The 72,089-nt window shown below is 45.9% G+C and overlaps 2 protein-coding genes across 6 annotated transcripts; one reads left to right on the top strand and one right to left on the bottom strand.

Annotated features, from left to right (window-relative positions):
• Positions 1-8,184: 8,184 nt before the first annotated feature.
• Positions 8,185-37,537, top strand: LOC122545851 (uncharacterized). Of its 5 annotated transcripts, none has more exons than XR_015753891.1 (6): positions 8,185-8,227; positions 13,417-13,581; positions 17,181-17,246; positions 25,306-25,392; positions 30,706-30,872; positions 35,668-37,537. XR_015753891.1 is itself a non-coding variant. In XM_087981530.1 (6 exons), exons 4-6 carry the CDS (start codon positions 25,383-25,385, stop codon positions 34,026-34,028), a joined length of 288 nt encoding a protein of 95 aa, XP_087837656.1. In that variant the 5' UTR covers positions 8,185-8,227; positions 13,417-13,581; positions 17,181-17,246; positions 25,306-25,382; the 3' UTR covers positions 34,029-37,537. The 5 variants fall into 5 exon arrangements, 4 of the variants coding, with proteins under 4 accessions (XP_087837656.1, XP_087837653.1, XP_087837654.1 ...); XM_087981530.1 differs by having other exon boundaries at positions 33,918-37,537; XM_087981527.1 differs by having other exon boundaries at positions 36,700-37,537.
• A 1,970-nt stretch (positions 37,538-39,507) lies between these two features.
• On the bottom strand, positions 39,508-56,114 carry LOC148138432 (uncharacterized). The gene is made up of 2 exons (XM_087981713.1): positions 55,149-56,114; positions 39,508-39,687 (listed from the first exon to the last, which is right to left on the bottom strand). The coding sequence occupies exons 1-2, from the start codon at positions 56,112-56,114 to the stop codon at positions 39,508-39,510; spliced, it is 1,146 nt and encodes a 381-aa protein (XP_087837839.1).
• Between the last annotated feature and the right edge of the window lie 15,975 nt (positions 56,115-72,089).

Below are 72,089 nucleotides of genomic sequence, written 5' to 3' on the forward strand. Positions count from 1 at the left end.
TTGCAGCCTTCACAAAGTAACTTTGCCCACCTGTTCCATTGTTGAGGTCTTGGTTAGATTGTTCTTTGTCAAGGACCTCACCCTCCACCTTCCCGCATAGCTCCAGATGGTATTGCTCAGGACATCTCAGGACCACACAAGCTTCTCCACCACGACAAGTTGACAATCCACACAGATTGTGTAAGGCTCGTCTGATCCACAAACCTATGCATCTGCAGCCACCTTCCACTTCATTTGGAGGTCTAAGGTGGATCATATCTGCAGGGACAACATATACAAAACTCTGGAGAAGGGGGGAAAGAACATGCACAATGCTGCCCACATTCTAGTGGCTACCTTTGTGTGAAGCTGCATCCAGCTTTTTGTAGATCCTGAGTACACAAACACCAAATGTCTCCCTGTCCTGGTGTTATGAAGGATGGTACTGGCCTTATTGCCATGTAATACTATAAGTATTTGGACCATTCTGTATCACCTGTCCTTTGTGCAGAAATTTGCAAAGGAAAACACCTTTGACCACAAGCCTATTAGTAAGTAGTCATTATATAGCATCTCAAGGGCCTGTGGGAAAAGGAGAGGTTGGATCCTCCGCATGATTCCTTGAACAGACTGTCCAAGTCATTTGGCAGAATGCCTTATCACCAGAACTTTCCAACAAGCACCAAGCCATTGCTTGGCTGGTGGTAAGAAGAGCATAATCTACGAGATGCTTTTTGTATGCCCTGTCAGCCTATGCCACTGCACGCTGCCCTTGAAGCAGCTGTGAAGAGGTAGAGAATGTCACACATCTCCTTCTGAAATGTGTCTTTGCACAGGAAGTCTGGAGAAAGATGCAATGGTTTTTGTCAACATTCATTCCAAGCAGCTTCATGACACAGGACACGGTGTTGTCCGGTCTATTCTCTGGGATGCATTCCAAGACAAACATTGATTGCACCTGGAGAACCATCAACTCAGTGAAAGACATTTTTGTCTGCCCAAAACTTATTGGTCTTTCGGAACAAGGAGTTGACCCCGATCGAGTGTTGTGGACTGGCACATTCTAAGGTCCAGAAATATATGTTGAGGGACACATTAAAGCTTGGGGCAGCTGCCACCAACGCTCAATGGGGAAAGACCACTGTTTGAGGTCTTCCTGACAAAGTTAAATGTGGGTCTGTCAAGTAATCAGACCTTCCCAATATCTCAATTATATGGAAATATAATATTACAAAGTAAGAGTTGAATTTGGTTGTTTGTTAGATAGCCAAACTCCAATGTTTGTTTCCTTGAAATGTTACTGTATAGAATTGCATTTGTGACTATGTATACTTATAAAGATATTAAAGTCATAGAGTAATACTGCATGGAAACATGCCCTTCAGCCCAAACTGGTTCATGCTGACTATGGTGCTCACTCAGCTAGTTCCAATTGCCCACATTTAGTTCTTATCCATCTAAGCTTTCCCATCCATGCACCTATCCAAATGTTTTTTAAATGTTGCTATTGTATCTGCCTCAACCACTTTCTCTGGCAGCCCATTCCACCACTCTATGTGAAGAAGTTGTCCCTCAGGTCCTTCTTAAATCTTTCCCCTCTCACCTGAATCCTTTGCCCTCTAGTTTTCAATGCCACAACCCTGGGAAAAGGACTACATACTTTCATTTTATCTATGATTTTATAGACCACAATAAGGTCATCCCTCATTCTCCTACACACCAAGGATAAAATTCCTATTCTGGCCAATCACTCCCTAAAGCTCAGGCCGACTAGTCCTGGCAACATCCTTGTAAATCTTCTTTGCATTCTTTCCTTATGTCCTTCTTGTAACAAGGTGACCAAAACTGTACACAATTTTCTTTATGAATAAAATGTATTTTTGAAATTAAAGAAAATGTCAGACTGAGAAGACATGGTAACCTCAGCTGGTGCAGGAATTGAACCTGCACTGTTGGTGTCACATATGCAGCTGCTCAGCCAACTGAGCTAACATATAACTCAAACAGGGTTCCTGTGGCACAGTGGTAGTGACCCTAACTCTGAGCCAGGAGGTGTGGTTTCAAGTCCCAATTGTTTCAGTGGTGTGTAATAACATTTCTGAACATGTTGATTAGAAAATCTCAACCAATACAAGGGTAGAGCTGTGATTAGGAGTTCTTGGTCAGGGTTGACGAGCTAGGAGTATATACAGTGAGTCTCAGGCTCAGTCTTTTTGTTTTAGTTTGACACTCATCAGATGACACCATTGACTTTGCATTTCCCCAAGTCCCCACCTAACTTGTCTATCTACCACTGTACCACCCTCCAACTCCAGGCATATGAAGAAACCAAGTCTATTAGTGTACTGTCTCTCCATGGAAGTTTCGATGCTAATTAAAGTCAACAATCCTCTCCCTCTGCAATGTGGCAAAGGTTTGAAATTGGGTAGTATTCCTGAGACAGAGTGTACACATTAAGGTGTATTTCCACTACAATTGTGCTCGGATGTTTCTGAGTGAACCATCATGTTTGGAGATGGAATATTTTATTGCACTTTCTGCAACTTACAATATTTTTGTGGCAAGAGATAAGTGAGAAAGGATTCCAAATTCTTGAATCAGACCCAATTGCGGAGGCGGGTCAAACCTGGGCATGTCCATCTCTTTCTGTAATATCTCAATGTCAATATTGCAAGGTATTAGACAAACTGCTCTCTGCTTCCAAGGACATTCTTTGAAACATGAAACAATGCAATGTGAGAGATTCACAGTCTTTGATGCATTCTCAAACAAATGGCAGTACAGTGGCTCAGTGGTTAGCCAGAGATCCACGTTGGATTCCATCTCTTTCCCCTCACCTTGCATAATCCTTTTCTACTCTCTATCATCTCCCCACCTTATATATTGAGTTGTCCCCTTTCAGCATTGTAATTTCCTTTGCATCAAAGCCATCTGACTGCGATCCCACAATTAAATTCCCATGTTCCCTCCTGCTGCAGCAGCCCTGATCACCCTTCTTGACTTTTAGTGGATGGAGCCAAAGGATAGATTAGACTCCATTCTCTTGAGAGAATTAGCTGGACAAAGAGGTCCCCGACTGTGTTCCACAACAGGTTGTACCAGGATCCAAAAGGCAGTCTGTGACCCACTTGAAGGCACTGAAGATGTGCAATTCCCTTATCCTGACTGTTGTTGATCAGCTAGCTCTCTGACACATCCAAACAGCTGGACAGACATCAGATACTGCCTTTGACTTATTGTACACCTTGTACACCTAGACTGAAGGGAGTCATCCCAGATTTGACTGAGACCTACTCTCATTAGTTTTTTAAGCATGATCAACTGCTAGTAAAATATACAGCATGTTTGGCATTCTGATGAAAAGTCACCAGAACTTGAAATGTTAACTCTGTTTTCTCCCTACAGTTGCTGCCGAAGCTGCTTTCACTAAACAGCACAGCAAGATAACATATTTTGATTTTTAAGGTCAAGCTGAGGGGCCAAAATTCAAAAAGGCAAAGCAACACACCAGCGAGGCACAAGGCAGTGAGTATTATGACATCAACAGAGATGCAGCCTCATCTAGTCTGTGAACTGGTTCCCTGTTCTTTTGCGCAAATAGTCCTAGCAGTCTGGCAGTATAAATACGGATTGTAAGAAGGTAGTTGCTGTGCTGCAATGATGCAAAGGATAGCACATGTCAGATGCTACATGTTGGATGCCAGTGTCAATCGACATGGGGTGCATGTGGCTGTTGCCAGTTGAGCACGCCTTGAGATGGTGATGCCGGGTGTCCAAGGTAGATGTCCAGAGAAGTAAGTGCTAACCTGGTATCACAAGGATTCACTAACGTTTGTGTCAGAAGATCTTGACACCTAGTTTCCATTCGGAATGCAGTAGAAAAGGATACTGTGTATTAATGAGAAAGATTAAGTAATAATAATCATCATAAGAAGCAATAATCCCCATTAATAGGTCTCTTGCCATTTACAAGTAATAATCTCATCTCAGCCCCCAGGATTTGGTTGGTAAGGCGACATGATGGTCTCAATGGCAAGAAAGGCCTCACTTGATATCTAACACAATTCTTCCAAATGATACGCTGTTGTTGATTTTTTGGGGTGCTCGTGATCACAGGAACCTAAGACAGACAGTTGACAATTTGTAAGTAAATTTTTCATGGTTTATTGAATTTGCAAAGCATCAGTTTCAGTCTGATGCATTAGTTAATTCTAGAGTCACAGAGATGTACAGCACGGAAACACACCCTTCGATCCAACTCATCCATGCCCTCCAGATATCCAAAATTATCTAATCGCACTTGCCAGCACTTGGCCCATATCCCTCTTAACCCTTCCTATTCATATACCCATCCAGATGCATCTAAGTGTTGTAATTAAACCAGACTCCACCAGTTCCACTCCAGCTCATTCCATACATGCATTACACTCTGCATGAAAAAGTTGCCCTTATGTCACTTTTAAATCTTTTCCTTCTCACCCTAAACCTGTGTTCTCCGGTTGTGAACTCCTCCACCCAAAGGAAAAGATATTATGTCCCTCATGATTTTATAAAGCTCTATTAGGTCACCCCTCAGCCTTCAACACTCCAGGGAAAACAGCCTGAACCAATTCAGCCACTCTCTACAGCTCAAATCCTCCAACCCTGGCAACATCCATGTAAATCTTTTCTGAACCCTTTCAAATTTCACGACATCCTTTCTATAGGAGGGTGATAAACGAAGTGTTCAACAGTGACAATTGGTATCAGTATTGATACCAGAGGACAAACAGACTATCGACATGAAATATTCCAATTTCATTAGAGCACTGGGGACAGGATCCTGGTCTCTCATCGAGGTGATCATGAACTCTTCTCTATGTCTTCTTTTTTTCTTCTTCTGGTCCATCTTTCACCTGCCTGGTGAGGACTGTTCAATGAAGACTGCTCTCTGGGCACCAACTAATGAGATGTGCTTTCTTCAAGGTCTGCTTGATGAGAACTGCCCTTTGAGAGAACGACTCTCTGCCCCAGTCTTATTACTATATCATATTTCCATGGGCAGGGAACTTACACTGTGCTCTTTTGGCCAGTGGCCCAATTGAGTGGCCCAAGTCCTCTTCCTGAACCTCTCCATCTCCATCAATTATGACCGACTTAACACTGACATTCTTTACAAATCCACCGACTCTCACAGCTACCTGGATTACACCTCTTCCCACTCCACCTCTTGCAAAAATGCTATCCCATATTCCCAATTCCTCTGCCTCCGCTGTATCTGCTCCCAGAAGGACCAGTTCCACCGCAGGATGCACCAGATGGCCTCCTTCTTTAAAGACCATAATTTCTCTTCCCATGTGGTTGAAGATGCCCTCCAACGCATCTCATCCACGTGCCGCACCTCCGACCTCAGACCCCACCCCTCTAACTGCAACATGGACAGAACCCCCTTGGTCCTCACCTTCCACTCCACCAACCTCCACATAAACCGCATCATCCGATGACATTTCAGCCATTACAAACAGACCCCACCACTTTGCTTCTCCACCCCTTTCCACTTTCTGCAAAGACCATTCCCTCCATGATCACCTGGTCAGGTCCATGCCCCCCAACAATCAACCCTCCCCTTCTGGCACCTTCCCTTGCCATCGCAAGAATTGCAAAATCTGCACCCACACCACCCCCCCACCCCACTTCCTCCCAAGACCCCAAACGAGCCTTCCACATCCATTGATGTTTCACCTGCACATCCACCAATGTCATTTATTACATCCATTGCTCCTGATGGGGTATCCTTTACATGGGAGAGACAGGGCGCCTTCTCACAGAGCGATTTAGGGAACATCTCCGCGACACCCACCCCAAGCAACCCCAATGCCCCGTGGCCGAACATTTCCACTCCCCCTGTCACTCTGCCAAGGACATGCAGATCCTGAGCCTCCTCCACCACCGCTCCCTCGCCACACGACACCTGGAGGAAGAACTCCTCATCTTCCTCCTCAGAACACTTCAACCCCATGGCATCAATATGGACTTCACCAGTTTCCTTATTTCCCCTCCCCCCATCTTACCCCAGTTCCAATCTGCCAGCTCAGTACCATCATCATGACCTGTCCTACCTGCGACTCTTCCTTCTCACCTATTCGCTCCACCCTCCTCTCCGATCTATCTCCTTCATCCCCATCTCCATTGACCTATTGTACTCTTAGCTGCCTTCTCCGCAGCCCTACACCCCCTCCCATTTATCTCTCTACCCGGAGGCTCTCATTCCTGTTGGAGGGCTTTTGCCCGAAACGTCGATTTTCCTGCTCCTCGGATGCTGCCTGACCTGCTGTGCTTTTCCAGCACCACTCTAATCTTAACTCTGATCTCCAGCATCTGCAGTCCTCACTTTCACTTTATTGCTAGATTTATTAATCCAAAGATCAATGCAATGTTCTGGGCTCAACTCCACCAGGGTTGATTGTGGAAGCTGAGCTCAAGTATTAAAAATACCCGGAGTCTAAAGATGACATGATTGTTTGAAAAACTTGACCTAGTCCTTAAGTGTTATAGAAATGTACAGAATGGAAACAGACCCTTCGGTCCAACCCGCCCATGCTGATCAGATATCGAAAACTAATCTTCTTCCATTTGCCAGCACTTGGCCCGTATATAACTCAATGTACCCACTCAGATATCTTTTAAATATTATAGCTGTACCAGCTTCCACTTCCTCTGGCAGGTCATTCCATACACGTATTATCCTATGCATGAACACGGTGCCCCTTACGTCCCTTTTAATTCTTTCCACTCTCACCTTAAACCTATGCTGTCTAGTTCTGGACTCCCCAACCATGCAGGAAAACACCTGGATTGTGCACCCTGTCCATCCCCCCATATGATTTCTTGAACCTCTATATGGTCACCTCTCTGCTCTGACACTCCAAGGAAAATAGTCCTAGCCTAAATAGTCAGCCTCTCCCTAAAGTTCAAACTGTCCAACCCTGGCAACATCCTTGCAAATCTTATCTCAACCCTTTCACATCACCCTTCCTATAGCAGGGAAACCAGAATTGAATTAGTATTCTAAAAGTAGCCGAACCAATGTCCTGTTACATGACCTTCCAACTCCTATATTCATGCAGTTTTGGCTTCTTTTGTTAAAATGATATACTTGCATTGGAAATAGGTCAGAGAAAAATCATTTGATTGATTCCTGTGAAGTAGGGATCCTTGTTTTAAAAGTCAAGTGGCACTGGACCAGAAATATTAGCACTGATTTCTCACCACGGATGAGACCTGCTGAGATTTTCCAGTGATTTCAAATTTTTGTGTGTTCCAACATTTCTGTGTTCCTGTAATTCTAGTTGTTTGTGCTTCCCCAGTCCCAAATTGATTTTTATGTACATTAATGAGTTTGATACAAATGTTGGTTTGATTAGTAACTTGCAGGCTATATGGCAATTTGTGTAGTAAGTAATGGTGACAAAAGCCTTAGACTACAGAGCAGTGCAAATGGAATTTCATCCTGAAACATGTGAGGGGGTGCATCTTGTGAGGTCTAACAAGGGAAGGGAGTACATAATGAATGGCAAGACCTCAGGAAGCACAGAGGAGCAGAGAGACATTGGTACGCATGTTCATATATCCTTGAGGGCAGGTAGGCAAGGTGGTTAAGAAGCTATATGGGATACTTACCATTCTGAGACTAGGCATTGAATACAATAGCAAGGAGGTTAGGCAACTATATCAAACAATGGCTCGGCCACAGCTGGAGTACTGTGTGCAGCATTGGTCGCCACACAATAGGAAGGATGCGATTGCACTGTCGGGGACAAAAGGAGATTAACCAGGGTGTTGCAGCTTTGAAGAGAGACTAGATAGTCTGGGGTTGTTTTCCTTCGAGGAGAACAGACAGCGAGAGGACCAGATTGTGGTCTACAAAATCATGAGGCTACAGATTGGGCTGAATCACATGAAACGTTTCGGATCCAGGAAACCTCCCTCGGATTCTGGTTCCATGATCTACCCCTACCTTCCGCATTCCAATGACCAACCAATCCCCGCCCCAACAATGGCCAATCAGATCGTGGTAACGCAAGGAACGTTCACGGGGAGGTCCGGCCTCTAGTTCCTATTGGTTAGAGAATGGTGACGGGCAACGATTTGGACCAAACAGAGAAGGTCTTGACTGAGGTCCCGCTCATGCACTGTAGGCTCGTGCGCAGATACGGAAGCTGGCGTGAGCTGTAGTGGGAGAGAGATTTCCGGGTGGATCATGGGGACGGTGAGAAATGGGGTTAATAATGTTCTCTCTGAGAGTGTTTCCGGGAGGATTGTAGTGAGGATAAGTGGTCATACTATAATGGTGTCACAAACACAGACTGGACCAGGAAGTCCAACTGTAGTTTGGAGGGAAAAGTACCGACCGTCCCTTTTCAGGAGGGTGGAGGCCCCAATGGGGTCATGGTGAGAAGGAGCTGGGGTTGGACTGCGGAGGACAACGTTAAAAAATCACACAACACCAGCTTATAGTCCAACAGGGTTTATTTTCCGAGTACAAGCTTTTGGTTCGCTGCTCCTTCATCAGGTAGTTAGTGAGCTCCGAAAGCTGGTACTGTCAGATTAACCTGTTGCACTATAACCTGGTGTTGTGTGGTTTGTAACCAATTAGATCGGACAGTGTGTGACCCTGGGGAGGATGGAGATCCCAATGAAGCCAGTTAGTGTGTGATCCCGGGAGGATGGGTTTCCGAGTGAGATCGGACAGTGTGTGACCCCGGGGACGATGATTCCAGTGAAATCAGACAGAATGGAGGGTATCCCCAAAGTGAAGACAAGATTTTGTTTCCAGTTGTCAGTTCTGAGCTATAAATGAAGAGGACTGTGTAGGGTTGACTGGCCAGCTGATTGACTTGGGCACTAGAAATGACAATGTCTAGTGATTCATCCAATTTGTTTTGTTTAATGAATCTATCATGGTTGTTTTGTGTAACTGGTGTGTTCAGCCACCTCAGAGCCAGTTAACAATTCTCCACATTGCAGTGCTTCTGGAATTGCCTGCAGAATATTCTGTGTCAGGAAGAAATCTGGCTTTAGCTTGCACTGTTTGCCAATGAATGCTGCCAGTGTTGAGTCAGGACTGATGGGAGCCATCTGGAATTGGGTTGTGGAGATCAGTGGGACTGGCAGGATTTCATAAGGCTGCTGTCACTGTCACAGATAAGGAAGTATTAATCTAGAGATACCAGCTAATATCTGGGTATCTGGGTTTAATCCTGCACTTGCAGTTTGTCGTATTTGAATTCAATACAAATCTGAAATTCAGAGTCTTAACGGTGACCATGAAACATTATCTTTTGTCAGAAAGACCTATCTGGTTCACTGATCTCCTTTAGGGAAAGGAACTACCCTCCTACCCAGATAGGCTTATACGTGACTCCAGACCTACAACAATGTGGTTGACTCTTACGTGTGATCTGGTAGTTAGGAATAGGCAGTAAATGCTGGTCTAGTCAATGATGCCCACAACCTGTGAATGAATACAAAAGAAAATCTGATTTAAAGAGTTCATCATTGAGATGATATGGGAAAGGAGGGAATGCTTTATTATTTAAGACAGCAATGTTCTTCTCACTGCAATATCCTCTGTCTACCCCTTCAGTTGATATATATGTTTATTCCAGAATCTGGGAACACCTGTCACCGGCAATGCTGAAGGATCAAACAGGGAAGAAGTTCCAATGTGTTAGAATGGACCCAGTTGGGTTCACAAGCTGCTGTAACACATCATTTTTACCTTAAAAAGGTCCCCTGAACCTGCATAAGAAATTGCAGCTCAGGCAGGAAGAGGGAACAAGATGAGTTGTCTAGAAAGGGGGAAGTGAGTGACCACCCTGGAAAAGGAGAGCATTGGCATGGAATGCAGGAAAATGTACTATGAGGAACTTGCATAGTTTGACATAGGAAATGTGAGGGACTGGAGTCTCTGTGGGCAAACAGACAAATCTGTTGCTGTGGCAGGCGAGGCAGGAAATTGCAGGCCCTCTGACATGAATTTTTAATTCCTTACCGGGGAGATGCCAGAGGACTGGGGGATAGCTAATGTGGTGCATTTTCCAAGAAGGTTGATAAAAAAGAACAAGGAAATTACAGACCGTCAAGGTTTTTTAATCACTGAAGGAGAGAATTAATATCCACTTGGAAAGGCATACATTAACTGAAGATGGCTTTATCAGAGGGAGGTTAGGCCTAACAGATTTGTTATAATGCTTGAAAGGTGTGTGGATGAGTGAAGTTCAGTTGATGTAGTTTATGTGGATTTGCACAAAGATTTTTGACACGGTCCTTCAAGGGAGACTGATTGATTGAGAAAGTTAAAGCACATGGAATTCAGGAAACGTGGCGAGATGGATCAGAAACTCGCTTAGTAATAGGACACAAAGGGCAATCGTGACTGGAGGATGGTGTCCAGCAGTGTATCACAAAGATCAGTACTGGGACCCTTATTGGTTGTTATATACATAAATGGTTTAAATGAAAATGTGGGGAAATGTTAAACAAGTTTGCAGACAAGACCAAGATTGATGGCATATTTAACAGTGAAGGAGATGGTTGCAGGAAGATGGAGATGTGTTGGTCAGATGGGCAGAGCAGTGGCAGAATGCATTTATCCCTGATAAGATGCACTTTGGAAGAAACAACAAGGTGAGGAGTATAGCCAGGGTGAATATCGAGCAGCTGCTTCCCTGAGTTGAAGGTTCAATCACAAGGGGGTCATAGTTTTGGGTCAGGGCAGGAGATTCAGAGGGCATTTGAGGAAAAAAAAATCCTTTTCTCTCAGTGATGGGAATCTGGAATATCCTGCCTGGGCAGGTAATAGAAGCTGGAAATCCTATAACCTTTTTAAAAAAGAAATTGGGCGAGCACTTGAAATATCACAACAATCAAGGATATGGGACAAGTGCAAGAAATTGGGATTAGTGTACTTTTAGTGGTAGTTATGTCAGTACAGACGCAACAGCCCAAGACCTTTTCTGTGCTGTATGACTCTGACTCTACGTTGAAAGCTGTTACAGTCACAGGTCGTACTGGAAGTGTCCAGTTGGTTACTGGTATTGGGAATTGGAAAGTGGATGGAGGTAGTGATTCAGAACAGGGTCTTCCTGAACAACAGTGAGACATGAAGGAGGCCACCCCGCGTGGGGCATCAGTAAGAAGCAAGTGGGACAAAGGAAAAGGAAAAAAAAAGTTGAAGATTTTGTAGTCGGGAAGTTAGAAGGACTGTTAGAAAGTCATGAGCTGTGATCAGGTCATGAAGGATAAGCACCTCCGCAGTACCAAAGGGAAGAACATTGTGTTTATAGAAGGAATACTCTAATTCAGCACAAGTAGGAATTGACAAGATTGAGGGTTGATATTTCTGGATCATTTTACACTGGTCTGTTTATGGAAAGGATTATGAGGCAAATCAATGCAGCTTAAGGCCTTGAGCAGAAGGGAAATGTTCATGTTCTCGGGTACTTGAAGTGAGTTGAGAGGGGAGGGCAAGAATCACTGTGATTTTTAAAAACCTTCCATGGGGTGTTGGTATCATTGACATTTATTGTCCATCTCTAGAATCATAGAATCCCAATAGTATGGAAACAGCCATTTGGCCCAACAAGTCCACACTGACCCTCTGAAGAGTAACCCTCCCAATACCCTACCCTATTACTTGACACTTACACCTGACTAGTGCACCTAACCTACACATTCCGGAATGCTTTGGGCAATTTAGCATGGCCAGTTCACCCACCCGACACGTCTTTGGATTGTGGCAGGAAACCCACGCACACATGGGAGAACGTGCAAACTCCATGCCGACAGTTGCCCAAGACTGGAATCGAACCCAGGTCCCTGGTGTTGTGAGGCAATAGTGCTAACCACTGAGCCACCATGCAACCCTCTAATTATCTTTGAACTGAGTGACTTGATTAGCCAGTTCAGTGGGCATTTGTAATTTAAACATATTACTGTTGCTGTGGAGTCACACGCAGGCCAGACCAGTTAAGGAAGTCTCAGCTGTCTTTAAACACCATTAGTGAATGAGGTTGTATTTTACAACAGTGAGTGATAGTTTCTGGTCTAGGTTTCAATTCTGGCTCTGACTAATGAATTGAACTTAAATTCCTCCAGCTGCTGTGTCCCAACATATTAGCTTGTACCCAGTGACATTACATTGGTCCATTGACTAGATCAAGCCACCATCAGCAATGACTTTGAATCTGTGGGTAGAGGGTCAGCCAATCTGACCGGCAGTTCAGTACTGGCGATGAAACTGTTTGGTTGGAAGTTCGATGATTTTGACCCTGCAATGAAGGAAGGCCAAGTCTGGAAGGTGTGTGAATTGGTGGGGAAACTCATGGCGATGACATTCCCATGTACTTTCTGCATGGTCTTCTGGGTGGTGTGATGCATTAGCTGTAAGGAAGTGTTTAGATCTCCATGGGATTCATTGGAAACAGACCCTGATTGCTACTTCAGTCGAGTGAAAAAAAAAGAGAGAATTTCAGTGTTAATACACACCTAAGTGAGAGTTCAGGAGCACAAACTTGTTTTCAGGGGTTATATTTAAATTCAAACCATGTATCCAGTTAAAGAATGGGAAGGTGTAATGGACAAGGGAGAGGGCGAGCGAGAGCAGTTGAATCCCTTTATTTTCTTCCCCTTCTATCCATAAACATTGATTTAAGTTTGAACAAGCTGTGGTGAATTTCCTTGATGCTGGCCATCAAAGGATAATGGTGGGCAGGGGGCTCATTGATAAGTTGTTCTTGTTAATGAAGGAGTTTCTGGCTTTCAGGTCAAATCCATTGAGCATGTGCTTGGAGATGGAGAGTTGTTTTCAGCGTCTCTGTAGACACAATACATCTTTGGTTCAAAGCTTTCACTGTCTTCATATGATGACAGGAGAGAAATTCCACAAGGGTAGCCTGTCTAGTTATGTGTCTCTGCAATCCACTTTTTGAAATTGTAACCAAGTTGTAAATCACATGATCTGTGGCAGACATTTTAGAGGCTGAGCAAAGTCAGTCCTTCTGAATGAAATGAAAGTAGAGATTTAAAAAATTATGTCTGGCTAAGAAGGAAGAAGACAATATATTTCTTGACAGGTTTTGAAAGCTATTCAGGAATGACTGAATTGGTCAAAGAGGATGCTTTGTAAGGAACTCCAGAATTTATATTTCAAGGTGAAATTACTGAAACTTGGCAGTGAATGTGGTGATCAGAAGAGGCTGTACCAGGTAAGCTGAAGATAAGTTGTGTTTAGTAAATATGATCAATTTTGAAGAGTAGGAACAGGCAGATTGTACCGGTTTGAAGACTGTTCTTCCTCATGTGGTTCGCACATATATGTTTAGTTACTCAGTATAAGGAATTATAGCCACTGATTCGAAAGTTGATAATGTGTGTTATATTTATTTTTGTTCACAGATCCAGACTCCACAATCACTGGTTTCTTAACAAAGTAATGAAATGACCAGCTGTTCCAACTGATGAAATTTTATGGGGACAGACTTAAACAGGTGATTGAAGAAGGGGTGGATGGAGTCAGCTCATTGTTAACATGAGAGGATTTTCAGCGGAAAACGATGTTTGGTAAGTGGAGGGACACACGATAGATTCCAAATATAAATAGATCATTACCTTCATAGAAAAACAGCAAAAGAAATGCTGGAAGAAGAAAAAGACTGAAGTGTTACGTTCCACTATCCTGACAGCCTCCCGCTGCTATAATATTGGCATTACTAATGAATCACAATCCTTTCATCCACAACAAACCCAGACATGAAATAAGAAAAAACACAATAGTTCAGAGCTTTCAGAACCACAGATAAGAAATCACTTGTCTCCTAAGTCGATTACATATAAGGAAAAGTTAGCTTTCATAGTTTTAACAAAATTTTCAATATTTTACAACAGAAAACTTGACAGACCTTCCCATGTGGGTTCTTTTTACCAATCTTTTCCCCCAAATTAATCTTTTTGCTAATGTTTGACCTAACTTTTCTGATGCATGCTGGTGTATTTAAATTAATGGTTTGAAAAGTCTGTTTAAGTTGCTGTCAGACTTTCTGAATGCTTCAGGGGTGAATCTTATAAGGCATTGGGATAAGTACATGACCACAAAAGGTTTAGAGGGAAATGGGCCAGGAGCAGACAGGTGGAATTAGTTTAGTTTCGGATAATGTTTGGCAAGGACTGATTGGAATATTTGACTGTGACTCGATCAGTCAATAGTACTTTTGCAAAAATCACTGGCTATCTTAAAAAGGCATTGCTCACAGGTAAAATAAAGCTGCTGGTGCAATTCAGTTCATACATTTGAACTGGCTGAACAGTTAAAATCATCCTATTTCCCAAAAGAATGTACATGTGCAGAAATAGGACCAGCAACAAACCTGTACTTTCATCATGAGTCAGATAACAAAGGGAGAATGATATTGAGTTTTACAAACTATAGCACAAGCATATACTGCTTGGGATGGACATTTTCTCAGCCATTTTAATATCTTGTACCACAGGAATCGGTGTTCCCTCCGAGTTTGTGCACTCCCTCATATTCCCTCTACTTTCACCTAATCAGTGGTGGGTGTGTTTGAATCAGTCTCGGTGTGATAGTGGGTAAATTGGAGATGGTCATGGAATTGAATGAGAAATGTAGATGGTAATATATGTTATTGAAGAAAGTGACAATTCTGTACCAAGAGCGTTCCTTCCCGCTTGTTAACCAAATCCTGGCGGTCATTCAGGGCTTACTACTCATGGTTAAACAAGATTTGGAGATGCTGGTGTTGGACTGGGGTGTACAAAGTTAAAAATCACACAACACCAGGTTATAGTCCAACAGGTTTAATTGGAAGCACACTAGCTTTCGGAGCGACGCTCCTTCATCAGGTGATAGTGGAGGGCTCGATCGTAACACAGAATTTATAGCAAAAATTTACAGTGTGATGTAACTGAAATTATACATTGAAAAATTGATTGTCTGTTAAGCCTTTCATCTGTTAGAATACAGTGATAGTTTCACTTCTTTCATTTGTAAATCACAAAACCTTTTTTAAAGTTGCATTCTCAGGTTAGCTGTTAACAATGGTGATAGCTAGACAATATGTTGAAGGTGTTGGCCCCCTGTGTTCTCTGTCTATGCCATGATGTTTAGATTGATTCTAATCTAAAAAGTGAGATAACAGAGTTTTACATAAATTCATGCAGTTTTTGAGCTGAGAGTTCTACATGAATGCATGCAGGTTTTGAGCAAAGTACAATGTAACTCTGCAAGTACAAATTCACCTCACAAAATATATGTGTGCATGTGGGTCTTTGTCTGTGTGTGTGTGTGTGTGTGTGTGTGTGTGTGTCTGTCTGGGGTGGGGGTTGTGAGTGTGAGAAAGTGTGTGTGTGTAGTGAGTGCAGAGTGTCTTAAGTCTGTGAGGGGGTGCATGTGGGTGTGTGTGTGTCTATGAGGGTGTGTGTGGGTCTGTCTGTGTGTGTGTGTGTGTGTGTGTGTGTGTGTGTGTAGGAGTATCTGAGTGTGTGTAGTGCAATGGTGGTCACCTGTAATGTGACATGAACCCAAGGTCTCGGTTGAGGCCCTCCCTATGGTACCGAACTTGGCTATCAGCCTCTGCTTGGCCACTTTTCTCTGCTGCCTGTCCCGAAGTCCACCTCGGAGGATGGTCACCCGAAGGTCGGAGGCTGAATGTCACGGACACAGGTACACACAGACGCGCACACACCTTTATAGACATACACACTCACACATGCACCCCCTCACAGACTTAAGACACTCTGCACTCACTATACACACACACACTTTCTCACACTCACAACCCCCAGCCCAGACAGACAGGCAGACACACACACACACACACACACACAGACACAGACAAAGACCCACGTGCACACACATATTTTGTGGGGTGAATTTGTACTTGCAGAGTTACATTGTATTTTGCTCAAAAACTGCATGCATTCATGTCGAACTCTCAGCTCAAAAACTGCATGAATTTATGTAAAACTCCGTTATCTCACTTTTTAGACTAGAATCAATCCAAACATCATAGCATAGACAGAGAACACAGAGGGTTAACACCTTCAACATATTATCTAGCTATCACCATTGTGAACAGCTAACTCGAGAATGCAACTTTAAAAAAGGTTTTGTGATTTACTAATGAAAGAAGTGAAACTATCAATGTATTCTAACAGATGAAAGGATTAATAGACAATCAATTTTTCAATGTATAATTTCAGTTACATCACACTGTAAATTTTTGCTATAAATTCTGTGTTACGATCGAGCCCCCCCACCATCCCCTGATGAAGGAGCGTCGCTCCGAAAGCTAGTGTGCTTCCAATTAAACCTGTTGGACTATAACCCGGTGTTGTGTGATTTTTAACATGGTTAAACAAAATTTAACCCAGGACACAACACTGAGAAACTGTTCCAGTGAATGTCTGGAACTGAAATAATTGTTCTCCTAAACAATGCCTTTGAGGAAGGTATGAGGCCAACAAGTGAAGTGGTTTCCAGAAAAAGGTCATTGACCTGAACCATAATTTTAATATTTTAATTTTAACCATAATTAGACTTGACGGCCACTTTGTCCTTCACTGTTTTGCTCCTGATCAGAATGGGTTGCTACCTGGCCCAGTAACTGCTTCCTGTCCAGAAACTAACTGAGGTAAAGTTGATGGACAAACTGTGTTTGAGGGTGAAATGGCCTATTTTAGGTCCCTCTTTCCAGAAGATATTTACAATATACTCACCTGTATTCACCGTGGGAGATCAGGATATGGTGCAGTGATTGTTTTCCACACTCAAAATAACTCGGGAATCCCATTTCTGAGGAGATCATTTCCTTCTCATTCATAGTGTTTATATTTCACTCCACTACTCAATCTGCTCATGATTATTCTTTACAGGAAATGACTGAGCTTGCAGAGAAGGGAAACCGGGCAGACAGTTCCAAACTGCTGCTTAACCTGGTGATGGGGAATGGCTCTCAGGCCCAAAGGGTGATGTGGGAAGTCTTTGTAAAAATGCTTCATGGGTTGCCAAATTTGGATAAAAACTGAAAGAAATAGAGGAACAAGGGACAGTAAAGTCTCACATTATTTGATTTCAGATTGGAGCATTTCATGTTTTGCTGTAGTATTACACGTCTGAATTAATGAAATCTAAATTTGAACAGGTTCTGATCCAGTTCATGATATGGATATCTTCCAAAGTTTATCTGAAATACCCAGTCACCTGAAAGGTAATGACCAACATGGAAATCTTAAAGCATTGTGTTTGATTTCTGTAAAACAAAATGTTTGATTTTCACCATTTATTTGGAGTTTTAGAATCAGATAATCTAAAGCTCAGAAGCTGGGAAACACAGTTCTCAGTAATTGGATCGTCCTTCAAATCTCAACCATTTTACATAGAATTCATACAGTTTCTCCTGTATGCTGTAAATGGGTGGGAGTTGAATTATTTCCTCAAATGAATCTGCTGGTCACTGTTGTGAATGACTTTTAGTCAGAGGATCCCGATACCATGTGAACCCCTGTACACACCCAGCAGGATCCCGATACACTTTCAAGCTTAGTCCCATGAACATAGCATTTGAGAATAACAACACTTTGAGTTAGACATATTTGGTTATATCTTTCTGAGAGAGGACAAAGATGTGAAAATAAGAGAATTGAAACACTTCTTTATTCACTCTGAGTGTGGTCGTCTCTAGCTAGGCCAGTGTCTGTTGCCCATCCTTGCCCAGGGAATAGGTAAGAGTCAACCACGTTGCTGTGGGTCTGTAACCTCACAAAGACTAGATTAGGGAAGGATGACAGAATTCTTTCCCTGAAGAACATTAGTGAACCAGAGGAGCTTTTTTCAACAATCAACAAAAAATTCATGGTTTTCGTTATCTCTTAATTCCAGGTTCTTCATTGAATTTGAATTCCACCATCTGCCATGGCAGGGTTTTAACCCAGATCCCCAGAATATGAGTTGAGTTTCTGGATTAATAGTCTCGTGGTAATACCATGAGGTCACTGCCTCCCCGAATTGACATTAGGTCTTTGCCATGGAATTGGTCATTTGGTTCAAGTGTTCCTCACATACCCTCTTTCACTTGTATTCCCGTAAGCCTTCCTTTTGTTTCGTCAGCTTTCATCCATGTATTCATCTGACCAATTCCTTTTGTAGTGATGTCCACATTGTAAATCTCTCTGGGGTAATGATGTTTCACCTGGATTACCTGCTGGGATGATTGGTGACCACCTTCATTTCCAAAACTACCCTGAGCAGCTGCATTACTACTTGGTTTGGGGATTGCATCGTCTCAGATTATAAAACTGTAAAACTGTAAACGGATAGTGAGGACAGCTGAGAGGATCATCAGGGTCTGTCTTCCCTCCATTACAGACATTTACACCACCCGCTGCATGCGAAAGGCTAATAGCATTGTGGTCGACCCCACACATCCCTCACTCAAACTCTTCTCCCTCCTGCCATCTGGCAGAAGATACCAGAACATTCGGTCTCTCATGGCCAGACTGTGCAACAGTTTCTTCCACCAGGCTCCTTAACACAGTATAAACAGACTCTTTCTGCTTTGAAATTCTTTTGTATTGCTGCTAGAAAAATGTCTCTTATCCATCATTCTTCTGTTACACTGTAACTTGCATTTAGTATGCACTTTATGCTGTGTACGATTTTGTAGTTTTGTGCTGTCCATGTAGCACCCTCGGTCCAGGAGGAACACTGTCTCGTTTTTATTGTATCAGTTGTATATGGTAGAAATGACAAATAAAAGCTTCTCATGTTCCCTCTCCCTCTCCCCCTCCTTCTCTCCGCTCTCCTCTCCTTGTCCGTTCCACTCCCCCTTCCCTCTTACCCTCCCCCTCCTCTTACCCTCCCCCTCCCCTTCCCTCTTACCCTCCCCCTCCCCTTCCCTCTTACCCTCCCCCTCCCCTTCCCTCTTACCCTCCCCCTCCCCTTCCCTCTTACCCTCCCCTTCCCTCTTACCCTCCCCCTCCCTCTTACCCTCCCCCCTCCTCTTACCCTCCCCCCTCCCTCTTGCCCTCCCCCTCCCTCTTGCCCTCCCCCTCCCTCTTGCCCTCCCCCTCCCTCTTGCCCTCCCCCTCCCTCTTGCCCTCCCCCTCCCTCTTGCCCTCACCCCTCCCTCTTGCCCTCCCCTCCCCCTCCCTCTTACCCTCCCACTCCCCTTCCATCTTACCCTCCCACTCCCCCTCCCTCTTGCCCTCCCCCTCCCTCTTGCCCTCCCCCTCCCTCTTGCCCTCCCCCTCCCTCTTGCCCTCCCCCTCCCTCTTGCCCTCCCCCTCCCTCTTGCCCTCCCCCTCCCTCTTGCCCTCCCCCTCCCTCTTACCCTCCCCCTCCCCTCTTACCCTCCCCCTCCCCTTCCCTCTTACCCTCCCCCTCCCCTTCCCTCTTACCCTCCCCCTCCCCTTCCCTCTTACCCTCCCCCTCCCCTTCCCTCTTACCCTCCCCCTCCCCTTACCCTCCCCCTCCCCTTCCCTCTTACCCTCCCCCTCCCCTTCCCTCTTACCCTCCCCCTCCCCTTCCCTCTTACCCTCCCCCCTCCCCTTCCCTCTTACCCTCCCCCTCCCCTTCCCTCTTGCCCTCCCCCTCGCCTTCCCTCTTACCCTCCCCCTCCCCTTCCCTCTTACCCTCCCCCTCCCCTTCCCTCTTACCCTCCCCCTCCCCTTCCCTCTTACCCTCCCCCTCCCCTTCCCTCTTACCCTCCCCCTCCCCCTCCCTCTTACCCTCCCCTCCCCCTCCCTCTTACCCTCCCCCTCCCCTTCCCTCTTACCCTCCCCCTCCCCTTCCCTCTTACCCTCCCCCTCCCCTTCCCTCTTACCCTCCCCCTCCCCCTCCCTCTTACCCTCCCCTCCCCCTTCCCTCTTACCCTCCCCCTCCCCTTCCCTCTTACCCTCCCCCTCCCCTTCCCTCTTACCCTCCCCCTCCCCTTCCCTCTTACCCTCCCCCTCCCCTTCCCTCTTACCCTCCCCCTCCCCTTCCCTCTTACCCTCCCCCTCCCCTTCCCTCTTACCCTCCCCCTCCCTTCCCTCTACCCTCCCCCTCCCTTCCCTCTTACCCTCCCCCTCCCCTTCCCTCTTACCCTCCCCCTCCCCTTCCCTCTTACCCTCCCCCTCCCCTTCCCTCTTACCCTCCCCCTCCCCTTCCCTCTTACCCTCCCCCTCCCCTTCCCTCTTACCCTCCCCCTCCCCTTCCCTCTTACCCTCCCCCTCCCCTTCCCTCTTACCCTCCCCCTCCCCTTCCCTCTTACCCTCCCCCTCCCCTTCCCTCTTACCCTCCCCTTCCCTCTTACCCTCCCCTTCCCTCTTACCCTCCCCCTCCCCTTCCCTCTTACCCTCCCCCTCCCCTTCCCTCTTACCCTCCCCCTCCCCTTCCCTCTTACCCTCCCCCTCCCCTTCCCTCTTACCCTCCCCCTCCCCTTCCCTCTTACCCTCCCCCTCCCCTTTCCTCTTACCCTCCCCCTCCCCTTCCCTCTTACCCTCCCCCTCCCCTTCCCTCTTACCCTCCCCCTCCCCTTCCCTCTTACCCTCCCCCTCCCCTTCCCTCTTACCCTCCCCCTCCCCTTCCCTCTTACCCTCCCCTTCCCCTTCCCTCTTACCCTCCCCTTCCCTCTTACCCTCCCCCTCCCTCTTACCCTCCCCCTCCCTCTTACCCTCCCCCTTACCCTCCCCCTCCCTCTTACCCTCCCCCTCCCTCTTACCCTCCCCCTCCCTCTTACCCTCCCCCTCCCTCTTACCCTCCCCCTCCCTCTTACCCTCCCCCTCCCTCTTACCCTCCCCCTCCCTCTTACCCTCCCCCTCCCTCTTACCCTCCCCCTCCCTCTTACCCTCCCCCTCCCTCTTACCCTCCCCTTCCCTCTTACCCTCCCCTTCCCTCTTACCCTCCCCTTCCCTCTTACCCTCCCCTTCCCTCTTACCCTCCCCTTCCCTCTTACCCTCCCCTTCCCTCTTACCCTCCCCTTCCCTCTTACCCTCCCCTTCCCTCTTACCCTCCCCTTCCCTCTTACCCTCCCCCTTCCCTCTTACCCTCCCCCTCCCCTTTTACCCTCCCCCTCCCCTTTTACCCTCCCCCTCCCCTTTTACCCTCCCCCTCCCCTTTTACCCTCCCCCTCCCCCTCCCCTTCCCTCTTACCCTCCCCCTCTCCCCCTCCCCTTTTACCCTCCCCCTCCCCTCTTACCCTCCCCCTCCCCTTCCCTCGTACCCTCCCCCTCTCCCTTCCCTCTTACCCTCCCCCTCTCCCCCTCCCCTTCCCTCTTACCCTCCCTCTCCCCTTCCCTCTTACCCTCCCTCTCCCCTTCCCTCTTACCCTCCCTCTCCCCTTCCCTCTTACCCTCCCTCTCCCCTTCCCTCTTACCCTCCCTCTCCCCTTCCCTCTTACCCTCCCTCTCCCCTTCCCTCTTACCCTCCCTCTCCCCTTCCCTCTTACCCTCCCTCTTTTCCACTCCCTCCTCTCCACCCTTACTCCCCACTATCCCTTCCCCCTCCCTTTCCCTACACTCTCCATATCCTCCTCTCCCTTCCTTCCCCCCCCCCCCATGTTGCTCAGTCCCCAGCCGCATCCCTCCCCCGGCTCAGGAGCAGGATTTGACCTCATGTCCTGCCATTCAATTTGTGTGAAGGTGATGGTCTTGTGGCCTTATTGCTAGATTTATTAATCCAGAGATCAATGTAATGTTCTGGGCTCAAATACACCAGAGTTGGTTGTGGAAGCTGAGCTCCAGTTTTAAAACTATCTGGAGTCAAAAGATGATATGAATGTTTGAAAAACCTGACCTCGTCCTCAAGTGTTAAGAGTCATAGAGATGTTCAGAATGGAAACAGACTCTTCGGTCCAACTCGTCCATGCCGACCAGATATCCCATATTGATCTTGTCCCATTTGGCCCATATATAACTCAGTGTACCCACTCAGATGCCTAAATGTTATAGCTGAACCAGCCTCCACTTCCTCTGGCAGGTTATTCCTTACACGTACCATCCTATGCATGAAAATGTTTCCTCTTGGATCCCTTTTAATTCTTTCCATTCTCACCTTAGAGCTATGCTGTCTAGTTCTGGACACCCCTACCCTATGGGAAAAGACCTTGATTATGCACCCTTACCATCCCTGTTATGATTTCATGAATCTCTATATGGTCACCCCTCTGCTCTGACACTCCAAGGAAAATAGTCCTAGCCTAATTTATCAGCCTCTCCCGAAAGCTCAAACTGTCCAACTCTGGCAACATCCTTGTAAATCTTATCTAAACCCTTTCACATTTCACAACATCCTTCCTATAGCAGGGAGACCAGAATCGAATACAGTATTCCAAAAGTAGCCAAACCAATGTCCTGTACAGCTGCAAGACGACCTCCCAACTCCTATATTCATGCAGTTTTGATTTCCATTGTTAAAATGATATACTTGCATTGTAAATAGGTCAGAGAAAAATCATTTAACTAATTGCTGTGAAGTAGGGATCCTTGTTATTCCTTGATTAATAACTATCTGGATAGTTGATTAATAACTTGCAAGTTATATGACAATTAGTCTATTAAGTAATGGGGACAAAGCCTGAAACATGTGAGGGGATGCATTTTGTGAGGTCTAATAAAGGAAGGGACTACACAATGAATGGTAAGACCTCAGGAAGTACACAGGAGCAGAGAGATATTGGTAGGCATGTCGATAGATCCTTGAGGACACCAGGGCAAGTAAGCAAGGTGGTTAAGAAGCTAAATGGGATACTTACCTTTCTGAGACTGGGCATTGAATACAATAGCAAGGAAGCTGGGGAAATGTATAAGACAATAGCTAGGCCACAGCTGGAATGCTGTGTGCAGTATTGATCGTCACACAATAGGGAGGATGGGATTGCACTGGAGAGTACAGAAGGAGATTCACCAGGATGTTGCCGAGGCTAAAGTCTTGCAACTTTGAAGCGAGACTCGATAGTTTGGGGTTGTTTTCCTTTGAGCAGAGAAGGCAGCGAGAGAACCAGATTGTGGTCTACAAAATCATGAGGGGTATAGATGGGGTTGAAAGGAAGAAACTTTTCCCTTGTGGGTGGGTGGTATCAGTAATGAGAAGAGATTTAAAACAAGGGGCAGGAGATTTGAAGGGTGGTGTGTATCTGTGCTGGGAACAAAACTTTATGATTCCATCTCCCACTTTCTAATTTCAAAGCCAATCACTTTCTCCTGTTTCTTTCTCTACCTCACTCTGAACTCCATTAACCCACAACAAAAACAACTGAACAACTGCAGCTGTTGGAAGTCAGAAATTGTTAGCCAATCCCCGCCCCGCTCCTTCAACTAATGACCAATCAAATAATCGGAACTCGGGGCCTTCCACGGAAAACGCCCGCCTCTACCTCCTATTGGTGAGAGCGTAGTAATTGGCGGAACAACGGGCCAAACAGAAAAGGCTCTGACGGAAGCCCCGCCTATGGACTGTAGGCTAGTGCGCAGACCCGGAAGCGGGTGTCAGCTGTAGTGGGTGGGGGATTTCCGGGTGGATTGTGGAGACGGAGAGAAATGAGAATAATGTCCTGTCGGAGAGTGTTTCCGGGATGATTATAGTGAGGATACGTGGTCATACTGTAATGGTATTCTGAACACAGACTGGTCCGGGAAGGCCAACTGCAGTTTGGAAGGAAAAATACCGACCGTCCCTTTTCAGGAGGGTGAAGGTCTCAATGGGATCATGATGAGAAGGAGCTGGGGTTGGACTGGGGTGCACAAAGCTAAAAATCACGCGACACCAGTTTATAGTCCAACGGGATTTATTTCCAAGTACAAGCTTTTGGAGCTCTGCCCCTTCAGGTAGCCTGCGAGCTCCAAAAGCTGGTACTTTCAGATTAATCTGTTGCACTGTGACCTGATGTTGTGTGATTTGTAACCAATGAGATCAGACAGTGTGTGACCCGGGGGAGGATGGAGATCCCAGTGAGGTCAGTCAGTGTGTGACCCCGGGGACGATGGGGATCCCAGTGAGATCAGACTGTGTGGGGTCCCGGGAAGGATGGGGATCCCAGCGAGATCAGACTGAGAGAGATCTGGGGAGGTTGAAGGAGATCACGGTGAAATTGAGGCTGAGCTCAGCCAATGCACGTGTGTAGTTCATGCAGTCTGCTCTGTTCTTTGATAAGGAGTTTAGTGGTTCACATTCAACAGATTTATATCTCATTTCTCACTCCACTTTCTTGTCTCCTGAACCACTCTCCTGGTCTCTTCATTGAATGAGTGTTGGTCCCACAGCTGAGTGAGAGATCTACCTTTCCATGACATTATAGATTACAATTGAGTGCAGTTCCTCTCTGCTGGTGGGCTACAACAAGTCGCCTTGGTTCTCAGGTTTCACTTCCTGGATCTGTTTTGAGTTCAACCTGTGTGGTTGTAGTGCCACACAGCACAATGGAGGTGTCTCCAAAGTGAAGACAAGTGAGTTCCTAGTTTTAAGTGAAGAGGACTGTGCAGGGTTGACTGGGCAGCTGATTGTCATTTCCAGTGCCCAAGGCAATGCCTAGTGATTCATCCAATTTGTTTTTTAATGAATCTATCATCATTGTTTTGTGTAATTGAGTGTGGTGTGTTCAGCTACCTCGGACCTAGTTAACAATTCTCCACGTTGCAGTGTTTTTGGAATTGCCTGCAGAATATTCTGTGTCAGGAAGAAATCTGGCTTTAGCTTGCACTGTTTGCCAATGAATGCTGCCAGTGTTGAGTCAGGGTTGATGGGAGCCATCTGGAATTGGGTTGTGGAGATCAGTGAGTCTGACAGGATTTCACAAGGAAACTGTCACTGTCACAGATAAGGAAGTGGCATCATAACTAGACTATTAATCCCGAGACCCCAGATAATGTCAGGGTATCTGGGTTTGATCCAGCAATTGCAGTTTGTGGTATTTGAATTCAAAAAAATCTGAAATTGAGCCTTAATGGTGACCATGAAACATTATCGTTTGTCAGAAAGACCCATCTGGTTCACTGATCTCCTTTAGGGAAGGGAATTACCCTCCTATCCAGACAGGCTTATATGTGACTCCAGACCTACAGCAATGTTGTTGACTCTTAACTGCCATCTAGGTAATTAGGGATGGATAGTAAAAGCTAGTCCAGCCAATGATGCCCACATCCTATGAATGAACAAAACAAAATCTGATCGAGAGTTCGTCATAAGTTGGCTGATATATGAAAGGCGGGAATGCTTTCCTGTTGAACATGGCAATGTTCTCTTCACTGCAATAATCTCTGTCTACCCCTTCAATTGATATATATTTATTACAGAATCCGGGAACACTTGTCACCAGCATTGCTGAAGGATCAAACAGGGAAGAAGGTCCAAAATCTCCCAAAGTGTTCGAATGGACCCAGGTAGGTTCACAAGCTGCTATAACCTGCACAAAAAAGGTCTCCTGAGCCTGCACAAGAACCTGCAGCTCAGGCAGGAAGAGGGAACAAGATAAGCTGTGTAGAAAGGCGGAAGTGAAGTGACCACCTTTTGTCCTCACCCTGGAAAAGGAGAACATAGGCACGGAATTCAGGAAAAGGGATTCTGGGGAACTTGCAGAGTTTGACATTGGACATGAGAGGGATTGGAGGCTGTGTCTGCCTTAAAAACACACATCTGTAGCTGTGGGAGGTGAGGCAGGAAATTGCAGGGCCTCTGACACAAATTTTTATTTCCTCTCTGGCGACAGGGGCAGTTCCAGAGGACTGGAGGATAACTAATGTGGTCCGCTTTTCAAGAAGGGTGATAAAGGTGAACCAGGAAATTACAGACCGCTGAGTTTCATATCACTGAAGAAGAGAATTAATATCCACTTGGAAAGGCATTAACTTAGGATAGTCAGCCTGGCTTTAGCAGAGGGAGGTCAGGCCTAACAAATTTATTAGAATTTTGGGAAAATATGATCAAGTGTGTGGATGAGGGAACTTCAGTTATGTAATTTATGTGGATTTCCCCAAAGTTGTTGACAGGGTCCTACAGGGAGACTGATTGAGAAGGTTAAAACATATGGGATTCAGGAAGCGTGGCGAGATGGATCAGAAACTCACTTAGTAATAGGACACAAAGGGCAATCGTGGCAGTGGATGGTGTCCAGTAGTGTACCACAAGGAACAGTACTGGGAACCTTGTTGTTTGTTATATACATAAATGGTTTAGATGAAAATGTGGAGAAATGTTAAACAAGTTTGTGGATTAGACCAAGATTGATGGGATGATTAATAATGAGCAAGATGGTCGCAGGAAGATGTAGATGGGTTGGTCAGATGGGCAGAGCTGAGGCAGATGGCATTTATCTCTGAGAAGTAAGGTCCTAGGGATTGTTGCTGAACAAAGCGACCTTGGAGTGCAGGTTCATAGCTCCTTGAAAGTAGAGTCACAGGTAGATAGGATAGTGAAGAAGGCGTTTGGTATGCTTTCCTTTATTGGTCAGAGTATTGAGTACAGGAGTTGGGAGATCATGTTGCGGCTGTACAGGGCATTGGTTAGGCCATTATTGGAATGTTGCGTGCAATTCTGGTCTCCTTCCTATCAGAAAGATGTTGTGAAACTTGAAAGGGTTCAGAAAAGATCTACAAGGATGTTGCCAGGATTAGAGGATTTGAGCAGGAGGGAGAGGTTGAATATGCTAGTGCCGTTTTCCCTGGAGCATCAGAGGCTGAGGGGTGACCTTTATAGAGGTTTACGAAATCATGAGGGGCATGGATAGGATGAATAGACAAAGTCTTTTCCCTGGGGTGGGGGAGTCCAGAACTAGAGGGCATAGGTTTAGGGTGAGAGGGGAAAGATATAAAAGAGACCTAAGGGGCAATTTTTTCACACACAGGGTGGTACGTGTATGGAATGAGCTGTCAGAGGAAATGGTGGAGGCTGGTACAATTGCAACATTTAAAGGGCATTTGGATGGATGAATGAATAGGAAGGGTTTGGAGGAATATGGGCTGTGTGCTGGCATGTTAGGATATCTGGTCGGCATGGATCATAGGGTCTGTTTCCATGCTGTACATCTCTATGACTCTATGACTCTAAGTGCGAGGTGATGCACTTTGGGAGAAACAACAAGATGAAAGAGTGTTTAATGAATGGCAGGACACTGGGTAGCTGAGAGGAGCAGAGGGATTGTGGGTAATTATTCACAGATCCCTGAAACCAGCAGAGCGCGTGATTAGGACAGTTAAGAAGGCAGATGGGACACTTGCTTTTATCAATTGTGGCAGAGAGTATAAGAGCAAGGAGGGTAATGGTAGTGTTGTACAGGATGTTGGTTAGGGCCCAGCTGGAGTACAGGAAGGATGTAATCGCACTTGATGGGATACAGAGGAGATTCACTGGGATGGAGCATTTAAGCTGGAGGACATTCTTTACAGACTTGGATTGTTTTCTTTAGAGCAGCGAAGACTGAGGGGGGGGGGGGGGAATGATTGAGGTGTATAAGATTATGAGGAGTACAGCCAGGGTAAATATAGAGCAGCTGCTCCCCTGGTTGAAGATTCAATCAGAAAGGGGTCATAATTTTGGGTCAGGGGCAGGAGATTCAGAGGGAATTTGAGAAAAAAAACCTTTTCACTCAGAGGGTGGTGGAAATCTGGAATGTACTGCCTGGACAGGTAATGGATGCTGGAATCCATATAATCTTTAAAAAATATTTGGACAAGCACTTGAAATACCATAACGTTCAAGAATATGGGACAAATGGAGGAAATTGGGATTAGTGCACTTTTAGTGGTAATTATGTCAGTACAGACACAATGAGTCTAGGGCCTTATCTGCGCTGTATGACTCTGACTCTGTATTGAAAGCTGTTACAGTCAGAGCTCCTGAGTACTGGAAGTGTCCAGTTGGTACCTGGTATTGGGACTGGAAGGTGGATGGAGATAGTGATTCAGAGCAGGGTCTTTTTGAACAACAGTGAGACATCAAGGAGGCCACTCCGTGTGGGGCAGCAGTGAAAGGCATTTGGGACTAAGGAAAAGGGGAAAAAAAGTAGTTGGAGATTCTGTAGTCAGGAGATAAAGAGTGTAAGAAAGACATCAGCTATGACCAGGTCATGAAGGGTACATCACCTCCCTAGTACCAAAGGGAACAACATTGTGTTCCACAAGGAACATTCTACTTAAGCACATGGAGTGGACTAGGCTTGAGGATTGATGATTTCTGGATTATTTTGCACTGATCTGTTTGAGGAGAGGAATATGAGGCAGGTCAATGTAATTTAAGGCCTTGAGCAGCAGGGAAGTGTTCATGGACTCGGGTACTTGAAGTGAGTTCAGAGGGAACGGAAAGGACTGCTGTGAATTTAAAAAAAACTTTCATTGGGTGTGGGAATCATTGGCATTAGTTGCCCATCTGTAGAATCATAGAATCCTGACAGTGTGGAAGCAGGCCATTTGGCCCAACAAGTCCACACCAACCCTCTGAAGACTAACTCTCCCAGACCCATTCCCCCACCTTGTTATTCAAACCTAAAGCTGTTGTGGTAGTTTTCGCCGAGCTGGGAATTTGTGTTGCAGATGTTTCGTCCCCTGTCTGGGTGACATCCTCAGTTCTTGGGAGCCTCCTGTGAAGCGCTTCTCTGATGTTTCCTCCGGTATTTATAGTGATTTGTATCTGCTGCTTCCGGTTGTCAGTTCCAGCTGTCCGCTGCAGTGGCCGGTATATTGGGTCCAGCTCGATGTGCTTGTTGATTGAATCAGTGGATGAGTGCCATGCTTCTAGGAATTCCCTGGCTGCTCTCTGTTTGGCTTGTCCTATAATAGTAGTGTTGTCCCAGTCAAACTCATGTTGCACTATAAATGCCGGAGGAAACATCACAGAAGCGCTTCACAGGAGGCTCCGAAGCGCTGATGATGTCACCGAGACAGGGGTCTGCAACACAAATTCCCAGCTCGGCGAACAGAACCACAACAACGAGCACCCGAGCTACAAATCTTCTCCCAAACTTTGAAAACCTTAAACCTGACTAATGTACCTAACCTACACATCCCTGAACACTATGGGCAATTTAACATGGCCAATTCACCTGACCTGCACATCTTTGGATTGTGCAAGGAAACAAGAGCACACAGAAGAAACCAACGGAGACACTGGGAGAATGTGCAAACTCCAAATGTGCAGACAGTTACCCAAGGGTGGAATTGAACCTGGGTCCTGGTACTGTGAGCCAACAGTGCTAACCACTGAGTCATCGTGCCGCACTCTAATTGTCCTTGAACTGAGTGACTTGCTTAGCCAATTCAGTGGGAATTTTGAATTTGAAATATTACTGTTGTGTAGTCACATGCAGACCAGACCAGTTAAGGAAGTCTTAGCTGTCCTTAAACAATATTAGTGAATGAGGTGGGATTTTACATCAGTGAGTGATCGTTTCTGGTCTAGGTTTCAATTCTGGCTCTGACTCATGAATTGAAATTAAATTCCCCCAGCTGCTGTGTCCCAGCATATTAGCTTGGGCCCAGTGACATTATATTGGTCCATTGACTGGACCAAGCCACCATCGACAATGACTTTGAATCATTGGGCAGAGGGTCAGCCAATCTGACTGGCAGTTCACTCCTGACGATGAAACTGTTTGGTTGGAAGTTTCATGATTTTGACCCTGTGATGAAGGAAGGCCAATATGTATCTAAGTCTGGAAGGTGTGTGACTTGGCGGGGAAACTCGTGGCGATGACATTCCCATGTACCTTCTGCACTTGGTCTTCTGGGTGGTGTGAAGTCTTAGCTGTAAGGAAGTGTTTCAATCTCTGGAAACAGATTCTGATTACTATTTCAGTTGAGTGGAAAAAAAATAATTTCAATGTTAATACACAGTGAGAGTTCAAGACCACAAAGTTGTCTTCAGGGGTTATATTTAAATACAGACCATGTATACAGTTACAGAATGAGAAGGTCTGATGGACAAAAGACCAGTTGATTCCCTTTATTTCCTTCCCCTTCTATCCATAGAGAGTGATTTTAAGTTCAAACAAGCTGTGGGGAATTTCCTTGATGCTGGCTATCAAAGTATAATGGTGGGGAGGGGGCTCATTGATAAGCTGTTCTTGTTAGTGAAGGAGTTTCTGGCTATCAGGCCAAATCCATTGAGCATGTGCTTGGAGATGGAGAGTTGTTTTCAGCGTCTCTGCAGGCGCAATACACCTTTGGTTCGACGCTTTCACTGTCTTAATATGATGACAGGAGAGATTTTCCACAAGGGTAGCCTGTCTAGTTATGTCTCTCTGCAATCCACTTTTCAAACTTGCGACCAAGTTGTGAATAATGTGATCTAGGCAGACATTTTAAAGGTCGAGTAAAGTCAGTCCTTCTGAACGAAGGAAAGTAGAGAATTATTTTTAAATTGTCTGTCTAAGGAAGGAAGGAGATAATGTTTCTTGATGGGTTTTGAAAGCTGTTCAGGAATGACTGAATTGGTCCAAGAGGATGCTTTGTAAGGAACTCCAGAATTTATATTTTAAGGTGAAATTATTGAAATTTAGCAGTATGTGAGGTGATCAGAGGAGGCATTACCAGGTAAAATGAAGATAAATATGGTCCATCTTGAAGAATAGGAACAAGCAGATTGTCCAGCTTTGAAGACTGTACTTCGTAATGTGGTTTACCCAAATATTTAATTACTCAGTATAAGGAATTAAAGCCACTGATTGAAAGTTGATAATGTATTATATTTATTTGTGTTCACAGATCCAACCTCCACAGTCACTGGGTTCTTAACCAAGTATAGGAATGACCAGCTGTTCCAGCTGATGACATTTTATGGGGACAGACTTGAACAGGCGATTGAAGAAGGGGTGGATGGAGTCAGCTCATTGTTAACATGTGAGAGGATTTTCAGTGGAAAAGAACATTTGGTAAGTGCGAGGGACACAAAATGGGTTATAAATATATGTAAATCATAGCATTTATTGAATGTCAGCAAAAGAAATGTTGGAAGAAGAAAAAGACTGAAGCATGCTGTTCCAGTATCCTGACAGCATCACACCGCAATAATATTGGCGTTATTAATGAATCACAGCCCGTTCATCCACAACAAGCCCAGACATGAAATAAGGAAAACACCAGTAGTTCAGAGCTTTCAGAAAGAGATATGGAAACAGACCCGTCGGTACAATTCTTCCATGCTGACCTGATATCCTAAATTAATCCATTTCCATTGGCCAGCATTTAGTCCATATCCCTCTAATCCCTTCCTCTTCATATCCATTGCCTATTAAATGTTGCAATTGTCCCAGCCTCCATCATTTCCTCTGGCAGCTCATGGCATACACCATCCTCTGCGTGAAAAATAATGCCCGTTAGGTCTCTTCTACACTTTCCCATTTCACCTTAAACCTATATCCTCTAGTTTTGCATTCCCCCACTGCAGGAAAAAGACCATGGCTTTTCACCCTGTCCACTCCCCTCATGATTTTATAAACTTCTATAAGGTCACGCCTCAGCTTCCGACGTTCAGGGAAAATAGCCCCAGCCTATTCCACCTCTCACTATAGTTCAAATACTCCAACCCTGGCAAAATCCTTGTAAATCTTTTCTGAAACCTTTCAAGTTTAACATTTTGCTTATAGTGGGGAGACCAGAATTAAACACAGTATTCCAGAAGTGGTCAAACCAATGTTCTTTACAGACGCAACTAGATATTATGGTTTCTTTACATAATAGATTGACCCATAAATGTAAATGTACAAACAGCTTCTTCACTACCCTGTCTAGCTGCGACTCCACTTTCATGGAAATAATGACCTGCACTCCAACGTCTCTTTGTTCGGCAAAAATCCCCAGGAGCTTACTATTAAATGTATATGTCCTGTCCTGTTATGCCTTTCAAAAATTCAACACTTCACATTCATCTAAATTAAATTCCGCCTGCCAGTACTCAGCCCATTGGCCCATCTGATCAAGGCCCCGTTGAAATTCCTCGCTGTCCACTAGACCTCCAAATTTGGTATCATTTGCAATCCACTTAATTATACATTCTATGTTCACATCCAAACCATTTACATCGATGACAAAAATCAGTGGACCGAGCACTTAACCTTGCATCACATCACTGGTCACAGGACTGGAGTGTGAGAGGGAGGTAGAACGTGAGGTGGTAAAATGAAGGTAAAAGTGAGACCAAACTAAGGGCAAGGGGTGCATTGCGGGGGAGTGGGGTAGAGCAGTGCAGAAGGGAGATTGACAGGTCAAAAATGATGAATGTTGCCCCGTATGTCACTTTTATATCTTTCCCCTCTCACCCTAAAACTATGCCTTAAGTTTTGGACTCTGCGACCCCAGGGAAAAGACTTTGCCTATTTACTCTATCCATGCCCCTCATAATTTTGTAAACCTCTATAAGGTCACCCCTCAGCCTCCGACACTCCAGGGAAAACAGGCACAGCCTGTTAAGCCTATCCCTATAGCTCAAATCCTGGCAAAATGCTTGTAAGTTGTTTCTGATAACTTTCAAGTTTCAGAACATCTTTCCGAAAGGAAGGAGACCAGAATTGCATGCAATATTCCAACAGTGGCCTAACCAATATCCTGTACAGCCACAACATGAACTCCCAACTCCTGTACTCAATACTCCGACCAATAAACGAAAGCATACCAAACGCCGCCTTCACTATCTTATCTACCTGCGAATGATGTTCAAGGAGCTATGAACCAGCACTCCAAGGTCCCTGTGTTCAACAACACTCCATAGCATCTTACCATTAAGTGTATAAGTCCTGCTAAGATTTGCTTTCCAAAATTGCAGCACCTCGCATTTATCTGAATTAAACTCCATCTGCCACTTCTCGGTCCATTAGCCCATCTGATCAAGATCCTGTTGTGGTCTGAGGTAACCCTCTTCGCTGTCTACTACATCTCCAATTTTGGTGTCATCTGCAAACATACTAACTGTACCTCTTATGCTTGCATCCAAATTATTTATTTAAATGACAAAAAGTCGAGGACCTACCACTAATCCATGTGGCACTCCATTGGTCACAGGCCGCCAGTCTGAAAAATAACCGTCCATCACCACCCTCTGTCTTCTACCTTTGAGCCAGTTCTGTTTCCAAATGGCTAGTTCTCCCTGTATCACTTTGAGACCTAACCTTGCTAATCAGTCTCCCACAGGTAACCTTGTCGAATGCCTTACTGAAGACTATATAGATCACAACCTCCACTCCCCCTCATCAATCCTCTTTGTTACTGTCTTATTTCCCAAGAGTAGGTCAAGGTTTGCACCTTCTCTAGTAGTGTACATTCACATACTGAATCAGAAATTGTCTTGTACACACTTAACAAATTCCTCTCCATCTAAACCCGTAATACTATGGCAGTCCCAGTCTATATTTGTAAAGTTACATTCCCGTATTGCATTTGATAAGCTTCTCCATGGTAGGCTGATTCATAAAGTCAGGAAAGATGGGAATCAGGGCGATTTGGCTATCTGGGTTCAGAATTGGCTGGCTGACAGAAGGCAGAGAGTGAATATAGATGCAATGTATTCTGCTTGGCGGTCACTGATGTGTGGGATCCCGCAGGGCTCTGTTCTTGGACCTCTGCTCTTTGTAGATTTTATAAATGAGTTGGTTGAGGAGGAGTAAATTTGCATGTCACAAAAAGGTTTAAAGTTCCATTGATAGCATCGATGGCTATTGCAGGCTGCAGCGCGATATAGATGGGATGCAGAGCTGGGCTGAGAAATGGCAGATGGAAATCAGCCTAGATAAAGGCGAAGTAATGTACTTTGGAAGGTCGAACTCGAATGTTGAATATATGATTAAATACGGGATTCTTGGCAGTGTGGAGGAACAGAGGGATTTTGGTGTTCAAGTACATATATCCCTCAAAGTTGCCACCCAGGTGGATCGGGTTATTAAGAAAGCATATGGTTGACTAAGCTTGGACCTTTCTCTTTGCAGAGAAGAAGGAAGAGAAGTGACCTGATCGAGGTTTACAAGATAAAGCGAGATAGAGTCACTAGCCAGAGATTTTTCCCCAGTGCAGGATTAACTGGCACGAGGGGGTCATAGTTTTAAAAGATTAGGCAGAGGGAAAGTCAGAGGAAGTTTCTTTATGGAGAGAGTTGTGAATGCATGGAATGCATTGTCAGCGGTGGTGGTGGAAACAGAGCCTTTAGAGACATTTATGCGACTGCTGGACGTGCACATGGAAAGCAGTGAATTGAGGGTTTCAGTTATTTTATTTTACACTTAGATTAATCCTCGTCACCATATCGTGGGCCAAACTGCCTGTTATATGCTGTGCTTTTCTATGTTCTATGAGTTGGTATACTTGAGAAGATGTAATTATTCGACACAGAATGTGAGCAGAACAGAGAAACTGGTTTCGGGCTTATGCCCAAAACGTCGATTCTCCTGTTCCCTGGATGCTGCCTGACCTGCTGCGCTGTTCCAGCAACACATTTCAGCTTTGTTAGTAAAGGCACAAAACACGTCGAAGTGTTCTTTGTAATGACTAACTGAGGATCTGTTCAATCACTGAGCCCCTCATAGCTTGTTTTGAAAAGTGAACAATTCCTTGTCTAATTTACGAAATGTCGAAATGTTGCTTGTACATTGAGTCAACAAAAAAATGCAAATTTCAAATTGGGAAATGTGACTTGTTGATTGCATTCTCTGCCTTCTCTCACAAATAGTTTTTCAATGTGTCTGTTAATATTTCATGAATAAAGTGCATTGTGCTAAACAATACAGACGGTTCAATACTAGAATTCCTGAATACAACTGTTCCGATCAATTTATGATAAAATATACAACAGAGAAAATAGAAAAGTACAGCAGAGAACAGGCTTTTTGGCCCACGATGTTGTGCCGAGGTTTAATCCTAATGTCAAATATAATAAATTAACCTACGCACCCCTCAACTCACTGCTATCCATGTGCATGTCCAGCAATCGGTTAAATGTCTGCAATGACTCTGCTTCCACCACCGTAGCTGGCAAGGCATTCCATGCATTCACAACTCTCTGCGTAAAGGACCTACCTCTGACGATTCCTTTATACCTTCCTCCTAACATCTTCAAAATACGACTCCTCGTACCAGTCAATCCTGCCCTGGGGAAAAGTCTCTGGCTATTGACTCTATCTATTCCACTCATCATCTTGTATGCCTCGATCAGGTCTCCTCTCTTCCTACGTCTCTCCCGAGATAACAGTCCGAGCTTATTCAACCTTTCTTCATAAGGCAAGCCCTCCAGTCCAGGTAGCACCCTGGTAAATCTTCTTTGCACCCTCTCTAAAACCTCTGTATCGTTGCTATAGTAGGGCGACTACAACTGGACACAATTTTCCAAGTGTGGTCTCACGAGGTACTTGTAGAGCTGCAGCAAAACCTCACGTCTCTTAACCTCCATCCCCCGTTAATGAAATACAAAACATTATATGCTTTCTTAACAACCCTATCCACTTGGAAGGCAACTTTGAGGGATATATGTACCTGCACACCCTCTGTTCCTCCACACTGCCAAGGATCCTGTCGTTAATCCTATATTCCACATTCGTGTTTGATCTTCCAAAATGCATCACTTCGTATTTATCCAGGTTGAATTCCATCTACCATTTCTCAGCCCAGCTCTGCCTCCTGTTTATGTCGCTCTGCAGTAGCCCTCGATACTATTGATGACCCGTCCAATATTTGTCTCATCTGCAGATTTACTAACCCACCCGTCAACAGCCTCATCCAAGTTATTTATAAAAACTGCAAAGAACAGAGGCCCAAAACAGAGCCCTGCAGGACCCCACTCAATGCTGACCACAGTTCACACAGGTCTTTTTGAATGCTCTGCCATCTCCGCTGTTTGTCAGTCGATCTTCTGATCCCAACTCACAAATGCCTTTCTTCCACTGATCCTACTTTCAGGGATTTTTTTGGTCTGTTTTTTTTTTAATGGACTATTCACTAAAGTGCCATCGTAGTTTTCTTTTAATAAATAGCTGGTGCTTTCTGTGAGAGCTGAAAGTTGTTACCTCTTCAGATGGCAGTTGGCTATCTCCAATTTTCAATCATATTTAATATCCTCGAAGACCTATTAATTTATTTGTAATTGGAATGGTTCAACATAGTCAAAACCATCAGATAAAACTTTTATTTGGTTTTGGTGTCTCGGGCCTGGTTTAAATTAATTGGATAATATTCAACCTGGTTGCCTTAACATCAAAATAAGCCTAAGGTTTCCATTCACACAGCCAAATGATTCACGTTTCATTTTCAGAACTGTCTATAATCTTCAGCTGCTTAGTCACATTTTTCTGTGTAAATCTTTAAGCTTAGAAAAGCACTTTACCTCTTAAAGGGACTACGCACTGTTTCTTCCAATCATTTTTTATAAAGAAATTCTCGCTTCCGCTTATCCATTTCATGAGTACTCTACACAACATCATAATAGATAGAAAATGCAATATTAGCGTTCATTTAAAATTGCTCGAATGCAGGAGTAGAAACACACTGCTGCGGCTGTATAAAGCTCTGTTCACAATGTGTTTGGAATGTTGTGAGCAGTTTTGTGCCCCATGTCGAAGGATGTCTGTGCTGACGTTGGAGATGGTGTGGATAAAGTTTATAAGAATACCTCATTCACCTGCTCCCCATATTAAACTCTGCCACTGTTCCCATATCTCGTTCAGCATTTTGAGGTTTGATGTGTCGATGTGAGTATGCATATTGCCATCATGTGTTTACCAGAAATACACAGTACCCCAGCTGTATCGTTACCAAAGTCCTGGAAAGCTCCAACATGCCCTGCTGCACTACGAGTCATATAGGTACGAATCCTGTTTGTCTTCTGAACTACTCTGCCAAAATGTAATGCTACTTTCATGAATCTGTGGACAAGTATCCCAATAACCCACTGTTCCTCCGAGATTCGTAATGCTCTGTTTTTACCTGAATATTCCCTTGTCGTATTTAAATAGTTTGACACAACTCTATGACTCCAAGACTTATCTCCATCAGTCTGTCAAGTTATCATTTTCACGTGTCTCTCCTTACCCCCATCTTTCCGTATTTTATTTCATGTCACCGTGTCTGCTTGCGTCCTTCTTTACTGTCACATTATCACGCTGTAAACATTTCTCACAGACACATACCACATCTTGCTGTCCCGAAGTCTCTCTATCTCCAACACACCTCCCCAACCTTCCACAGACTCGATCACTCTCTCTCAATCCGTCGTTTTTGCAGGTTGTCTAGTTCCCCCACGTACTTCCCGCCCATTTTCCCCACATTTCCCTTCTACATCACACCCACAGACCCTTCCACAAACTCTCTACCACTTCCTCATTCTTCTCTTCATTCTCTCGCATTTTCACAAACCCTATTGTTCTCTCACATATGAAGGACTGCATGTGATGCCCATTGCGTTCAGACAGATCAATAATTGACCATAAGTTCATATGTCCTGTTTCCTGATAATATTGAAATGTGGTCCCGAGAGGGTACAAAATGATCAATGAATGTGCAGCAAATTCTTTGTGTTTCCAATGTTTTACCTTCTCATCAAATAAATGTTCCTTGTGTGAAATTTATATTTGAAGCTTTTTTTATTATTAAATCCTTTCGTCTGAACTACTGAGCAAAGTTAAATATTGACACAAAAACAGAAGGTGTTGGAAAAGCTCAGCAGGTCTGGCAGCACCAGTGAAGAGAAATTAGGGTCAACGTTTCGGGTCCGGTGCCCCTTCCTCGGAACTGATGGTAGCTCAGAAAATGTTGGTTTATGTGAAGAAGACATGATGGGGGTGGTGGTAAGGAGTAAATGATAGGTGGGGATAGAGCCCAAAAAGAGAGAAGAACAGTCGGACAAACAAAGGAGTGGATACTGATCTGGCTGAGAGAGTGAACCGCTGTTAATGGAGACTGTTAATGGCTAACAGTAGGTCGTGTGTAATGGCAGACTGTGTGATAGTAAGGTCTAATATGTGGGATAGGGCTTAGGACATGGGGCAGTTGTAATCTCCGGATTGCTGCTGGTGACACGGGCTAGTGAGCCGAGGAACAAAGAGCGAGTACAGCTGAACATGTGGCTGCAGGGCTGGTGATGGAGGGAGAGCGTCAGGTCTGTGGGTCATTGGGATACCTTGTGGGGAAGGTGTGACCAGTGCAAGGAAGAGGGTTACGCCTGAACTGGAGGGAATACCGATATTCGGGATTGGAGGTTTGCTAGAGCTCTTTGAGAGGGTTTAACTAGTTTGGCAGGATGATGGGAACCAGAGCTACGGATCAGAGGATGGGGTAGTTGGTGAACATGCAGATGCAATGTGCAGAGAGCCTGGGAGGAGGGATAGGTAGTTGATTTAGGCAAGGTTTCAGTCAGTGTGGGTTAAAGTGTGTCCATTTTAATACAAGAAGTGCCAGGAATAAGAGAGGTGAACTTACAGTATGGATCAGTACTTGGAGATACTATGTTGTGGACATTATGGAGACTTGGATATCACAGAGGCAGGAATGGTTGTTGTATATTCTGGGGTTCAGATGTTTCAAAAGGAATAGCGAGAGAAGTAAAAGTGGTGGGGGATTGCCATTGCTAACTAGGGATTGTATCACAGCTACAGAAAAGGAGGTCGTCGAGGAAGTTTTGTCTACAGTGTCATTATGAGTGGAAATCAGAAACAGGAAAGGTGCAGTCACTTTTTTCGGGAGTCTTCTACACTCCCCAATAGCAACAGAGACAGGGAGGATCAGATGTGGAGGTAGATTTCGGAAAGTTGCGGAAGTAAAACGTTGTTGTCATGGGTGACTTCAACTTCCATAATATTGAGTGGAATCTCATTAGTGCAAATTGTTTTGATGGAGAAGACATTGTCAGGTATGTCCAAGAAGGATACTTGACTCAATAGGTCGATGGGCCGACTAGAGGGGAGGCCATATTGGATTTGGTGTTTGACAATGAACCAGGTCAGATGTCAGATCTCCTAGTAGGAGACCACTTCGGTGATAGTGATCACAACTCCCTGAGCTTTACTGTAGTTTTGGAGAGGAATAGGAGCCAATGGTATGGGAAAGTATTTAGTTGGGGAGGGGGGATTACAGTGCTATTGGACAGGAACTGAGGTGCTTAAATTGGGAATAAATATTCTCAGGGAAATGTATAACAGGAATATTGAGATTGTTTTGGAAGCACTTGCTGATAGTACTGGATATGTCTATCCCACTAAGGCAAGGAAGGGATAGTCGGGTGAAGGAAACTTGGGTGACAAGTCATATGGAACATCCAGTCCAGAGGAAGAAGGAAGCTAACTTAAGGTTGAGGAAGCAAGTATGAGACAAGGCTGTAGATGGTTTCCAGGAAGAAATTGAAGAATGGACTCAGGAGAACGAGAAGGGGGCATGAGAAAGCATTGGCGGGTAAGGTTAAGGAAAACCCTAAGGCGTTCTACACTTATGTGAGGAACAAGGGGGCGGCCAGAGTAAGGGTAGGGCCGATAAGGGATAGAGGAGGGTATTTGTGCTGGAGTCGGAGGAGGTATGGAACGACGTGATGAACACTTTGCTTCAGTATTCACGAGTGGGAAGGACCTTGTCGGGTGTGAGGCCAGCGTAAAACTGGCTGATAGGCTCGAGCAGGTTGATGTTTAGAAGGAGGATAATTAGTTTGGCAGGGTGATGGGAACCAGTGCTACAGAGCAGAGGATGGGATAGCTGGTGAACAGGCAGCTGCAGCGTATAGATAGCCTGTGAGGAGGGATAGGCAGTTGATAGGGCAGTTACTGGAAACTTTGAAAAACGTGAGGACAGATAAGTCCCCTGGTCAACTGGATATGCCCAGTAACAACGGGAAACAAGGAAAGAGATTGCTGCACCTTTGGTGATGATCTTTGCATCATCACCGTCCACTGGAGTAGTACTAGGTGATTGGAGGGTGGCAAATATTACTCCCTTGTTCAGGAAAGGGAATAAGGGTAACCTTGGGAATGATAGAACTGTCAGTGTTACATCAGTGCTGGGCTAATTATTGCAGTGGATTTTGAGAGACAGGATTTATGATTATTTGGAAAAACACAGCTTGATTTGAGATAGTCAGCATGGCTTTGTGGTGGGCAGGTCATGCCTTATTAATTTTTTTGAGGATGTGACAAAACACATGGATGAAGCAATAGCAGTGGATATGCTGCATTTGGATTTTAGCAAGGCGTTTGATTAGATTCCACATGTCAGGCTCATTCAGAAGGTAAGGAAGCACGGGATCCAGTGAAACCTGTCTGTCTGGACATAGAATTGGTTGGCCTGTAGAAGACCGAGGGTGATGGTAGATGGAAAGTATTCAGCTTGGGGCTCAGTGACCAGTGGTGTTCCACGGGGATCTGTTCTGGGACCTCTGCTCTTCATGATCTTTCTAAATTACTTGCATGAGGAAGAAGAAGTTTGAGTTAGCAACTCTGCCAATGAAACGATGGTTGGTGGAGTGGTTGATAGTGTGTACGGTTGTGGTAGGTTGCAATGGGAGACTGACAAGTTGCAGAGCTGGACTGAGAAGTGACAGATGGAGGTCAACCTGGAAAAGTGTGAAGTGATTCATTTTGGAAGGTAGAAATTAAATGCAGATTACAGTATTAAATACAGGATTCTTGGCAGTTTAGAGGAACAGAGGGATCTTAGCATTTATAGCCATACACACTTCAAAGTTGCCTCCTATATTGATAGGTGTTTTAAGAACACATATGGTGTGTTGGCTTTCATTGGCAGGGGGATTGAGTTTAAAAAGCGCGATGATATGCTGCAGCTCCACAAAGCCCTGGTGAAACCACACTTGGGATAGTGTGTTCAGTTTTGGTCGCCTCATTATAGGAAGGATGTGGAAGCTTCAGAGAGGGGGCAGAGGAGCTTTACCAGGATGCTGCCTGGACTGGAGAGTATGTATTATGAAGAAAGGCTGAGGGAGGTTGGGCTTTTCTCAATGGAGCGAAAAGGAATGAGAGATGAATTAATAGCGGTATATAAGATGATGAGAGGCATAGATATAGTGGATAGCCAGAATTTTTTCCCAGGTTGCAAATGGCTATCACGAGGGGGCATAATTTTAGGTGATTGGAGGAAGGTTTGGGGAGATGTTAGAGGTTGGTTCTTTTCACAGAGTTGTTGCATGGAATGCAATGCCAGAGTGGTCGTAGAGTCAGATGCACCAGGGACATTTTAGCGACTCTTGGATGGGCACATGGATGGCAGTAAAATGAAAGGTATGTAGGTTAGTCTGATCTTAGAGGAGGATAAATTGTCAGCACAACATCAATGGACAAAGGGCCTGCGCTGGGCTGCACTGTTCTATGTTCTGAGATGGAGTGGGTTATGTAGAGCCGTTCACAGGGATATAGTGTCAATATGAACTTAACATCTGCTGCCTTTGGCGATGTGAAATGAAGTTAGAATACAAAGAGCAGGAAACCTGTGGAACTTGGTGACCATCTGGTGATGAGAAAGGTCACTGGTTTTTCAAAATATTTTGCAGAAGGATGCCTTTGTTTGTTTACATCGAGCCATCGGCTCTGAAGTAATGGGCTGAACTATCACAGTAATTGTGGAAAAAGCTGAGTTCTTGTTGAAAACAGACCCAGTGAAAGACTGGTTAATGTGGATTATCTATCAAGGGAATGTATGCCTGAGAGAAGTGAAAAAAGTGTGCAAAGAGCAGAAAAAGACGAGGGAGAGAAAGACACAATGACAGACTGCAAGAGACAAACATAAGGAGAGAGGGAGAGAATCAGAGACAGACAAAGTGAGTGAGAGATGTACAGAGAGGCTGTCATAGAGCGTGTGTGAGAGAGGGACAAAGAAAAAAAACACAGAGGCCGCCAGGGTCAGAGACGTAAAGGGAGAGACAAAGAAAACTGGACGGACATAGAGAGGCAGACAATAACGGGGAGGGAGGGAAGAAACAGACGCACGCACATACACACACACACACACACACACACACACACACACACACACACACACACAGAGTGATGGTAGATAGATAGTGAGAGACGCACAGAGTGACGGAGGATACATAGTGAGACAGATACACCGAGTGAGTGGATGGATAGATAGTGAGAGAGAAGCTCAGAAGGAGAACTGGATAGATATTGAGAGACGCACAGAGTGGTGGGGGGGGGACGCATAGTGAGAGACGCATAGAGTGAGGAGGGATCGATGGAGAGAGACGCACAAAGTGAAAGCACGGATAGAGAATGAGAGATACCCATAGGGAGGGAATAGATACATAGTGAGAGACTGACAGAGTGAGGGGGATAGATAGTAAGAGAGACGCACAGAAGGAGAAGTGGATAGATAGTGAGAGACGAACAGTGTGAGGGGGATAGATTGTGAGAAATGCACTGTGTGAGGGGGGCTATTTAGAGATGCACCGAGTGAGGAGGATTAAGAGTGAGACGCACGGAGAGAGGGTGGAATAGATAGTGAGAGATGCACAGAGTCAGGGGGATAGATTGTGCAAAGTAAACAGTGTGAGGGTGGATAGATGGAGAGAGCCACACAAAGTGAAGAGGATAGATAGTGAGAGACACACAGAGTGAGGGGGCATAGTCAGTGAGAGACCATGAGGGGGCATATTTAGTGAGAGATTCACAGATTTAGGGGAATGGATAGTGAGAGATACACAGTGAGGGATGATATATTGTGAGAGATGCACAGAGTGAGGGGGAATTGATAGTGAGACACGCACATGGAGAGGGGGAAAGATTGTGCGAGATACACAGTGTGAGGGGGATAGATTGTGGGAGATGCACTGTGTGAGGGGTGCTAGTTAGAGATGCACAGAGTGAGGGGGATAGATAGTGAGAGACGTACAGAGTGAGGATAATAGATAGTGAGAGACGCACAGAATGAGGGGGTGGATAGATAGTGGGAGATGCATAGAGTGAGGGGTTGGATAGATAGTGGGAGATGCATAGAGTGAGGGGTTGGATAGATAGTGGGAGATGCACAGAGTGAGGGGGATAGATAGTGAGAGATGCACAGAGAGAGTGTATAGATGGAGATAGACGAACAGAGAGGGGAAGAAAAGATAGAGACGCATAGAATGAGGGGGATAGATAGTGAGAGACTCACAGAGTGAAGGGGATAGATAGTGGGAGAGGCACAGAGAGAAGAGGTGGATAGGTAGTGAGAGACGCATTGAGTGTGGGGAAATAGATCGTGAGAGATGCACAGAGTGTGGGGCATAGATAGTGATAAACGCGGTTTGTAAGGGGACGAGATAGAGATGCATAGAGTGAGGCGACATAGATAGTGAGAGACGCGCAGAGGGAGGGGGCAGATAGTGAGAGACACACAGAGTATGGGGGATTGATTGTGAGAGACGCTCAGAGTGAGTGGGGATATTTAGTGAGAATCGCAGCAGTAATTGGGGATAGATAGAGAGATGCACAGCTTGAAGGGGATAGTTAGTGAGAGACGCACAGAGTGAAAGGATGGTTAGAAAGTGTGAGAAGGACAGAATGAGGGGCGATAGATTCTGAGAGACACACAGAGTGAGGGGGCATAGTTAGCGAGAGATGCATATTTGGGGGGAATTGATAGAGAGAGACGCACAGAGTGAGGGAGTAAGATTGTGCGAGATACACAGTGTGAGGGGGGATAGATTTTGAGAAATGCACAGTCAAGGTGATAGATAGTGAAAGATGCACCGAGGGAGGAGGTGGATAGACAGTGGGCAATGCATAGAGTTTTGTGGGGGATAGATTGTGAGAGACGCACAGGTCGATGGGAATAGATAGGGAGAGATACACAGAGAGAGAGTGGATAGATGGATATAGATGCAGAGAGAGAGTGGATGAAAATATCGTGAGAGACGCATAGAGTGAGGGAGTTAGATTATGTGATATACACAGTGTGAGAAGAGATAGAAAGTGCGAGAATCACAGCGTGTGGGATGATAGATTGTGGGGATAGATAGGGAGAGACACACAGTGTGAGTGGGCATAATTAGAGCGAAATGCAGAGCTGGGGAATTGATAGTGCGAGTCGCACAGAGTGAGAGAGTTAGATTGTGTGAGATACGCAGTGTGAGGGGGGATAGATTGTGAGATATGCACGCAGTGAAGGGGAGAGTTTGTGAGAGATGCACCGAGTGAGGGGGTGGGTAGATAGTGGTAGATAGAGTGAGGTGTTTGATAGATAGTGAGAGACACATAGAGAGGGCATAGTTAGTGAGAAACACAGATTTGCTGGGAATAGATAGTGAGAGACCCACATAGTGAGGGTAATTAATAGTTAGACACGCACCGAATAAGGGGTAGATAGAAGGTGAGAGACACATAGAGTGAATGGGAGAGACAGTGAGAAATGCACATCGTGAGGGGGCATAGTTAGTGAGAGACTCACAGATTATAGCAGAATAGATAGTGAGAGATGCACAAAGTGAGGGATGATATATTGTGAGAGACGCATAGAGTGAGGAGTGATTGATAGTGAGGCACGCACAGAGTGAGGGGATGGATAGTGAGAGACGCTCAGCGTGAGGGGCATATTTAGTGAGAGACTCTCAGAGTGAAGGGGAATAGATAGTGAGAGATGAGCAGAGTGTGGGGGATAGATTGTGAGAAATGCAGAGAGTGATTGGGGAAAGATGGAGAGAGATGCACAATGTGAAGAGGTAGATAGTGAGAAACGCACAGAGTGAGCGAGAGGATATAAAGTGAGAGAAGCACAGAGGGAGGGGGACAGATAGTGAAAGACACTTAGAGTGAGGGGGCATAGTTAGTGAGAGATGCAGGGGTGGGGGAATAGATAGTGTGAGATGCACAGATTGAGGGGCATTGGGTGTGCGAGAGGCAGTTTGTGGGGGGATAGATAGTGGGAGTTGCACTGTGTGAGGGAGATAGATAGTGAGATACGCAAAGAGTGAGGGATGATATATTGTGAGAGGCACACAGAGTGAGGGGGATTGATAGTGAGACACGCACAGTTCGTAAGAGATGCAGAGTTGGGGGGAATAGACAGTGAGAGACGCACAGAGTGAAGGGATTAATTGTGTGAGATACACAGTGTGCGGGGGGATAGATTGTGAGAAAGGCATCGAGTGAAGGGGTTGGTGCAAAGTTTGAGAAGGACAGAATGTGGGGGAATATATACTGAAAACTGATGGGTCATAGTTAGTTTCAGACGTAGAGTTGGGGGGAATAGATAGTGAGAAATGCACAAAGTGAGGGGGATAGATTGTCGAGATGCACAGTGTGAGAGGGATAGATTGTGAGAGATGCACAGTGTGAAGGTGGCAAGTCAGAGACGCACAGAGTGGGGGGATTGATAGTGAGAGACGTTCAGAGTGAGGGGCTGGATAGAAAGTGAGAGACACACAGAGTGAGGGGGATAGATAGTGAGAGACGCACAGCGTGATGGGCATAGTTAGTGAGAAATGCAAAAGTGAGGGGGATAGACACTGAGAGATGCACAGAGTCAGGGGGGATGGATAGTGAAAGATGTACAGAATGAGGGGGAGGATACAAAGTGAGAGACACACAGAGTGTGGGGGATCGATTGTTCGAGACGCATAGTGTGAGAGGGGATAGATAGAGATGCGCAGAGTGATGGGGATAGATAGTGAGAGACGCACAGCGTGAGGAGGCACAGTTAGTGAGAGACGCAAGAGTGAGGTGGGATAGACAGTGAGAGATGCACAGAATGTTGGGATAGATTGGGCAAGACGCCCAGTGTGAGGTGGGATAGACAGAGATGCGCAGAGTGAGTGGGCTAGATCGTGAGAGACACACAGAGTGAGAGGTAATAAACAGTGAGAGATGCACAGAATGAGAGGGGTTAAACAGTGAGCGACGCATAGTGTGGGGGAACAGACAGTGAGAGACAGTGTGAGGGGGACAAATAGAGATGCACAGAGTGAGGGGGTAGACAGTGAGTGACGCACAGAGTGAGAGGGGACAGATAGAGACACACAGAGTGAGGAGGGATAGATAGTGAGATACACAGTGTGAGAGGGGGTCGATTGTGAGAGATACACAGTGTGGGAGAGGCTAGATAGAGATGCATAGAGTGAGAGGGGTTAGATAGTGAGAGATGCAAAGAGTGAGGGGGATAGATAGTGAGAGACGCACAGAGTGAGGTTGTGAATGGATAGTGCGAGACACATAGAGTGAGCGGTTGTACAGATACTAAGAGACGCATAGAGTGTGGGGAAATAGATAGTGATGGGGACACAGTGTGAGGGGGACAGAGTTAGTGATAGATTCGAGAGTGAGGGGGGTAGATACTGATCGATGCACAGAGTGTGGGGAATATACTATGCGAGACAGAAAGAGTGGGGGGTGTTTATAATGAGAGAGGAACAGAGTGTGGGGGTATAGATAGTGAGAGACACACAGAGTGAGGGGGATAGATTGTGCAAGACACACTTTGTGAGGGGCAATAGATTGTGAGAGATGCAGTGCGTGAGGGGTCGAGTTTGAGATGCACAGAGTGAGGGGGTGAATACGTAGTGGGAGACGCAAAGTGTGGGGGTGTGGATAGGTGATGAGAGACGCATAGACTGTTGGGGAATTTATAGTGAGAGATGCACAGATTGTGGGGGATAGATTGTGAGAGACTCACAGTGTGAAGGGGGCGAGATAAGATGCACAGAATGAGAGGGATATATGGTGAGAGACACACAGGATGAGGGAGATAGATAGTGAGGGACGCAGAGTGTGAGGAGGGAATTGATAGTGAGAGACACACAAAGTGAGGGGGATGGATAGATTGTGGGAGACTCAGAGAATGATTGGGTGGATAGATAGTGAGAGACGCATAGAGTGTGGGTAATAGATAGTGAGAGATGCGCAGTGTGTGGTGCATACATAATGAGAGACGCACTGGGTGAGGGAGATAGATGGTGAGACTCACACAGCGTGAGGGGGGGATAGATTGTGAGAGACGCACAGAATGAGGGGGGTAGATGATGAGAGACGCACAGAATGAGGGAGTGGATAGCAAGTGAGAGACACAGCATCGGGGGAATAGATTGTGAGAGACGAGAAGAGTGAGGGGAATAGATAGTGAGAGACGCATAGAGGGTGAGGGAATTAATAGTGAGAGATGCACACAGTGAGGGGAATAGATTGTGAGAGAGACACAAAGTGTGAAGGGGCGAGATAAGCTGCACAGAATGATGGGAATACATAGTGAGAGTTGCACAGGGGGAGGGAGATAGATAGTGAGAGATGAACAGCGTGAGTGGGGAATTGATAGTGAGAGACGCACAGAGTGAAGTGGGATATATAGTGAGAGACGCACAGAGAGCGGGGGATGGATTGTGCAAGATACACAGTGTGAGAGGGGATAGATTGTGAGAGGTGCACTGTGTGAGGGGTGCTAATTAGAGATGCACAGAATGAGGGGGATAGATAGTGAGAGATGCACAGATTGAAGGGGATGGCTAGTGAGAGACGAACCGAGTGAGGGGGTGAATAGATAGTAGGAGATGCAAAGAGTGAGGAGGTTGATAAATCGTGAGAGACGCATAGAGTGTGGGTGAATAGATTGTGAGAGCACAAAGTGAGGGGTATAGGTAGTGAGAGACGCACAGAATGAGTGGGATAGATAGTGAAAGATGGACAGAGTGAGGGGCGATTGATAATGAGAGACCCACAGAGTGAGGGGGATAGATAGCGAGAGACGCACAAAGTGAGGGGGATTGATAGTGAGAGACGCACAGCGTGAGGGGGCATAGTTAGTGAGCAACGCACAGCGTGAAGTGGAATTTATAGTGAGTAATGCACATGGTGAGGGGGAATAGTTAGTGAGAAACGCAGACAGTGATCGGCAATATATGGAGAGAGACACACAAGGTGAAGGGGATAGGTAGTGAGAGACACAAAGAGTGAGGGGATGGATAGAAAGTGGAGAAGCACAGAATGAGGGGGATAGATATTGAGAGACACACAGAGTGAGGGGCATTGTTAGTGAGAGATGCAGAGTTGGGGCGAATACATAGCGAGAGGCACACAAAGTGAAGGGGTAGATTGCGTGAGATACACAGATTTAAGGGGAATAGATTGTGAGAGATGCACTGTGTGAGGGGCGTTAATTACAGATGCACAGAGTGAGGTGGTACAGGTAGTGAGAAAAGCACAGAGTGAGGCGGATAGATAGTGAAAGAGGCAACAATTGGGGAGTGGATAGATAATGAGAGACACATAGAGTGAGGGGTGGATAGATAGTGGGAGACCTTTAGAGTGAGTGAGTGGATAGATAGTGAGAGCCGCACAGAGTGAGGGAGGATTTATAGTGAGAGACACAGTGTGCGGGGGTATAGATAGTGAGAGACGCACAGAGTGAGAGGAGACAGATAGTGAGTAACGCACAGATTGTGGGGGAGAGATTGTGCGGGAGGGACAGTGTGAGGGGGATAGATTGTGAGAGATGCACGATGTGATGGGGCGAGTTAGAGGTGCACAGAGTGAGGGGGTGGGTAGATAGTGGCAGACACAATGTGTGAGGTTATGGATAAGTAGTAAGAGATGCATACAGTGTTGGGGAGTTGATAGTGAGAGATGCACAGAAAGTGTGGGATAGATTGTGAGAGACGCACAGTGTGAAGGGACAAGACAAGATGCACAGAATGAGGGGGGATACATAGTGAGAGACGCACAGGGTGAGGTGATAGATAGTGAGAGACGCACAGCATGAGGGGGGAATTGATCATGAGACACGGGCAGAGTGAGGGGTTGCATTGATAGTGGGAGACTCTGAGAGTGAGGGGGTGGATAGATAGAGAAGCATAGAGTGTGGGGGAATAGATAGTGAGAAATGCACAGAGTGTGTGGGATACATACTTAGAGATGCACAGGGTGAGGGGGATTGGTAGTGAGGCACGCACAGCTTGGGGGGGATTGATAGTGAGAGAAGCACAGCGTGAGGGGGATACATATTGAGAGACGCTGATAGTGATAGTGAGAGACTCAGAGAGGCGCATAGAGTGTGGGGGAATTGATAGAGAGAGATGCACAGAGTATGGCGAAATTTATAGTGAATGATGCACAGGGTGAAGGGGAATAGTTGGTGAGGAATGCAGAGAGTGATCGGCTATAGATGGAGAGAGACGCACAAAGTGAAAGGGATGGATAGAGAGAGGGGGTGGCTAGAAAGTGGGAGAAGGACAGAATGAGGGGGATAGATATTGAGACAAACACAGAGTGAGGGGCATTGTTAGTGAGAGACGCAGTGTTGGGGCAAGAACATAGTGAGAGGCACACAGAGTGAGAGAGATTGATTGCGTGAGATACACAGTTTGAAGGGGGAGAGATTGTGAGAGATGCCCTCTGTGCGAAGGGATAATTAGTGATGCACAGAGTGAGGTGGTATAGGTCGTGAGAAATGCACAGCGTGAGGTGAATAGATAGTAAAAGAGGCACCAATTGGGGGTGGATAGGTAGTGACAGACACATAGAGTGAATGGGGTGGATATATAGTGGGAGATGCATAGAGTGAGTGGGTGGACAGATAGTGAGCGATGCACAGTGTGGGGCAATAAATAGTGAGAAACATAAAGTTTGAGGAGGGCCAGATAGTGAAAGATGCACAGAATGAGGGGGATTGCTAATGAGGGACGCACAGAGTGAGGAGGATAGTTAGTGAGAAACGCAGAGAGTGATCGGCGATCGATGGAGACAGACACACAAAGTGAAGGGGATAGATAGTGAGAGACGCATAGAGTGAGGTTGCGGATAGATAGTGAGAGACGCACAGAGTGGTGGGGAGGATAGATAATGTGAAACGTGTAGATTGAGGTGGTTGATTGCTAGTGAGAGACACAGAGTGAGGGGTAATAGATAGTGAGAGACATACAGTGTGAGGGGGATAGACAGTGAGCGATGCACAGGCTGAAGGGGGCAAGATAAGATGCACAGAATGAGGGGGATACATAGTGAGAGACGCACAGGGTGAGAAGGAATTGATAGTGAGAGACTCACAGAGTGATGGGATAGTTAGTGAGAGATGCACAGAGAGAAGGCTTAGTTCGTGAGAAATGCACATATTCTGGGGCATAGATTTTGACAAACGAGCAGAGTGAGGGGGGATAGTTAGTGAGATAAGCAAAGTGTGATTAATGATACATGGAGAGCGACGAGCAAAGTGAAGGGGATTGATAGTGAGAGGCGCACAAAGTGAGGAGGGACAGAAAGTGAGAGAAGCACAGAATGAGGGGGTGTAGATAGTGAGAGACAGATATAGTGAGGGGGCATAGTTAGTGAGACACACAGATTTTGGGGGGAATACACAGTGGAAGACGCACAGAGTGTGGGTGATAGATTGGGCAAGATACACAGCCTGAGAGGGGATAGATTGTGAGAGGTGCACTGTGTGAGGGGTGCTAATTAGAGATGCCCAGAATGAGGGGGATAGATAGTGAGAGATGCACAGAGTGAAGGGGAGAGATAGTGAGAGACTCACCAAGTGAGGGGGTGAGTAGATAGTGAGAGCTGCATAGAGTGGGGGGTGGATAGATCGTGAGAGACGGAGAGAGTGAGGGGTATAGGTAGTGAGAGACGCAAAGAGTGAAGGGGGATAGATAATGACAGATGCACAGAGTGAGTGGGGATTGATAATGACAGATGCACAGAGTGAGTGGGGATTGATAATGAGAGATGCACAGAGTGAGGGGGGATAGATAGTGAGAGTTGCACAGAGTAAGGGGATATAAAGTGAGAGATGCACAAAGTGAGGTGGATTGACAGTGATGGACGCACAGCGTGAAGGGGCATAGTTTGTGAGAGACGCACAGAGGTGGAATTTATAGTGAGTGATGCACAGGGTGAAGGAGGATATTTAGTGAGAAACGCAGAGAGTGATCGGGGATAGATGGAGAGATATGCACAAAGTCAAGAGGATCGTGAGAGACGCAAAGAGTGAGGGGGTGGATAGAAAGTATGAGAAGGACAGAATGAGGGGGATGGATAGTGAGAGACACAGAGTGAGGGGACATAATGAAAAACGCATATTTGGGCGGAATAGATACTGAGAGATGCACAGAGTGAGGGAGTTAGATTGAGGATATACACAGTGTGAGGTGGGATAGATTTTGAGAAAAGCACGGAGTGATGGGGATAAATTGTGAGAGACACACCGAGTGAAGGGTGGATAGATAGTGGGAGACGCATAGAGTGAGGGGGTTGATTGATAGTGAGAGACACATGGAATGTAGCGGGATACATAGCAAGAGACGCACAAAGTGAAGGGTATAGATCATGGGAGACGCATAGCGTGAGGGTGGATAGATAGTGAGAGACACAAGGAGTTTGGGGGATTGATAATGAGAGACACACAGAGTCGGGGGATAGGTAGTTAGAGATACAAAGAGTGAGGGGGATAGATAACGAGAGACACACAAAGTGAAGGGGATAGTTAGTGTGAAACGCACAGAGTGAGTTTGTGGATAGATAGTGAGAGACGAACAGAGTCATGGGGTGGATAGATAATGGGAGACGCATAGATTGAGGGGCTTGATTGATAGTGATAGACGCATAGAATGAGAGGTAATAGATAGGTAGAGAAATACAGTGTGAGGGGCGATAGATAGTGAGAGATGCACAGAGTGTGGGGGATAGATTGTGAGACATGCACTGGCTGAAGCAGGCCAGATAAGATGCACAGAATGAGGGGGATACATAATGAGAGACGCACAGGGTGAGGGAGATAGATAGTGAGAGATACACAGCGTGAGGGGGAATTGATAGTAAGAGACGCACAGAGTGAGGTGGGATACATCATGAGAGACGCTAAGAGTGATGGGATAGATAGTGAGAAACGCACAGCGTGAGGGGGCATAGTTAGTGAGAAACGCACAGATTCTGGGCCATAGATTTTGAGGGACGAGCAGAGTGAGGGGGGATAGCGAATGAGAAAAGCAAAGAAGGATTGGTGATAGATGGAGAATGACGCGCAAAGTGAAGGGGATTGATCGTGAGAGGCGCACAAAGTGAGGGGGTGGACAGAAAGTGAGAGAAGCACAGAATGAGGAGGATAGATAGAGAGAGACACACAGAGTGAGGGGGCATAGTTAGTGAGACACGCAGATTTGGGGGGAATAGACAGTGAGAGACGCACAGAGTACGGGGGATAGATTGTGCAAGATAAACAGCGTGAGAGGTGATAGATTGTGAGAGATGCACTGTGTGAGGGGTGCTAATTAGAGACGCCCAGAATGAGGGGGGAATATATAGTGAGAGATGCACATAGTGAAAGGAATAGATAGTGAGAGACTCACTGAGTGAGGGGGTGAGTAGATAGTGAGAGACATATAGAGTGTTTGGGGGGTTGGATCGATTGTGAGAGACGCATAGAGTGTGGGGGAATAGATAGTGAGAGACGCACAAAGTGAGGGGAATAGGTAGTGATGGATGCAAAGAGTGAGTGGTGATAGATAATGAGCGATGCACTGAGTGAGGGGGGATTGATAATGAGAGATGCACAGAGTGAAGGGGGATAGTTAGTGAGAGATGCACTGAGTAAGGGGATATAAAGTGAGAGATGCACAAAGTGAGGCAGATTGACAGTGAGAGACGCGCAGCGTGAGGGGGCATAGTTAGTGAGAGACGTACAGAGTGAGGTGGAATTTATAATGAGTGATGCACAGGGTGAAGTGGAATAGTTCGTGACGAACGCAGAGAGTGATCGGCGATAGATGGAGAGAGACGCACAAAGTGAAGGGGATAGAAGTGAGAAGTGAGGACTGCAGATGCTGGAGATCAGAGCTTTAAAAATGTGTTGCTGGAAAAGCGCAGCAGGTCAGGCAGCATCCAAAGAGAACGAGAATCGACGTTTCGGGCATAAGTCCTTCTTCAGGAATGAGGAGGGTGTGCCAAGCAGGCTAAGATAAAAGGTAGGGAGGAGGGACTTGGGGGAGGGGCGTTGGGAATGCGATAGGTGGAAGGAGGTTAAGGTGAGGGTGATAGGCCGGGGAAGGGGGTGGGGGCGGAAAGGTCGGGAAGAAGATTGCAGGTCAAGAAGGCGGTGCTGAGTCTGAGGGCTGGGACTGAGAAAAGGTGGGTGGAGGGGAAATGAGGAAGCTGGAGAAATCCGCATTAATCCCCTGTGGCTGGAGGGTTCCTAGGCGGAAGATGAGTCACTCTTCTTCCAGGCATCGTGTTGCCATGGTCTGGCTATGGAGGAGGCCAAGGATCTGCATGTCCTTGGCGGAGTGGGAGGGGGAGTTAAAGTGTTCAGCCACGGGGCAGTTGGATTGGTGCGGGTGTCCCAGAGGTGTTCTCTGAAACGTTCCGCAAGTAGGCCACCTGTCTCCCCAATGTAGAGGAGGCCACATCGGGTGCAGCGGATGCAATAAATGATGTGTGTGTGGAGGTGCAGGTGAATTTCTGATGGATATTGATGGATCCCTTAGGGCCTTGGAGGGAAGTGAGGGGGGAGGTGTGGGCACAAGTTTTGCATTTTTTGCGGTTGCAGGGGAAGGTGCCGGGAGTGGAGGTTGGGTTGGTGGTGGGTGTGGATCTGACAAGGGAGTCGCGGAGGGAGTGGTCTTTCTGGAATGCTGATAGGGGTGGGGAGGGAAATATATTCTTGATGGTGGGATCCGTTTGGAGGTGGCGGAAATGATAAAGGATGATCCAATGTATCTGGAGGTTGGTGGGGTGGTAGGTGAGGACTAGTGGGGTTCTGTCCTGGTGGCGATTAGAGGGGCGGAGTTCAAGGGCAGAGGAGCGAGAAGTGGAGGAGATGCGGTGGAGAGCATCGTCATCCACGTCTGAGGGGAAATTGAGGTCTTTGAAGAAGGAGGCCATCTGGGTTGTTCGGTATTGGAATTGGTCATCCTGGGAGCAGATGCGGCGAAGGCGAAGGAATTGGGAATATGGGATGGCGATTTACAGGGGGCAGGATGGGAAGAGGTGTAATCTAGGTAGCTGTGGGAGTCAGTCGGGTTATAGTATACGTCGCGATTGAGATGGAGAGGTCTAGGAAGGGGAGGGAGGAGTCTGAGACGGTCCAGGTACACTTGAGATCGGGGTGGAAGATGTTAGTAAAGTGGGTGAACTGTTCAACCTCCTCGTGAGAGCATGAGGTAGCGCTGATACAGTCATCAATGTAGCAGAGGAAAAGGTGGGGGGTGGTGCCAGTGTAGCTGCGGAAAATGGACTGTTCCACATATCCAACGAAGAGGCAGGCATAGCTAGGGCCCATGCGGGTGCCCATGGCTACTCCTTTGGTTTGGAGGAAGTGGGAGGATTGGAAGGAGAAGTTGTTCAGAGTGACGACCAGTTCAGTCAGTCGAAGGAGAGTGTCAGTGGAAGGATACTGGTTGGTTTGGTGGGAAAGGAAGAAGCGGAGGGCTTTGAGGCCTTCGTGATGGGGGATGGAGGTGTATAGGGACTGGATGTCCATGGTGAAGATAAGGCATTGGGGGCCGGGGAAACGAAAATCGTGGAGGGCGTGGATGGTGTCCCGAACATAGGTGGGGGGTTCTTGGACTAAGGGGGACAGGACCGTGTCAAGGTATGCAGAAATGAGTTTGATGGGGCAGGAGCAGGCTGAGACAATGGGTCTGCCGGAGCAGTCAGGTTTGTGGATTTTGGGTAGGAGGTAGAAACGGGCGGTGTGGGTTGTGGGACTATGAAGTTGGAGGCAGTGGATGGGAGAGCCCCTGAGGTGATGAGGTTATGGATGGTCTGGGAGATGATGGTTTGGTGGTGGGAGGTGGGGTCATGGTCAAGGGGGCAGTAGGAGGAGGTGTCCACGAGCTGGCGTTTAGCCTCAGCAATATAGAGATCGGTGCGCCAAACTACCACCACGCCTACCTTGTCTGCCGGTTTGATGGTGAAGTTGGGGTTGGAGCGGAGGGAGTGGAGGGCTGCTCGTTCCGAGGTTGGAGTGGGTGAGAGGGGTGGAGAGGTTGAGGCGATCAATGTCACGGCGGCAGTTGACTATGAAGAGATCGAGGGCGGGTAAGAGGCCAGCACAGGGTGTCCAGGTGGATGGGCTGTATTGGAGGCGGGAGAAGGGGTCATCAGAGGGTGGGCGGGAATCCTGGTTGGAGAAATCGGCATGGAGGTGAAGGCGGTGGAAGAATTGTTCGACGTCTCGCCGTGTGTTGAATTCGTTAATCCGGGACCGTAGGGGGATGAAGGTGAAGCCTCTGCTGAGGACTGATCTTTCATCCACAGAGAGGGGTAGGTCTGGAGAGATGGTGAAAATACGGCAGGGCTGGGAGCTAGGATCTGGTTTGGGGCTAGAGCTGGGAGTGGGTGCGGGGTTAGGCGCGGGGGCGGACATCGGCGAGGGGGTGGAGAATGGCGTGGGGACGGAGACACATTCGGCGTGGCCGGTGTGTCGGCGAGTGACGTCACTGGGGGGGCGGAAGTAGATGCTGCGACGGCAACTCCAGGGGCGGAAGTGGCGAATGCAGAAACGGTATTCCCGGTGGCTGTGGACCCTGCGGAGGCTGCGAATCTGTCGGCGCTGGTCTTCTTGGCGATCGTGGAGGCGGTTGTCTGGGCGGCGATCGCGGAGGCTGTGTGGGCGGAAGTGACGTCATGGTTCGCGGCGGTGGTTGCTACCGCGGCCGAGTGGTGAAATGCGCCCGAGCGCTTCCGGAAGCCGATGCAAGTTTCTGGAACGGTTGAGGAATCCGGAGTGTGGGGGTAAGTATGTGAAAGTTTATCCGGAGTGTGGGGGTAAGTACATGAAAGTTTTTGGTACTTACTGTCTTTAATTTCCGATATGGCTAGGAAGAACTGTTTGTTTAGTGTATGGATTCTTCTGTGGATGAAGAAGAGTAGAGGTCCTTTACAGGTCTGAGAGAGTGTTGTCCTGAGCTGGAGCAGGGCTGACTGTAGGGAATGTAGGTAGCGGCACATGGCTGCAAGCGTGGAGCGGAGGATCCGGAGGGAGGTCTGTTGCTGGAGACTTCGGATTTGTTGTAGGTACTGGTTGTCCTGGTTGGGTCCAAATTTTGTTGGTCTGAACGTAGTCTGGAGTCCATGTGGGGTCAGTCGGTTCTGTAGACAGGTGCTGAGGAAGGACATGTGGCTGTGGTAGCGAGTCTGTTTGTGGACGTGGCTGAAGAGCTTCAGGGCAGAGGAGATGACCTGGGGGGTGCAGTGAGAGAGGGAATCACTGAGATCCTTGTAGAGGGAGGAGGAGAGCTTCTTCAAGGAAGGCATCCTTGCAAGAGAATTCGCAGCAGGTTAAAATCAACTAGGAGAAAGTGAGGACTGCAGATGCTGGAGATCAGAGCTTAAAAATGAGTTGCTGGAAAAGCGCAGCAGGTCAGGCAGCATCCAAGGAGAAGGAGAACCGACGTTTTGGGCATAAGCCCTTCTTCAAGAATGAGGAGCGTGTGCCAAGCAGGCTAAGATAAAAGGTTGGGAGGAGGGACTTGGGAGAGGGGCACAGAGTGAGGGGGTGGATAGAAAGTGGGAGAAGCACAGATTGAGGGTGATAGATATTGAGCGACGCACAGAGTGAGGAGGATAATTAGTGAGAAACGCAGAGAGTGATTGGGGATAGATGGAGAGAGACGCACAAAGTGAGGAGATGGATAGAAAGTGAGAGATACAAAAATCGAGAGGGGAATAGATACTGACAGACGCACAGAGTGAGGGGGATAGATGGTGGAAGACGCACAGAGTGAGGGAGGATTGATGGTGAGAGACGCACAGTGTGAGGGGTGCGAGATAGAGATGCATGAGTGAGGGGGTTAGATAAAGAAAGACGTACAAAGTGAGAGGGATAAATTGTGAGAGATGTACAGAGTGAGGGGGGATAGAGAGTGAGAGACACACAGAGTTAGCGGGGATAGATAGTGAGAGATGCACAGTGTGAGGGGGCATTGTTAGGGTGAGATGCACAGAGTGTCGGGGTAAGATTTTGAGAGATGCACTGTGTGAGGGGTGCGAGATAGAGATGCACAGAGTGATGGGGGATAGATAGAGAAAGACACACAGAGTTAGCGGGGATAGATAGTGTGAGATGCACAGAGTGAAGGGGAGTAGATAGTGAGAGACACACAGACTGAGGGGGTGGATAGAAAGTGAGAAAGGCAGAAGGTGGGGGGATAGATAATGAGAGATCCACAGAGTGAGCGGGATAGATTGTGCGAGATACGCAGTGAAGGGAAGAAGGGGGAGAGCGGGGAATTGATTGTGAGTGATGCACTGTGTGAGGGGTCGAGTTAGAAATGCATAGAGTGAGGGGAGATAGATCGTGAGAGGTGTACAAAGTGTGGGGGATAGATAGTGAGAGACGCACAGAGTGAGGTGTGGGAAGATAATGGGAGACGTATAGAATGAGGGGGTAGATAGATAGTGAGAGACGCATAGAATCGGGGAATATGCAGTGAGAGATGCACAGAGTGAGGGGATGGATAGAAAGTGAGAAAAGCACAGAGTGAGGGGGGTATTTATTGAGAGACGCACAGAGTGAGGGAGCATAGGTAATGAGAGATGAAGCGTTTGGGAGAAAAGATAATGAGAGACGCACAGAGTGAGTGGGATAAATTGTGCGAGTAACACAGTGTGAGGGGGGGCACAGATATTGAGAGATGCACAGTGAGGGGGATAAATTGTGCGAGATACACAGTATGAGGGGGCACGGTTATTGAAAGATGCACAGAGTGAGGGGGATAGATAGTGAGAGACTCACAGAGTGAGGGGTTGGATAGTTAGTGGGACAAGTGAGTGGTTTGTTAGATTGTGAGAGATGCACAGTGTACGGGGTGTTACATAGAGGTGCACACAGTGGGGGTGGTATAGAGAGTGAAAGACGCACAGAGTGAGGGGGGATAGAGAGTGAGGGACCCACAGAATAAGGGGAATAGATTTTGTGAAATACACCGGGTGACGGGGGATAGATTGTGAGAGATGCACTGTGTGAGGGGAGCTAGTTAAAGATGCACAGAGTGAGGGGGGCTCGATGGTGAGGGACATACAGAGTGAGGATAATAGATAGTGAGGGACGCACAGATTGAGGGGTGGGTTGATAGTGGTAGATGCATAGCGTGAGGGGGTGCATAGATTGTAAGAAACGCAGAATGTGAGGGTGGGATAGATACTGACAGACGCACGGAGAGATGGTGGGATAGATAGTGAGAGACGCACAGGGAGAGGGTGGAGAGATGCAGGTGGACGCACTGAGAGAGGTAATGGAAAGCTAGTGAGAGACGCATAGAGTGAGTGGGATAGATAGTGGGAGATGTACAGAGTGAGGAGATGGATACATAGTGTGAGATACACAAATTGAGAGGGGAATAGATCGCCAGAGACGATCAGAGTGAGGGGGATAAATAGTGAGAGATGCGCAGAGTGTGGGTGGATAGATGTAGATAGACGCACAGAAAGAGGGGATCGAAAGAGAGTGAGAGGCACATAGAGTGAGGGAGATAGATAATGAGAGAGACACGCAGAATGAGGAGATGGTAAAGTAGCGAGAGATCACAAATTGAGAGGGGTAGATAGTCAGAGACGCACAGACTGAGGTGGGATAGATAGAGCGAGATACACAGAGTGAGGGGGATAGATTGCGAGAGATGCACTGTGTGAGGGGGCCGAGATGGGGATGTACAACGTGATGGGGGATAGATAGTGAGAGATGCACAGAGTGAGGAGGATAGATAGTGAGAGACGCACAGAGAGACGGGGACGATAGTGAGAGATGCACAGCATGAGGGGGATAGTTAGTGAAAGACACACAGAATGAGTGGGAATATTTAGCGCGAGAAACACAGAGGGATCGATTGTGAGAGACACACGGTGTGAGGGGATAGATTATGAGAGACGCACAGTGTGAGGGGAATGGATAGTGAGAGATGAACAGAGTGAGAGGGAATAGTTAATGACAGACACACAGATTGATGTGTTATAGATAGTGAGAAACGCACAGAGTGAGTGGTTATAGATAGTTAGTGATGCACAGAGTGAAGGGGATAGATACCGAGAGACGCTCAGACCAATTCTGTGATAGATAGTGAGAGATGCACAGAGTGAGGGGGTATAGATAGTGAGAGATGCAAGAGAGACGGGGAATAGATAGTGTGAGACGAACAGAGTGAGATGGATCATTTGTGAGAGACACACAGTGTGAGGGGGATAGATTGTAAGAGACGCATAATGTGAGGAGAAATAGTGAGAGACGCACAGCGTGAGGGGTAATAGTTAATGAGAGGCACACAGTGAGGGGGATAGATTTAGAGAGAGGCACAGAGTGTGGATGGGATAGATAGTGAGAGACGCACAGAGTGAGTGGGTGGATAGATAGTAAGATATGCATGGAGTGAGGGGTAATAGATAATGAGAGACGCACAGAGTGAGGGGGTATAGATATTGAGAGATGCTCAGAGTGAGGGGGATAGATAGTGAAGGACGCACAGATGAATGGGGTATAGATAGTGAGAGACGCACAGAGTGAGTGGGTGGATAAATAGTGAGAGATGAACAGAGTGAGGGGAGATAAATAGTGAGAGACGCATAGAGTGGGGGATAGATAGTGAGAGATACACAGAATGTGGGTGGGATAAATAGTGAGAGACGCACAGAGTGAGGGGTATAGATAGTAAGTAATGCACAGAGTGAGGGGGACAGATACCGAGAGACGCACAGACTGAGGGTGGGATAGTTAATGAGAGATGCACAGAGTGAGGGGGGATAGATACTGCGAGATGCACAGAGTGAGGGTGGGATAGATAGTGAGAGACGCACACGGCGAGGGGGATAGATTGTGAGAGATGCACAGTGTGATGGGGAGTAGATAGTGAGAGATGCATAGTGTGAGGAGGGATAGTTAATGAGAAACACACAGGGGATAGATAGTGAAGGACGCACAGAGTGATGGGGTATAAATAGTGAGAGATGCACAGAGTGAGGGTGAGATAGATAGTGAGAGATGCAAGAGAGATGGGGGAAAGATAGTGAGAGACGCACAGCGTAAGGGGGATCATTAGTGAGAGACACACAGAGTGAGTGGGAATAGATAGTGTGAGACGACCAGTTTGAGATGGATCGTTTGTGAGAGACACACTGTATGAGGGGGATAGATTGTGAGAGACGCATAGTGTGAGGAGAAATAGTGAGAGACGCACAGCGTGAGGGGTGATAGTTAATGAGAGGCACACAGAGTGAGGGAGATAGATTTAGAGAGACGCACAGAGTGAGTAGGTGAATAGATACTAAGATATGCATGGAGTGAGGGGGATAGATAGTGAAGGACGCACAGAGTGAGTGGTTGGATAGATAGTGAGATGAACAGAGTGAGGGGAGATAAATAGTGAGAGACGCATAGAGTGGGGGATAGATAGTGAGAGATGCACAGAATGTGGGTGGGATATATAGTGAGAGACGCACAGAGTGAGGGGTATAGATAGTAAGTGATGCACAGAGTGAGGGGGATAGATACTGAGAGAAGCACGGACTGAGGGTGGGATAGTTAGTGAGAGATGCGCAGAGTGAGGGGGGTAGATACTGCGAGATGCACAGAGTGAGGGTGGGTTAGATAGTGAGATACGCACAGCGAAAGTGGGATAGTTCGTGAGAGAGACACACAGTGAGTGGGAATAGATAGTGTGAGATGCACAGAGTGAGGTGGATCGCTTGTGAGAGACACACAGGGCGAGGAGGATAGATTGTGAGAGATGCAGAGTGTGAGGGGGACTGGATAGTGAGAGATGCACAGCGTGAGGAGGGATACTTAATGAGAAACACACAGAGTGAGGGGGATAGATTTTGAGAGACGCATTGAGTGTGGGTGAGATAGATAATGAGAGACGTACAGAGTGAGTCAGTGTACATAGTGAGAGACGCATAGAGTGTGTGGGTGGATAGGTGATGAGTGATGCACAGAGTGAGGGATGATAGTGAAAGTCGCACAGAATGAGGGGGTATAGATAGTGAGAGATGCACAGAGACAGGAAATAGATTGTGCAAGATACACAGTGCGAGGAGGTTAGATTGTCAGAGATGCACTGTGTGAGGGGGCCTGGATACAGATGCACAAATTGAGGGGGGATAGATAGTGAGAAATGCACAGAGTGAGGGTTATAGATAGTGAGATAGACAGATTGATGGAGTATAGATATTAAGAGACGCACAAAGTGAGTGGTTGGATAGATAGTGAGAGATGCACAGAGTGAGGGGAGCTAAGTAGTGAGAGACGCAGAAAGTGAGGGGGTATAGATAGTGAGAGACGCACAGGGTGAGTGGGTGGATAGATAGTGAGATACTCACAGAGTGAGGGGAGATAGTTAGTGAGAGATGCACAGAATGAGGGGGATAGATAGTGAGAGACACACAGATTGTGGGAGGAATAGATTGAGGGGGATAGATAGCAAGAGAGATGCACAGAGTAAGAAGATGGTTAGATAGCAAGAGATACACCAATTGACGGGGATGGATAGTGAGAGACACACAGAATGAGTGGGGGATAGATAATGAGAGACGCACAGAGTGAGGGCTTGGATAGAAAATGAAAGATAGACAGAGTGAGGGGGCATAGTTAGTGAGAAATGTAAGAGTGAGGGGAATAGATAGTGGGAGATGCACAGAGTGTGGGGGATAGATTGCAAGAGACGAAACAGAGTGAGGGGCGATAGATAGTGAGAGATGCACACAGAGAGGGTGGATAGGTAGTGAGAGTCATACAGATTGAGAGGATGTAAAGACAGTGAGAGACGCATAGAGTGAGGGGGATAGATAGTAAGAGAGGTGCACAGAGTTTGGGGATTGTTAGATACTGAGACTTACGCAAATTGTGAGGGGGATTGATGGTGAAAGACGCACAGAGTGAGGAGATGGATAGATAGTGTGAGTTATACAAATTGAGAGGGGTATGGACAGTGAGAGATGCAGAGTGATGGGGAAGATAGTGGGAGATACACAGAGTGAGGGGAGGATAGATAGTGAGAAATGGACGGAGTGGGAGGTAATAGATAGTTGGAGACACGCAGACTGTGAAGGTGAATACCTAGTGAGAGAAGCACAGAGTGAGGGGGGTATAGACCTTGTAAGACACACAGAGTAGGGTGCACGATATTGAGAGACACATAGACTGAAGGGGATAGATAATGAGAGACGCACAGTGTGAGGGGGAATAGATAGTGAGAGACGCACAGAGTGGAGGGAATAGATAGTGAGAGACACATAGAGTGATGGGAGATAGATGGAGAGAGATGCACAGAGTGAGGGGATGGAAAGATATTGAGAGACGCATAGAGTGAGGTGGATAGATAGTGAGAGACGCACAGAGTGAGGAGATGATTAGATTGTGAACGATACACTAATTGAGAGGGGGCTGGATAGTGAAAGACGCACAGAGGATAGATAATGAGAGATACACAAATTGACAGGGCGTTAGATAGTGAGAGATGCACAGAGTGATGTGGATAGAAAGTTAGCGACAAACAGAGTGAGGGGGTGAATAGCTAATGAGAGACGCACAGAGTGAGGGACAGATCGATAATGAGGGCTGCACAGAGTGAGGGGATTGATAGAAAGTGAGAGACACACAGAGTGAGGGGGCATAGACATGGAGAGTTGCACAGCGTGATGCGGATAGTTAGTGAGAGACACACAGAAAAAGTTGGAATAGATAGTGAGAGATGCACAGAGAGAGGAGGAATAGATAGAGACGCACAGAGTGTGGGTGGGATAGGTAGCGAGAGACGCACAAAGTGAATGGGTGTAGATAGTGAGAGACGCACAGAGTGAGTGGGTGGATAGCTGGTGAAAGTTGTACAGAGTGAGGGAGTAGATAGTGAGAGACTCACATAGTGAGAGTGGGATAGACGGAGAATGATGCATGGAGTGAGGGGGATAGATAGTAAGAGAGATGCACAGATTGAGGAGATGGTTAGATAGTGAGTGATACACAAATTGAGAGTTGGATAGATAGTGAGGGACGCACAGAGTGAAGGAGTGCTAGATAGTGAGAAATGGACAGAGTGGGGGTGATGGATAGTTAGATATTCACAGACTGAGAGGGTGAATAGCCAGTGAGAGCAGCACAGAGTGAGGGGGGGGAATAGATGGTGAGAGATGCACAGAGAGGCGGGAAATATATTTTGAGAGACGCACAGTGTGAGGGGAAACAGATTGTGCGAGATACACAGTGTGAGACGGGATAGATTATGGGAGATGCACGGTGTGAATAGGCGAGGCAGCAATGCACAAATTGAGCGGATAGATAGTGAGTTATGCACAGAGTGTGGGGGCTAGATAGTGAGAGATACATATAATGAGGGTGATAGTGAGAGGCTCACAGCGTGAGTGGGGCATTTAGTGAGAGGCACAGAGTTAGTGGGAATTGATAGTGAGAGACGCACAGAGTGTGGTGGATCGATTGTGAGAGACACACAGTGTGAGGGGAATGGATAGTGAGAGATGAACAGAGAGACCGAGGATAGATAGTGGGAGACACGCAGGGACAGGGTGGGATAGAGAGTGAGAAACGCACAGAGTGGGGGGGCGGAATATGTAGTGAGAGATGCATAGAGTGAGGTGGATAGATAGTTCGAGATGGTTAGATAGTGAGTGATACACAAATTGATAGGGGGATGGATAGTGAGAGACGCACAGACTGAGGAGGATACTGAAAGATACACAAATTGAGAGAGGAGTAGATAGTGAGAGTTGCACAGAGTGATAGGGGATATATAGTCAGCGATGAACAGAGTGAGGGGTGATTAGCTAGTGAGAGACGCACAGAGTGAGGGGCAGATCGATAGTGAGGGCTGCACAGAGTGAGTGGTGTAGATAATGAGAAATGCACAGAATAAGGGTGGGATAGATAGTGAGAGACACACAGAGTGAGGGGATATAGATTGTGAGAGACGCATAGAGTGAGGTGGATATATAGTTAGAGATGGTTAGATAGTCAGTGATACACAAATTGATAGGGGGATGGATAGTGAGAGATGCACAGACTGAGGAGGATACTGAAAGATACACAAATTGAGAGGGGGTTAGATAGTGACAGTTGCACAGACGCCAACGGTCTTTTCACAGCAGAGAGCGGCGCGAGCTGGGCGGAAGTGAGGTTGGAGCGCAGAGCTGGTCGGGAAGGTAAGTGATTGATATATAAAGAACTTACCTCGAAGCCAACGGTCTTTTCACAGCAGAGAGCGGCGCGAGCTGGGCGGAAGTGAGGTTGGAGCGCAGAGCTGGTCGGGAAGGTAAGTGATTGATATTTGAGTGGGTGTGTTCTGCTCAGAAGGGAAAGGGGGAGAGGAGGAGAGCGCTAGTTATAGGAGACTCTCTAGTTAGAGGGACGGACAGGCGGTTCTGTGGACAGGGGTGAGACTCTCGGATGGTTTGTTGCCTCCCGGGTGCCAGGGTCCGAGACGTCTCGGACCGTGTCTTCAGAATCCTTAAGGGGGAGGGTGTGCAGCCAGACGTCGGTGGACATAGGTAGGAAGAGGGGTGGGGAGGTCATTCAAGAGCTCAGGGAGTTAGGCTGGAAGCTAAAAGCTAGGACAGACAGAGTCGTCATCTCTGGGTTGTTGCCGGTGCCATGTGACAGTGAGGCAAGGAATAGGGAGAGAGTGCAGTTGAACACGTGGCTGCAAGGATGGTGTAGGAGGGAGGGCTTCAGGTATTTGGACAATTGGACTGCAATCTTGGGAAGGTGGGACCTATACAAGCAGGATGTGTTGCACCTGAACCAGAAGGGCACCAATATCCTGGGGGGTAGGTTTGCTAGCACTCTTCGGGGGGGGGTTAAACTAATTTGGCAGGGGGATGGGATCCGGACTTGTAGTCCAGCAAGTAGGCTAGCTGTTTGTCAGGATGTCCAAGAATGTAGGGAGTCTGTGAAGAAGGTAGCACTGACAGAGAATACTTGCGGACACAGATGGGTTCAAGTCCGTGTACTTCAACGCAAGGAGTATCAGAAATAAGGTGGGTGAACATAAGGCGTGGATCGGTACCGGGGACTACGATGTTGTGGCCATCGCGGAAACGTGGGTAGAAGAGGGACAGGAATGGTTGTTGGAGGTTCCTGGTTACAGATGTTTCAGTAAGATTAGGGAGGGTGGTAAAAAAGGAGGGGGGGGTGGCGTTGCTAAAAAGAAATGGTATAACGGCTGCAGAAAGGCAGTTCGAGGGGGATCTGCCTTTGGAGGTAGTATGGGCTGAATTCAGAAATAGGAAAGGAGCAGTCACCTTGTTGGGTGTTTACTATAGCCCCCCCCCAATAGCAGCAGAGATGTGGAGAAACAGATTGGGAAACAGATTTTGGAAAGGTGCAGAAGCCACAGGGTAGTCGGCATGGGCGATTTCAACTTCCCAAATATTGATTGGAAGCTCTTTAGATCAAGTAGATTGGATGTGGCGGTGTTTGCGCAGTGTGTCCAGGAAGCTTTTCTAACTCAGTATGTAGATTGTCCGACCAGAGGGGAGGCCATATTGGATTTGGTACTCGGTAATGAACCGGGACAAGTGATGGGCTTGTTAGTGGGTGAGGGTGGGATAGATAGTGAAAGAAGCAGAGAGTGGGGAGGAATAGATATTGAGTGACACAGAGTGTGGCAGATAGATTGTCAGAGACAAATACCGTGGGAGCTTTTGATTGTGAGAGATGGACAGTGTTCGGGGGATTAGATAGAGGTGCACAGTGTGAGGGGGATAGATACTGACAGACGCACAGAGGGTGGGTGAGATAGATCGTGAGAGACGGACAGAATGAGGTGGCATAGGTAATGAGAGACGCGCAGAGAGAGGGTACATATGTGGAGATAGACGCACAGTAAGGGTCTGCATACGATCCTGATCAAATAATTAACCAAGAGCCTCGGGACTGCCGGTCAAGTGCAGCATTTTTTTTCTTCATCATCAGGTATTACGTTTTTCTGGTTTTACAGGGCCTGGGTCATTTGGATTTCCTTTTCTCTGATCGCCTTGTCTGATTCTCCAACCATCCGACGTATTTTGGTGTACAATAGAACCCGCGGTGGGCTCCGCCAACACAGGACTGAGAATCAAGGCGATTTAGGGGTAGAGACAAGAAGGAGATCCATCATCTTATTATTCTCCATATCTTTAAGTTTTAAATTGCTTTGGTTGACACATTCCGTGAACTTAGGAGTTACTAGGTTGACAGAAACTAATTATTACCGTGGTGACAGGACATGTCCTGCATATATCGCCTCTGAAATTTGACGTTTCCTGGTGTTTTTAAGTTGCTTTCAAAATCCATGTATTAATGCAGTGACTCAGAAAAAAATCAGAAAAGAGAGAAAAACATGTTAAAATCTCCATGGGGATGATTTCAAAGTTTAGTTGGAATAAAAGGATAACAACGAATCAAGTCTTGCAGAGGATTTCATTGAATAAAGTTTCACCTCTTGGCCATTTTCCGTTGTAGGATATCCTTTCTGGGAAAGGGTGTATTTTCGACAAAGATTTCTTCGACCTTCTAACGCATGCTCTATATTGGGATGATTTCCTTTGCTTCCTTGGCATTGCTGAGTGAAGAAGACATGATCCTCCAAGTGCAGCCCATTTCAATATCAGTGATGAGAAAGGGTGCAGTGGCTTTGAGCTTATCTATCGACAAAGGAAGCGACCACTGCAGATACTGAAACTCACTATGTTCATTTCAAATCAGTAATAAAGTCCATCTGGAATAGTTCAAATGTCGTGTGCCTGCAGATCTTGGTCATTCCATTGGAAGCTTGACAGGAATATCACAGTTGCTGAAGTCACTGTTTAGTCCCTCCTTTAGATACAGGACACGGTTCGTGTAATCCACCTTTTCGTTTTTGAATGGAAGAAGCAGCGTTTCCTTGGCCATCTCTGTGTCGCTTCACTCGTTACAGCTACGTCGCTTCAATTTTAGTTTTGTGTTGATTGGAACGTCACTGTCAGCAAAGAGACAGTTGCATTTGTGACAGGAGTGTCTTCATTTTTTTTAAAATGTATTTCTCATTCAAAGCTAAAACAAACAGTACAATAGTTTTAGCAACATGATTTTAATTTGTAATGAGCAGTTTTGGCAATGTGATTTTAAATGTAAATAAACAGTGTTGGTGGAGTGAGTATATATACATGCAGAGACTTGGCATACTAAGTATATATAAAATGCAAAGATTTGGCATTGTGACTTTATATACCAATGAAGAGTTTTGGCTGTATGATTATACGTAAGTTAACAGACGTGATTGATTCAAGAGTAGTAAACAATCACTCAGTGAATGAGTGAGAAAAGATTGCTTGATTTATAAACAAAAAAAAGCACAACATTTATTTTTGATTCAATGAGAGATTACAGCGTCAAGTATTAATTTGGGCCTGTCTACATTGATCTCTGAAATTGCCAAAGTAAATGTTTGCTGACAGTCACTTGTGGAGGGAAACTGAGTGAAAGCACGATGTAGAGTACAGCTTTGGAGTTAATCTAGCTCTTCCTGACTGTCTCACCTTCCTGCAGCAACACAATAAGTGCCATTCGAACCCTACATTCCTGTAGCACTGGAAATTTGGTTTTTCATGCTTTATTTTAGAAATTCATAGAAAGTAGACTTTGCAGGCTCAGCTACCATACGTTGACCATCCCTATTTACCCATTGGGCAGTTAAGTGTCAATCAATACTGATGATGTTGGTTGGAGTCACAAATAAGTCAAAATAGGTAAGTACAGCAGTCTTCTTCCCGCAAGGGCATTAAATGCACTTCTGAACTGAAAAATGTGTTGCTGGAAAAGCTCAGCAGGTCAGGCAGCATCCAAGGAGCAAGAGAATCGACGCTGAAGAAGAGCTAATGCCCGAAACGTCGATTCTCCTGCTCCATGGATGCTGCCTGATCTGCTGAGCTTTTCCAGCAACACATTTTTCAGCTCTGATCTCCAGCATCTGCAGTCCTCACATTCTCCCATTAGATGCACTTCTACAACCATAGACTAATGGTCATCATTAGACTCTTAATCCCTGATTAGCAGACATCACACACTACCAGGGTGCGATCATATATCATGAACTGGGTCTCTGGATTAATAGCCAATGGCAATACTTCGAGGCCATCATCGTCCCGATTTCATTTTGAGATTATGCATCACCTGAGTTTGGATTAAGCGCTTGCCAGCATGTTCCAAACTGTCAGGTGGCATGAATAAATCTTCTCCTTAAGATTTGAAATAATGTGTGCTACAAATCTCGTACCGTGAGAAGAAGCCAAACACAGTAAACTTTGATATTTCTACAGCGACAGTTCTTGAATACTATTTCATTTGTAAATGACACTTGAGTGTGATGATGTCACATTAAATAAAATTGAAAATCATGATAATAGAGATGTTCAATCTTTGTATTTCCCTTACAAGATAAAATGTTCCTATTGTCAAGAATGGTTCATTTATAATTATCTCTCTGTGTAGAGGCACCCCATGCCCTTACTCTTCATGATTTATTTTTTATGTTAACGGTCCTCCGCCTTGGAAAGACACAGCCACAACTTGATACGTTCGTCTCCTCTGCCCTAAAATCAGTAATGTGATGAGAAACTCCCATAGGTTATTGCAGTTTCTGTAATAATTCCTCATCGCATTCACAGATGCTCATCCACTTCTAATTATCTGCTAAGTGAATGTCTTTAACTAATGAGTAATCTGATCGATTTGGATTCCTAATTTCATTATGAGTACATGAACCGTCTCTCCGTACAAAGAAATGTTTCCCCATCGCAGTCCTAAATGGTTTTCTTTACATCCATAAACTGTGACTTCTGGCTCTGAATTTCTTGATATCGAACAAGTCTTCCAAGATTTACCCTACGTGGACCATTAGATGTGTTACAGTTTTCTCAGAGATCCATTTCTATTCTTCTGAACTGCACTGATTTAATTCCAACTAATTGAACCTCTCCTCATATGCCAGTTCTGCCATTCCATATGTTAGTCCTGTCAGCCTTCGCTATACTCTCTCCAGGGCCAGAACAACCTTTACCAGGGAAAGATATTAAAATTCCGTTCTATATTCCAGGTGTGGTCTTGCAATGACTCTATTTCGTTGCAACAAACATCTCTGCTCCTTTCAGTTTCGAACAGCAGATATTAGAAATCTATTTGAGCGCTTCTAACAAGTACTGACTCAATCAACTGCGAATATGTTCTATCCTAGAAAGAAGAAATCAGTCAGAGCAGGAAGGGAATCTGTTAACTTCAGAAAACAGTATGGTTTGTAAACTGTATCAAACAGGAATGTTAGGTTAGAAATCTGCAGGTTATTTGAAGAATTAAGAAGTCTACATAAGTCCTGTGGATGGAGAAGGAAAAGGCTTTACAAGCTAAGAACGTAAAAGACGGAGTTCCACCAAACGGACTGTTTGGATACGGAAGGGTTGTTTTCTTTCTCTCTTATTATTATGTAACTGTCATTGTAATGTGCTGAGGAACAGGCGAACCTTAATTTTGTGGAATATTTCAAGGTATTCAAATAGGCAGAATAAAATAAGTATGAGTGGAAATGGTTGTCTGAAAGGAACAAAACAGAAATTGCAAAATGCTGGGGATCCTCGAAATGTGAAACAAAGAGAGAGGATACTAGAGAAATTCAGCACGGTTCTGAAGAAGACTTATACTGGACTTTGAGCATGAACTATGTTTGACTCTTTCTTCAAAGATGCAGAAATCAGCTTTTTCTCTGATTGTTTCTGATTTCAGAGTCCGTTCGTCACATCTGAAATTAAAACGTTAACATTTGTATCACAGAGGACAATGTTAATAAGTAATCCGTGGTTAATACATGAACAAACAAGGGCAATTGAGGGCGCAGACAGGAGACTATTTTAGACAAACAAACGCAGAATATACTGGCGAAACTCAGCAAGTTTGGCGGCGTCTGTTGAAATTTGAGTTCTGTGTCCATTCGTTGAGACAATGACAGCTCTCATATGAATAAAGGACTCCCCATTAGTTCTGGATTGGTCTCTCGGCATTGATTGTCATGTTAATGTTTTATATAAAGGCCGGGTTCTCCTGAAGTTGTTACAAATTAAATGATACAAATCGTGAATTTCCACTGGCCTATTAGTGAGGCAAGCAAACGGCCAGAAATTGCTTGCAAGGATGTTTCGCCTTCGACTTCAGTCTGCCCTTCCTCATAATGTAATAATACCCTCGTGAATAATGCATCTAACTGTTTGTAGAGTTTTATATTTCAACAATAATTGATTTTTACATTAAGCAATAAGGCCATTCTCAGGAAAATACTGTGATTATTTTCACGGTGGTGTATTTGAAGGACATTGGAAGTTTTAGGGGATATTGTGGAAATATTGTTGTCTCTGGGTCGCTGACGACTCGTCAAACAAGTAAGGTGGATGTGGCAAACCTGACACGATGACTTATGCTCATGAGCTTGTGTTGAGCCCTCTCCCTGACCAGTAACTACGATAAAGGCTTAACTATCAGCTTACACGTGTACCAACTCACCAGATCACAATATTCTATTTTCGTTTATGTAGATATTTCAAACCAATCCTCTGCAATCTGCACTGTGTTTTAGTCAGAGACATGGCAAATTTCTGGTTAGTTTCTGAGTATTACCGAGTATTCACAAAATAAAGCTTCGAACATGTCTTGGGTAACTAAGCTCCTTATACCATCATTTGACCCACCTACCGTCCTGTTCATTCAACCATATGACTGCTGTCCAAACTCAAACGTTAACGATGGAACACCCAGTGGATTTTTGAGACGGCTTTCCTGCAGACCGTCGGCCAACTACCATTTGGAACCCCCTGAATCACCTCACAAGTTGATTCTGCAAAACTCATGAATCACATGCACTACTTAATTACCACCCCACCACGCACATCTGAATTATTAAACACCTTGACAAATAGAACAAACCCGATCTCAGAAGTAACCAGAAGACTACCAAATCTCCATAATCTAATTAGTCTCAACAACTCGACTCTGGATATAACATCAACTGTACATCTATTGCCCCCTAATTGATACAGTTACCCCTGTTCGTACACATTGACTCAATCGACTAAAGGTCCAATATACTGCCGGTTTCTCCAACTGTCTGGACACACCCAAGGCATAATGGCAAGCACATACTTGTACCAGTGTGACAACCGTTATTATCTCTAAAATGTGAAGGAACAATGTAAGGCACAAAATGTTTGGATTTGAGAAAGACATCAGTAACAGTTGTATCTTTGTAATGATTGAGCTACAGCATTCCATGAGTACGCCTGATGAATCTACCCAGTCATGTTCTCAATAGAATTTCAGTTATAAATATTCCGAGTCGAGGACAACATTGTCATATTTATGTTCTGTGCCAGACCACTCAAAACATTCTTAATTAGGCAACACAGACCGTAACATTGCAATTTGTTTCAGTAAATATACAGGGAAAATTACACAGATTAAGTTAGCTAGATTGACGACTGGGTCGAAAACAGACAAAAGATTTATCCACAAAATTACATAATGAAACACGAAGAGCAGAATATAGAGCGTCTAAAGAACTTAGTCTATCCAAACGAGACTTACGAATGCTGTTCCGTGAATTCGCAACAGTCCCAATAAGCACCCCCTTTAAAACACAGAATAAAAAAAACATCAGATCCTTACAGGTTGAAGGTAGAAGGGCAGAAGAGAGAGTTCCCTTACTGCTCACTTTTGAACTCTGAACCAGCTCTGGACTGAATAAATCTGCTCAGCTGAACTAGAGAACTGATCACTTCCGTTTCTTTATACAGGTCACTTCTAAAACATGTTGCCGTAAAGCACAGCAGGTCAGGCAGTATCCAAGGAACAGGAGAATCGACGTTTCGGGCATAAGCCCTTCTTCAGGAAGTCCTCACTTTCTCCTCCACTTCTAAAACATGACAATGTTAGCGCGAAGTCTCATCTGTTTACGTTTAACCAAAAAAACCAACTCAATACCATTTAATGGAAGGATTTTCCTGGGAAGAAACCAAGGGATCAGTTAAAGTGTGTTTGCTTTAATGCAAGGAGTATCAGGAATAAAAGTGTTGAACTTAGAGCATGGATCAGTACCTGATTCTATGACGTTGTGGCCAGAACAGAGACATAGGTTTCTAAGGGGCAGGAATGGTTGCTGGATGTTCCAGGGTTTAGAGCATTTAAAAAGAATGGGGGGGCGGGGGGAGAGAGGAGGGTGTGTAGCACTACTAATCAGA

The sequence above is a fragment of the Chiloscyllium plagiosum genome, unplaced genomic scaffold, assembly GCF_037043375.1.
Source record: "Chiloscyllium plagiosum isolate Xiang-an unplaced genomic scaffold, Cpla_swu_hap1 HiC_scaffold_40, whole genome shotgun sequence".
NCBI lineage: Eukaryota > Metazoa > Chordata > Chondrichthyes > Orectolobiformes > Hemiscylliidae > Chiloscyllium > Chiloscyllium plagiosum.

What these genes read in the sequence shown, in the direction of transcription:
- LOC122545851 (XM_087981527.1), top strand. An exon ending in TCAGTGGAAAAGAACATTTG is followed by an intron (nt 30,873 to 36,699) that starts GTAAGTGCGAGG and finishes TGTGTTTACCAG; the next exon opens with AAATACACAGTACCCCAGCT.
- LOC148138432 (XM_087981713.1), bottom strand. Translation starts at nt 56,114, where the DNA reads ATGCCTTCCTTGAAGAAGCTCTCCTCCTCCCTCTACAAGGATCTCAGT. An exon ending in TCCTAGCTCCCAGCCCTGCC is followed by an intron (nt 39,688 to 55,148) that starts GTATTTTCACCA and finishes CCCTCCTCACAG; the next exon opens with GCTATCTATACGCTGCAGCT.